Source organism: Papaver somniferum, chromosome 2, assembly GCF_003573695.1.
Source record: "Papaver somniferum cultivar HN1 chromosome 2, ASM357369v1, whole genome shotgun sequence".
NCBI classification, from domain to species: Eukaryota; Viridiplantae; Streptophyta; class Magnoliopsida; order Ranunculales; family Papaveraceae; genus Papaver; species Papaver somniferum.
Genome location: NC_039359.1, coordinates 47,988,367 through 48,060,085, shown reverse-complemented (window position 1 = coordinate 48,060,085; position 71,719 = coordinate 47,988,367). Strand labels below are relative to the sequence as shown.

The following is a 71,719-nucleotide window of genomic DNA, read 5'->3' as shown; positions in this document are numbered from 1 at the left end:
AAATCTGCCAGTGAAGTGAATATTTTCCCGCCATTTTTTATTTTTAAAATGTTGAAGATGAAGTGCCCCTATCCTTTTCTGGGGTGCGAATAGCAAATGGGTGCTGAGGACAAATTTGGGTGCTGAGGATGAATTTGGGCTACGCATAACCTTGGGTGTCCCTTAGCCAAATCTGGGGTCCGTATAGCAAATGTCCTCCAGGGGTCCAAATAGCACTTTTTGAGCAACTTTTTCCACACAAGTGTATTTCTTCAAAAACACTTACATAAACATAAAAATACCATAATAAGTACAAAATCAAGCACTAGTAATAGAGACACTTAGGACAATTCAGACACAAAAATGTGTCTATCAAATACCCCCAAACTTATTATTTGCTAGTCCTCGAGCAAATCTAATATAAAATGACTACACTTAGCACGTGCAGCAAGCCGTTAAACCACTAGGTGGCCCTAGTGGCGGAGTGTTGTCTTCGGAGGGTTTACTAGAGGTGTACCCACAAAACCTTTACTCCAGACCCTAGCTATCTACGCAAAACCTTGGAAGTCACTAAAGAATCTCCTTGGTTGGCATACTCTCATTGACTACATGAGGAAGTACCCTGATGCGAAATTCCAATTGTTGTACACGAGTTTGCACTCAGCATACTAAAATTCATATATAAGTGACAGAGCTCTACTCAGATAGTTTCTGTACATCATAACCGGAGTCAACCAATCACATGGAAAGATTAAGAAGATGGATAAAGAGATGGTTACAAGTGAACGGTGTTTCCCATATCTGTCTGAAGGCCTCTGCCAAGGTGAACCTATCCTAATGGACTGAGATACCGGTCTGACTAATATCAACACAACTGGCATATACAAGGGGACCAGTGGTCGATAAACCTAACTCCAGGTCAACACAACTGGCATATACAAGGGCACCAGTGGTCGACTTTATTGAATTTTTTCCGGTTGGTTTAATGGTCTGGTCTTTTTTTTTTTTTTTTTTTTTTTTTGTAAATCTCAATCACTCTATTCCACCCTAACAAAGGTAACAACTTGAATCGTGAGCCCCACCAAATCACTTAAAAAAAATAGAAGGATTAGGTTTCAACGAGATATGGCGAAACTACCATGTTTTTTTTTTAATTCTAACACCTGAGCTCTGTGCTTTTATGAATAGACTCTTTAGATGTTTCCATCTAATCATATTGGTTCCTCAACTCCTACAACCAAGATGTTCCCATCCACTTATATTGGTTAGTGCCAACCATAATAAGAATAAATTTCTAGGCTCTGGAGTTTATTTGTTGCAGCTAAGAGCTAACAAAAAGTTTCTTCCCCACCCCCAAACTTAAATCTAACATTGTCCTCAATGTTCTAAAGATGAAATGAACAATAAGAAACTGTTACCACTTGATGGATGGAAAAAGAAATAAGGAAGGATATTACCGTAAGCATGAGTACCTCCTAGGAAATGCTAAATTTAAAGTCTTTAGCTAGACACAAATACCTCAAAAAGGATTGTCACCTTCCAAAGTCATATATCAATAGTCGAAACAATTGTGGGTCCATAAGACCAAATAGAGCTGACACCAGTATGAGACAACTGCACTGATTCAGAAAAATGAAAAGAAGGAGCACGTCCTCATCTAAGGTTTCTGTCAAGACAACTGGTTTATCTGCGGTGCGTAATTGAACTTCATATGTATGTCTCGATAAATAGATTCATCCGAAAAACGGGTCTCTAATACCTGGGTTACCTCCTGTACAGTATCAGGAGAATCGGGTTGCGGAGTCTGAAAAGACTCAAGTAATATCTCAGATGTACAAGGCTCGAGTCCCAAGTTAGGGACTCTAATAAGGGATACGATACAATCACAAGAACCATCACTACCCCCAAACTTAGGGTTCACATACAAACCTCTAACTATTTCTTGAATTTCCGGATCTTCAGAGTCCTTAAAATACTCAAGCCAATTATCCTGAACCAAATCCTGAACTAAACTGCTAATCATATTCACCTCTTCTAAATTATCGTTCTCAGAAGGTTGTCTAGTAACATTAAAGACATTTAGTTAAGTGGTCATACTACCAAAGGATATGTTCATATGCCCAGTCCTACAGTTGATTACAGCGTTAGCTGTAGCTAAAAATGGGCGACCTAAAATCACTGCGATTTGACGACTTGGGTCCTGAACAGGCTGGGTGTCTAGAACAACGAAATCTACAAGATAAATAAACTTATCAACCTCAATCATAACATCCTTTATGACACCACGAGGGACTTTGACAGACCTATCAGCTAATTGTAGTGTCATTTTAGTTGGTTTCAACTTACCAAGACCTAGATGGGTGTATACATGATACGAGAGTAAGTTAACACTAGCTCCTAAGTCAAGTAAAGATTTATCGATCATATGATTACCAATCGCACAAGATATGGTGGGGCATCCAGGATATGGTTCAGAATAATGGAACTTACCTGACCATCTAAAAAAGATTTCTTTTGGACATTAAGCTTACGCTTTCGTGTACAAAGATCTTTAAGGAACTTGGCATAAGCAGGCATCTGCCTAATTGCTTCTAATAGCGGAATGTTGATGTTCACCTGCTTAAATGTTTCCATTATCTCTTTGAAAGTCGACTCCTTCTTTGTTAGGGCTAACAAATGTGGATATGGGGCTCTAGGCACAAAGGTAGACCTATCAGGAATTTCCTGGGAATCCTTAGAGACTGTTTCAGTTTCCTCGTCTACGGGCTCCTAGAAGGTGGAACTACAGTATGTCCACTAGGCATGGCTACCTTATTGTCTACCGTTTTATGGTGTGGTTAGAAAAGACACACAGAACACTTGCAAGTATACAAGGCCAAGTTTTAGTATAGAAGGTAAGCAAGGGATCAGTCCACAGGGATTAGGAGTGCATAAAGAAGTTAAACTATGCTGGCAGATGATGTAAAACAAGATGCAAGATCACAATGTTATAGTGGCAGTGAAACAAAGAGGGCAAATGGCATGAACCAAGGCTGTGAGCCAAGGGCAGGGGTGAGTTTGTGCACTGATTTCAGTGCACAACAGCTACAGATTGCAAGAAATTAAACAAGTAAAACAGGTAAGGAGATTAAACAGGTAAAGACTAAACAGGTAAGGACTGAACAGGTAAGTGACTGTAAAAGGGATTGTGGCTAAGCTAAGGCTTAGTATCCACCTGGTGTCCTAATCAAACAACATATTTCTAGGTTGAGTTAAAAATCCTATGCATACATCTAGAATGGGAGGAAAACTAATTTGCTCACTAGTTTGCCCCTAGCATTGACTGTCTTTTGACAGAACTATCAATCACAGGCACTATGAGCATTAACCTCTTCCCATTGCTCAAGAAAAACAGGGCAAGGAGTTAACTATCCTAGCAACTTGTCATTTGACAGTGCATAAGGCTTCAACTGAGCCTTAACTTAATGCTACTTAGCTCATGCTCAACATATTACTTACACAAGCATTCATCATACAAGATAATTCAAATAACATACACATAACATTCAACTCTCAACTATGATAAAGGGACTGAATTTGAAATTGTAATTAAAATTTCTTCAAATGTCTACTGGCTAGTCCAGAGATCCCCTTCTATTACACACCCACCCATCTATTTATACAAACAATAAATTTTAACCTAAAATCCCCCAAAACAGTGAACTAGGGTTCTGACAAAAAGTGAGATTAAATCACCTCATACATTGAAAACTACTCGAGAACTTTCACCCATGCTTCCTTGTCGTCTGCTGATGCTACCCATGCCTTCGATTTATCCTCTAACCTCACCTATTTCATCAACTCCTAACCTAGGGTTCCTGTGAGATAAAACGATTAGGAGGTGATGTAATAAGTGGCTAGAAAAGTAGGTCTAAGTGATGATGGCTCGAGTGGTGATGGTTGAATGATTTGGGGGGAAGATGGTGGAGTGATTTGGGGGGAGAAGATGGTGGAGTGATTTGGGGGAGCGTCGCTGTTGCAGAAGAGGGGAAGAAGGAGATGGCTCGATGGGTTTTGGTTAGGGTGCGTTTGGTGTGGGTAATAGGATTAGGTTGCTTAGGTGTTAAACGGGATCATCAAATTTGATTTTTTGTGAAGGGAATCCGTGGGATGATAACTTCTGAAACGGATCTAACGGCGAGATGGAGACAAATTATGAGCGACCGTTGGATGCAAAAATACAACGAAACTAACGGCTCAAGATGGAGTTAGGTGCTGTAGTGTTGGTAAGGTGCATCGAAATCTGATGCATGATGACGCAGCGACCGTTGGATGATGGAATGGATCCAATCTTACGGTTAAGAAGGAAAACGGGTTTGGGTATTGAATTTTGGGTTTAGGATATGGATTTGGGCTTAGGAATTGGATTTGGGCTTAGGTATTGGATTTGGGCTTAGGTAATCTTGAGCCCACTTCTTCTTTAAGAACAATTTCTTCCTTTTTAAGCCCATTTTTATCCTTGAGTCTTCCATAACACATTCTTCACTTCTTTTCCGCTAGAGATTCCACCGGCTTTCTCCCGTGTCTTTGCTCTTTTGGCTCCGCAACTCATCTAGTCTTTATTTGGTACCTAAAAATACAAAATTAATTAATAAAAATATTTATTCTTGAAAACAATGAAAATACAGAATATGGGATAAAATGTAGAATTAATGCACAAAAGATGAGTTAAATGCCAAGAAAAATATATAGAAATATGCACTTTTTAGCACTCATCAAATACCCCCAAACCTGAATTTTACTTGTCCTCAAGTAAAACAAAACTAAGGAAATCCTACCTATACCACTGTCGCTGGCCTCTCGAATGCATTTAGCGTATGCACTAAGCCTTTTAAACCACTAAGTGTCCCTAGTGGACGAGTGAAGTCTCGTGAAGGTTTGCTTAGAACGTACCTACAAAGTTCTAGGTCAAAATATAAGCTCATATTTCATCAAATGTGACATGTGCAAAACAGTTTAAGCTCACAGCAAAATGGAGATGTCAATCTAGCTATCAAAGGCACAATCCTAGCATTGATAACAAATAAAGACATGTGATAAGAGTGTAAAGTGTATCTAAACATGTGTAAAGAAAGATCGGATGTTATGACTACTAATCACCAAGAGATAGTTTCTCAGGCTAAGAACCAAGGTCGAAATCTAGCTAGCTGTCCGGACTTTACGAGAATTGTGAATGAGTAGGAGGTGTTTCACAATTACTCGCGTTGTACATCAATGGCATACACCCTCCTTGCTTATTACAATGAAACAACAAAATGACTCTTTACATGACTCTTATTTACATTGACTACTCTCTTTTATTTTTGGAACAAGAGAGGATGGAATTGAAAAATACTTGATTTTTTTTATTTTTTTTTTGATATTTTTCAATTTTTTTGGAATTTTTCAATTTTTTCAAAAAGATGGAGTTTTGTTTTCAATTATGGCATATTATCGTGGTATCTACTCTATACCCCCAAACCTAAAATAAACATTGTCCTCAATGTTTAAAAATATGGAAAGAATTAAAATACAACATATGGAAAGGGACATGCTGAGTAGAGTAAAAGGAGAGAGAATACCCGATTTCGGCGAAAGCAGAATTAAAACTCCGTTATCCAAGGCAAAACTCCAACATATTCGGAGTTACAATGGATGAGCACAAAATATATACAAAAGGAAATTTAACTAACACATTATCTACAAGAAAATTTGGTTTTGTCGGGAGTGAAAACTTTTTGGTTTTTTAGGGAAAAAGGCTTTTTGGTTTTCAATGGGGAAGAAAACGCAGCTACTTATGTACAAGGGTGGACCAGCTTAGTCCACATAGACTGGGTCCTCCAGGTTGGTTGTTTCAGTGTCGAGTGGGAATGGTTCAAGGAATGGTTTTAATCTCTGCCCGTTGACTTTGAAAATGTTCTTGTTGGAGACATCTTCAAGCTCTACAGCTCCATGAGGGAAAATTGTGCGTACTAGGTACGGTCCCTTCCATCTGGAACGCAGTTTTCCTGGAAAAAGATGTAACCGGGAGTCATACAGCAAGACTTTCTGACCAGGAGTGAAGGATTTGCGTAGAATACGCTTGTCATGAAATATCTTCATCTTCTGCTTATATAACCTGGCACTGTCATAAGCCTCATTTCTCAATTCTTCCAACTCGTTGAGTTGAAGTTTCCGTTGAATTCCAGCTTCGTCTAGAGAAAAGTTCAGTTGCTTGATTGCCTAATAAGCTCGATGTTCTAACTCCACAGGAAGATGGCACGGCTTTCCATACACTAGACGATAGGGGGACATGCCAATTGGTGTCTTATACGCTGTTCTATAGGCCCACAAAGCATCATTCAATCTTATTGACCAATCTTTCCTAGACGGGTTAACCGTCTTTTCTAGAATGTGCTTGATTTCCCTATTAGACACTTCCACTTGTCCACTGGTCTGAGGGTGGTACGGAGTAGCAACCTTGTGAGTTATTCCATACTTGCGTACTAAAAACTCGAAGTGCCTATTGCAGAAATGTGAACCACCGTCACTGATGATAGCTCTCGGGGTACCAAAACGTGAAAATATGTTTTCCTTTAAAAAGGAAAGTACCACCTTGTGGTCATTTGTTCTGGTTGCGATGGCTTCTACCCACTTGGAGACGTAGTCAACGGCGACTAAGATGTACAACTTGCTGTCAGACATGGGAAATGGACCCATGAAGTCGATCCCCCAAACATCAAAAATCTCAACAATCAGAATAGGATTCAATGGCATCATGTTTCTCCTTGAAACTTCCCAGCTTCTGACAACGTTCACAGCAACAATAATCATGGCAGTCCTTGAACAACGATGGCCAAAAACCCACACTGCAAGATCTTTGCAGCGGTTTTCTTGGCACTGAAATGGCCCCACAGCTTGGTCATGACAGAAAGATATCACATCTTTCTGTTCGGTGTTGGGGACACATTTCCTAATGATTTGGTCTGGGCAGTACTTAAACAAATATGGGTCATCCCAAAGGAAATGTTTAACTTCAGCCAGGAATTTAGAGCGGTCTTGTCTCGACCAACGTGAGGGCATCCTACCTGTAGCGAGGTAGTTAACAATATCAGCAAACCAAGGAAGGTCTGAGATAGACATCAGCTGTTCATCTGGGAATGATTCTCTAATCAGCTCAAATTCATCAATAGACTCTAAAGTTAATCTAGACAAATGATCAGCAACCACATTCTCACAACCTTTCTTATCACGGATTTCGAGATCGAATTCCTGTAATAATAGTATCCATCGAATAAGGCGAGCTTTAGCATCCTTCTTGGAAAGAAGATACTTCAAAGCCGCATGGTCTGTGTATATGATGATCTTAGACCCTATCAGATAAGATCTAAACTTGTCTAATGCGAAAACGACGGCAAGCAATTCCTTCTCGGTAGTTGAATAATTGAGTTGGGCATCATTAAGGGTTTTGCTAGCATAGTATATCACATATGGTAGTCTATCAACTCGCTGTCCTAAAACAGCACCAACAGCATAATCAGAGGCATCACACATAAGTTCGAACGGAAGCTTCCAATCGGGTGGTCGGACTATAGGAGCGGTGGTGAGAAGGGTTTTTAATTCCTCCCATGCCTTCACACAAGCAGCATCGAAATTGAAGGCAACATCTTTGGAGAGAAGACTGCACAGAGGTCTGGAGATTTTGCTGAAATCTTTGATGAATCGCCGGTAAAAACCAGCATGACCTAGAAATGATCTGATCTCCTTCACAGAGCGAGGTTGTGGTAGATGTTGAATGAGGTCAACTTTAGCTTTATCCACTTCAATTCCTTTTTCTGAGATGATGTGTGCCTAGAACTATTCCTGAATTCACCATAAAATGGCATTTTTCCCAATTTAGAACAAGGTTCTTTTCTTTACATCTGGATATCACGAGGGCAAGATGCTTCAAACATTCGTCAAACGAGGAACCAAAAACAGAGAAATCATCCATAAAGATCTCGAGAAAACTATCTATCATGTCAGAAAAAATGCTCATCATGCAACGCTGAAAAGTAGCAGGTGCATTACACAACCCGAAGGGCATACGTCTATAAGCAAACGTCCCAAATGGACACGTGAATGTAGTTTTTTCCTGATCTTCCGGAGCAATGTGAATTTGGTTATAACCGGAAAAGCCATCTAGAAAACAGTAGTGACTGTGTCCAGACACACGTTCTAGCATTTGGTCAATGAAAGGGAGCGGGAAGTGATCCTTCCTTGTTACTGTGTTCAACTTCCTGTAGTCGATGCATACTCGCCATCCTGTGGTTGTACGAGTAGGGACTAATTCATTCTTGTCGTTCTGAACTACAGTAATGCCTGACTTCTTAGGCACAACTTGAATGGGACTAACCCATTTGCTATCAGGTATTGGGTATATGATACCCGCATCAAGTAGTTTCAGGATCTCTCCTTTGACTACATCTCTCATGTTAGGATTAAGTCTCCTTTGCATTTCCCTCGATGGTTTGGCATTCTCTTCAAGGTTAATGTGGTGCATGCAAATGGTGGGACTAATTCCTTTGAGATCTGAGATGGTCCATCCTAAGGCCTCTTTGTGTTCCTTAAGTACTTCTAAAAGCTTACTTTCCTGTTCCGTGTCTAAACATGATGAAATAATGACAGGTAAAGTATCAGAAGAACCTAGGAATGCGTACTTCAACGTACTAGGCAATGTTTTCAATTCAAGCTTGGGTGGCTCAACAATGGATGGAACAAGCTTGGAATCAGAGAGTAAGGGTGGTTCCACTTCATATTTCCTTTCAGTGACGTCCATTTGAGGTACAGATTCGAGCAGAGATAGGACGTCACTACAGTATGCATCATCATAGGAATCTGAGTTAAAGTTCTCCATACATGCTTGAAAGGGTCGACGGATAGAATGTTAGTCAACGAATCTTGTATTAATCCTTCAATCATATTAACTTCATGCACACATCATCATCAAGATTCACAGGTTGTTGACTAATATCGAACACATTCAATTCTACCGTCATGTTGCCAAAAGACAGTTTCAACACTCCATTACGACAATTAATGATTGCGTTGGACGTAGCCAAGAAAGGACGTCCTAAGATGACAGGAATGTGACAGTCTGGGTTTTGTACAGGTTGAGTGTCTAAGACAATGAAGTCTACGGGAAAATAGAATTTGTCAACCTTGATCAAAACGTCTTCGACCACTCCACGAGGAATCTTGACAGATCGGTCTGCCAGTTGTAGAGTGATAGATGTTGGCTTCAACTCCCCAAGACCTAACTGCTCATAAACAGAATATGGCAGTAGGTTAACACTTGCACCTAGGTCTAATAACGCTTTATTGACCGTGTGTTCTCCTATAGTGCAAGAAATTGTTGGACATCCTGGATCCCTAAACTTGGGTGGAGTTTTGTTCAGAATGATGGAACTCACCTGCTCAGCTAAGAAAGCACGTTTGTGCACATTGAGCTTGCGCTTTTGAGTACACAAGTCTTTGAGGAATTTGGCATAAGCAGGGATTTGCTTGATTGCTTCAAGAAAAGGAATGTTGATGTTGACTCTCTTGAACAGATCTAACATCTCATTGTAATGGGTACTTTTCTGTTGATAGATCAATCTTTGAGGAAATGGGGCAACAGGAGAATGAGTTGGCAAAGGGACATTCACAGCAGTAGAATTGTCAGGCTTTCCAACTTGCTCAGATTCTTTGGTTTTCTGGGGTTGTGGAGACAGCGTGGAATTTGTATCAGATTCATTAGGTTCGCCCACTTTGTTCTCGATGACTTTACCACTTCGGAGGGTGGTAATGGCATGGACTTGATCTGGAGAGGTTTCCTTGCAGGATGAAGAGCCTGTTTGAAATACACTCCTTGGATTTTGTTGGGGTTGGCTCGGAAGTTTACCCTTTTCTCTCTCACCTATGGAATCACAGATTTGACCCATCTTTTGATCAAGACTTTTCTGACTTTGCACCAGACTCTGGAACATTTCCTCTAGGGCGGATAATCTCTTGTCGGTATTGTGTTGAGGATATGATTGTTGTTGAGAGTTTGATTGTTGTTGAGGGTTCTCGGGTGTTGATAACCTTGATTGTTCTGATATCCCTGATTGTTTTGATAGCTCTGATTGGGTTGAGATGGTCCTCCCTGAGTGGGTCCTTTTGACCATGAAAAGTTAGGGTGGTTTCTCCATCCTGGATTGTAGGTCTGTGAATAGGGGTTATGTTCTTGTTTTTGAAACATGGCATGTGCCTGTTCAAGCCTAGATTCCTGGACTGCAAGCAAATCGGGACAATTTTGGAATTGATGGTTGGGATCGTTACAAGCGGCACATACAGACGAAGCGACATGTTCTCGGAGAGTAGTGGTGGAAGGTTTTGAATTTTTATGTAGTTCTAACTCTTCTAATCTCCTAACTATTGATGCCATGTTTGCTCTTCCCTCGAAATCTGCTTCAATCCTAAAAGCCTTCGCTTCGGATGTAGTCTTTCTGGGTTCACGGATGGATTCCCACTGTTGCGTCTTTTCAGCTACTTCAATCAAGAAGTCCCAAGACGCATCAGCAGTTTTGTCTACGAATAGACCATTACACATCGACTCAACCGTTGTTCGGGTGGACACATCTAGACCTTCATACAAAATTTGCACAAGTCTCCATTTTTCAAAACCATGATGGGGACATTGGAGCAATAATTCATTGAATCTCTCCAAGTATCTAGCTAAGGTCTCACCCTCTAATTGCACAAAGCTATTCAGACTTTGACGAATTGTCGCAGTCTTGTGATTCGGGAAAAACTTTTTGAAAAACTCCTTTATGAGGTCATCCCATGTCATGATGGATTGAGGCTGTAAAGCATAAAGCCAGGCCTTTGCCTTATCTTTCAGGGAGAAAGGAAAGAGCCTTAACTTTAGGGTTTCGTCGGACATTTGAGTGAAACGCAGAGTTCCACAAATTTCCTCGAATTCTCTCACGTGGTGGTACGGGTTTTCATTCTCAACACCTCTAAAAATAGGAAGCATCTGTATTGTGCTCGATTTCAGCTCATAATGGCCATTATCCTCGGGTAGCACAATACAAGAAGGTTGACTGGCTCTAGTTGGGTACATATAATCCTTGAGGGTACGGGGTTCTCCCATTGTTTCGGTTTGATCTGGGCTGTCTACCTCAGAACTCAGAATTTCGATAGGTTCTTCTTGATTAATTCTAACAAGTCTGTTTGTTTGGTCTCTATAGGTCACAGTCATGTCCTTGTAGGTACCTCAACTAACATGTTGGTCAGACAGAGCAATCGGAAACAATTTGGCCCACAAGGGTTACGAAGATTTGGTTTTGAATGGGTTTTGGTTTTAATAAGGGATTTTGTTTTTGGTTTAAAATTGGGCTTTGGAAAAAAAAAATTTGAACTAAACCTAGCATAAATTAGCACAACCCATAAAAGAAAATAAAAACAATAATAATAATTAAGACAAGCCCATAAAAGAAAAAGAAAAATAAAGACAAAAAATAATTACAGTCCCAAAGAAAAAGAAAAAGAAAAAGAAAGTAAAGGAAAAATAAAAATTATTACAATCCCAACTAAATAATTAAATTAATTATTACAAGCCCGAATTTGAATTTAAATGAGGCCCAAGTGGGTTAACTCATGGGTTAGGCTTACTTGATTTTTGGAGGGAAGCCCAAAAATAGGCTTTTGGTCCCCTTTTAGTTGCACAGCCCAGTTGGGCTTTAGGATCGTCCTAAGTAGCTCACGCAGCAAGCCCAGCAACAGCAGTTGGGTTTAGCAGCCCAGCAGAAGCAACAGCAACGAAGCCCACCTCAGTTGGACGAGCCCAGCAACTTGTTGAGATGCAGCAGCCCAGGAGCAACAGCAGCACAGCCCAGCGGCAGAGATGCACTAGCTTTGGGCTTGGTCTGGCAGCAGCAGCAGCTTCCTTGGCCAGGTTCAACAGCAGCAGAAACTCACCAGTCCCAGCTGCAGCAACAGCAACAGACAAGGTTTCAGCAGCAGCAGCAGCTCAGGTGGCCAGCAACACAGTTCTGCAGCAACTCAGTGGCACCTGCAAGTGAACAAGAGTGCAATGATCTCAGACAACTCTGCAATGATCTTGTGCAAAGATTGCAAAAGCAGTGTGCAATGATTGCAAGGCAGAAGCTGCAATGATCTTGACAGAGATGCAATGGTAGATGAAAGACAGCAAAGGAAATCAGCAGATGGCAGCACCACTCCCCGGCAGCGGCGCCAAAAACTTGGTGTGTTGGAAAAGACACACAGAACACTTGCAAGTATACAAGGCCAAGTTTTAGTATAGAAGGTAAGCAAGGGGTTAGTCCACAGGGATGGGAGCATAAAGAAGTTAAACTATGCTGGCAGATGATGTAAAACAAGATGCAAGATCACAATGTTATAGTGGCAGTGAAACAAAGAGGGCAAATGGCATGAACCAAGGCTGTGAGCCAAGGGCAGGGGTGAGTTTGTGCACTGATTTCAGTGCACAACAGCTACAGATTGCAAGAAAAAACAAGTAAAACAGGTAAGGAGATTAAACAGGTAAGGAGATTAAACAGGTAAAGATAAACAGGTAAGGACTAAACAGGTAAGTGACTGTAAAAGGGATTGTGGCTAAGCTAAGGCTTAGTATCCACCTGTGTCCTAATCAAACAACATATTTCTAGGTTGAGTTAAAAATCCTATGCATACATCTAGAATGGGAGGAAAACTAATTTGCTCACTAGTTTGCCCCTAGCATTGACTGTCTTTTGACAGAACAATCAATCACAGGCACTATGAGCATTAACCTCTTCCCATTGCTCAAGCAAAACAGGGCAAGGAGTTAACTATCCTAGCAACTTGTCATTTGACAGTGCATAAGGCTTCAACTGAGCCTTAACTTAATGCTACTTAGCTCATGCTCAACATATTACTTACACAAGCATTCATCATACAAGATAATTCAAATAACATACACATAACATTCAACTCTCAACTATGATAAAGGGACTGAATTTGAAATTGTAATTAAAATTTCTTCAAATGTCTACTGGATAGTCCAGAGATCCCCTTCTATTACACACCCACCCATCTATTTATACAAACAATAAATTTTAACCTAAAATCCCCCAAAAGTGAACTAGGGTTCTGACAAAAAGTGAGATTAAATCACCTCATACATTGAAAACTACTCGAGAACTTTCACCCATGCTTCCTTGTCGTCTGCTGATGCTACCCATGCCTTCGATTTATCCTCTAACCTCACCTATTCATCAACTCCTAACCTAGGGTTCCTGTGAGATGAAACGATTAGGAGGTGATGTAATAAGTGGCTAGAAAAGTAGGTCTAAGTGATGATGGCTCGAGTGGTGATGGTTGAATGATTTGGGGGAGAAGATGGTGGAGTGATTTGGGGGAGAAGATGGTGGAGTGATTTGGGGGAGCGTCGCTGTTGCAGAAGAGGGGAAGAAGGAGATGGCTCGATGGGTTTTGGTTAGGGTGCGTTTGGTGTGGGTAATAGGATTAGGTTGCTTAGGTGTTAAACGGGATCATCAAATTTGATGTTTTGTGAAGGGAATCCGTGGGATGATAACTTCTGAAACGGATCTAACGGCGAGATGGAGACAAATTATGAGCGACCGTTGGATGCAAAAATACAACGAAACTAACGGCTCAAGATGGAGTTAGGTGCTGTAGTGTTGGTAAGGTGCATCGAAATCTGATGCATGATGACGCAGCGACCGTTGGATGATGGAATGGATCCAATCTTACGGTTAAGAAGGAAAACGGGTTTGGGTATTGAATATTGGGTTTAGGATATGGATTTGGGCTTAGGAATTGGATTTGGGCTTAGGTATTGGATTTGGGCTTAGGTAATCTTGAGCCCACTTCTTCTTTAAGAACAATTTCTTCCTTTTTAAGCCCATTTTTATCCTTGAGTCTTCCATAACACATTCTTCACTTCTTTTCCGCTAGAGATTCCACCGGCTTTCTCCCGTGTCTTTGCTCTTTTGGCTCCGCAACTCATCTAGTCTTTATTTGGTACCTAAAAATACAAAATTAATTAATAAAAATACTTATTCTTGAAAACAATGAAAATACAGAATATGGGATAAAATGTAGAATTAATGCACAAAAGATGAGTTAAATGCCAAGAAAAATATATAGAAATATGCACTTTTTAGCACTCATCATTTTACCACTCCTTAGGGTTGTTATCGAGTACACATGGTTTGATGATTTACTAGTTAAAGATATTTGATGGAATACCCTAGGGTTGGGTTGTGGTTGACTAGGAAACTTTCCTTTTCTCTCAATGTCTCATTTATCTGACTAACCTGGGTTTTCAACTCGGAAATAGCCTGAGAGTTAGCGTGTACCATCTTTTTATTTTCATCTAATCCTTGTGCAACCGATTGCTGAAATTCTAAATTGTTCCGAGTTAACAAGGCAAGAGACTCTTTTAAACTCATGAATTTCTTATCTGAAGGGATCTGAAACTGTGCCGGAGCTGAAGGATTCTTAGTATAGCCAAAACCAGGGGGAACCTGAGCATTACTAGACTGACCTTGATTCTGTCCCTTGGACCAAGAAAGGTTTGGATGGTTTCTCCAGCCAGGGTTATAGGTTTCTGAATATGGGTCAAACTTCTGTAGGTTATCAAACCTAGTGTTGTTGTAAAGAGAATTGGCTTGCTCTTCAACAGCAGGGCCTTCCCAAAAAGGCTCATTTCTTCCACCACTACCACTAGAATGACCTAATTCTAAGGCTTCTAACCTTTTGGCTATGGCTGCTATTTTGTCATCTGACTCATAAGATCCTTCTACCCTATTAACATTTCCTCTACTTATAAGAATTGTTTTCTGGGGTTCCCTACTATTTTCCCATTGTTGGGTCTTATCGGCGATTTCATTCAAAAATTTCATCGCTTCATCAACAGTTTTATTCTCAAACCCACATGTGCATAAGGACTCAACCATGGTTGTTGTTGAATAATCTAAACCCTCGTAGAGGATCTGAACTAACCTAACCTTCTCCAAACCATGATGAGGACATTGAGATATCAAGTCATTGAACCTTTCTAAGTACCTATATAAAGATTCTCCCTCTTGTTGGGAAAAGTACATATTTGTGTCCTAATAGACGATATTTTATGCCTTGGGAAAATCTTATGTATAAAGGAAGAAGTAAGTTGGTCATAGGTTTCAATTGAATCAGATTCCAAACTATACAACCAAGATTTGGCTTTATCTTTTAAGGAAAAGGGGAATAACCTAAGTTTCAACGCATCATCACTTAGGTTTTTAATTTTCAGAGTACTACAAACTTCCTCAAATTCCCTAACATGAAAATAGGGGTTCTCATTCTCCTTCCCTAAAAACATTGGGAGCATCTGTAAAGTCCCAGGTTTCAGTTCATAATTTGCCTCAGTTTCAGCTAACTTGATACAAGACGGACGAGAGCTCCTACTTGGGTTTAGCAGAGCTTTCAAAGTTGCAATTTCTGGCACTACCAAAGGACTAGGAGTACTAGGGGTACTTTCCTCATGAAGAGACAGATTCTCAAAACTGAAGTTTCCAAAAACGGGGTTCTCAAAAGAAGAGTCTTCGAGCTCCCCGCCTTCACAAGAAGAACTACTAGGTTTTTCACTAATCAAACGACCTATAGTGTTTCTTTTCCAATCCCGTTTAAAAACTTCAGGCATAAACTAGAAAAAACAAAATCAAAAAGAAAAGTCCTAAAAAGGATGGGATGTTCTATGCAAACATAAACAAGGCTGACTCCACCACGGCAAACCGACTGATTTCTAGCAAACAAAAAGCATAATGGCTCCACTTAGATTGTTTCTAGACCAGCTTATAATCCTTCGAACGGGAATTCGTTACAATTTAAGCAAACCCCTATGGAATCCATCCGAGTTAAAGTAAGTTGAATATAGGCGAGGGAATCTCGGTGGAGCTTTGATACCCAAGGCCTCACCGGTATTACAAGGCGGCGCAGTCACGCATTCAACTTCCAGAAACCGTCAAGAACTTCGAAGTATGCTTAAAAGAGTAACCAATATTTTTCGAATGACTTTCCTGTTAAGTTCGTTACGCTATCGGTCTCGTTCTAGTCAAAATTTTAGGCTTAGGTTCGCGTTTGGTGTCGTTTTCCTAAGGCGGGCAAGAAGAGAACGGTAATGAAATCCGAACCCTTATCTTGTATGGCTAGTCCTTTCCCTTTACTAGGAAATTAAAGCAGCCGTTTTCAAGTCCTCAACATATATGCATACGAAGGAAGACAGTAACTCGTTGACAGGGGATTCGCGAGTGTTTCGAAAAACTTACCTCCCGTACCAGACGGGGGATGAACCTTTGTAGTCGACTCGGGCCACGACTCCTATGTCATGTACGAACCCGAGGGGCCGAGGTGATATCATAATCACCGTCCTTCTCTGCAAACAGTTTATATTTAAACTACCCTTCCGTAGAGTTTAAAAATAATGTCCCAAAATTTAAAGTTCAAAGTCCAAAAATATAAAGTGCAAAAGCAAAAGAAATTAAAAAATTAAAATCTACAAAAATAAAAATGTCTCTTTCTTTTTTTTTTTTAATAAAAAAAAATCTTCTTCTTTCGCTCCTTCCGCTTTGCCTTTTACTCCAGTCTTTAAGTATTCACCAAAAGCTTTGGCAAAATTTTCTTTCGCTCCAAATTCCAGAATCTGAAAAGAAAAAGACAAAAACCCAAAAACGTAAGGAAGAACAAATAAAAAAAAACTCTAGCCTAAACACAAGTCCGCGTTGGCGGCGCCAAAAATTGATGTGATTTTCAATGTTGTTGTATTAGTATGATTCGTTCAAGACTTGTGAAAGCGTATTTTTAGATTTTTTTAATAAATAAAAATAGCGAACTAAATTAAAAAGATGTTGTGAAAATTATGGAGAGAATGGGGCTAGGATTCCACCATTGGTTGATATTAGTGATTTAATAAAACAATAATCATGCAACTCAACATTCAAATTGATTCTAATAGTATTGCCTAGACATGCAGATTTCCAAAAGAATAGATGTTAATCCAAGCATAGAATATCAAAACCCTAAAGCAAGCATATTCTATCAAGAGAAAATACACCTAACTAATCAAAATCATATAAACAATTTTTAGTTCAATGCAAAAATCATAATAGAGTTGTTGTAATTAATTAATAGAAATATATCACTTTTACCGAAACAACAGCTTCCTCCACAGCCACAAGGATTGGGTTTAGCTCATCATGATGTTGGAAACACGCTCAAAAGTTGATTTCATTGCTCAAAGTAGGTGTACAAATGATGAAATGGAGAAAATGATGAAAATCGGGTGTTTGGAACGTTTATAATTGTTGCAAAACACTATTACAAAGAATGATAAAAAAGAACTGTTGTTTTTGTAACTCTGCGACCCTCGTGTGGCTGTCGTTGTCATTGTTGATAAACGACTGCCTCTGGTGGTATTTTGTTCTTCGTATTCTTGGTGCAGCAGCAAAAACAGAGTTCTGAAAACTCTTGATTCACGCCTCCTGAGCTCTCCTCTTGACCCCAAACTCTCCGTCCCCCTTCTCTATGATCCCAGCAATCTAATTATGCTCCTCAGCCTCATTTAATCACGCCATAATTCTCAATATTCTTCATTGAACTCGGGAAGTAAAGAAAATATTCTGGGGATATTTTCTTCCCTGATTTAGCTTCTCACGCGTTTCTACATCTGCAAAATCTCCTTATTTATCTTTTTCAAGGCCCAAAGTGTTGCTCGAGTTATCAGACATGAGCAGAACACGTTTAAATTCTCCAAAAATCATGCAATCCCGTGAACTGTTCCTCTCATGCACGTGCTGCCCTGTTTTCTTCTCACGGATTTTTCAGCCAAATTTGATCGAAAAAAAACACCCATACCAGCTCTGTTAGGACATATCACAACTACCCATGAAGTTTCAGCGATTGAATCGCACAAAAACTCCTCGAAAATCCGATCGAAAAATCTGCCAGTGAAGTGAATATTTTCCTGCCATTTTTTATTTTTGAAATGTTGAAGATGAAGTGCCCCTATCCTTTTCTGGGGTGCGAATAGCAGATGGGTGCTGAGGACAAATTTGGGTGATGAGGATGAATTTGGGCTACGCATAACCTTGGGTGTCCTTTAGCCAAATCTGGGGTCCGTATAGCAAATGTCCTCCAGGGGTCCAAATAGCACTTTTTGAGCAACTTTTTCCACACAAGTGTATTTCTCCAAAAACACCTACACAAACATAAAAACACCATAATAAGTACAAAATCAAGCACTAGTAATAGATACACTGAGGATAATTCAGACACAAAAATGTGTCTATTAAATACCCCCAAACTTATTATTTGCTAGTCCTCGAGCAAATCTAATATAAAATGACTACACTTAGAACGTGCAGCAAGCCGTTAAACCACTAGGTGGCCCTAGTGGCGGAGTGTTGTCTCCGGAGGGTATACCAAAGGTGTACCCACAAAACCTTTACTTCTTTTTTAACCCTAGCTATCTACGCAGAACCTTGGAAGGCACTAAAGAATCTCCTTGGTTTGCATACTCTCATTGACTACAGGAGGAAGTACCCTGATGCGAAATTCCAATTGTTGTACACGAGTTTGCACTCAGCATACTAAAATTCATATATAAGTGACAGAGCTCTATTCATATAGTTTCGGTACATCATAACAGGAGTCAACCAATCACATGGAAAGATTAATAAGATGGATAAAGAGATGGTTAAAAGTGAACGGTGTTTCCCATATCTGTCTGAAGGCCTCTGCCAAGGTGAACCTATCCTAATGGACTGAGATACCAGACTGACTAATATCAACACAATTGGCATATACAAGGGTACCAGTGGTCGATAAACCTAACTCTAGGTCAACACAACTGGCATATACAAGGGCACCAGTGATCGACTTTATTGAATTTATTCCGGTTGGTTTAATGGTCTGGTCTCGTTCTTTTTTTTTCTTTTTTTTTTTTTTGTAAATCTCAATCACTCTATTCCACCCTAGCAAAGGTAACAACTTGAATCGTGAGCCCCACCAAATCATTTAAAATAAATAAATAGAAGGATTAGGATTCAACGAGATATGGCGAAACTACCATTTTTTTTTTAATTCTAACTCCTGAGCTCTGTGCTTTTATGAATAGACTCTTTAGATGTTTCCATCTAATCAGATTGGTTCCTCAACTCCTACAACCAAGATGTTCACATCCACTTAGATTGGTTAGTGCCAACCTTAATAAGAATAAATTTCTAGGCTCTGGAGTTTATTTGTTACAGCTAAGAGCTAACAAAAAGTTTCTTCCCCACCCCCAAACTTAAATCTAACATTGTCCTCAATGTTCTAAAGATGAAATGAACAATAAGAAACTGTTACCACTTGATGGATGGAAAAATAAATAAGGAAGGATATTACCGTAAGCATGAGTACCTCCCAGGAAATGCTAAATTTAAAGTCTTTAGCTATACATCAAATACCTCAAAAAGGATTGTCACCTTCCAAAGTCATATACCAATAGTCGAAACAATTGTGGGTCCAAAAGACCAAATAGAGCTGACACCAATATGAGACAACTGCACTGATTCAGAAAAATGAAAAGAAGGAGCACGTCCTCATCTAAGGTTTCTGTCAAGACAACTGGGTTTATCTGCGGCGCGTAATTGAACTTCATATGTATGTCTCGATAAATAGATTCATCCGAAAAACGGGTCTCTAATACCTGGGTTACCTCCTGGACAGTATCAGGAGAATCGGGTTGCGGAGTCTGAAAAGACTCAAGTAATATCTCAGATGTACAAGGCTCGAGTCCCAATTTAGGGACTCTAAATAGGGATACAATCACAAGAACCATCACTACCCCGAACTTAGGGTTCACAGAAAAACCTCTAACTATTTCTTGAATTTCTGGATCTTCAAAGTCCTTAAAATACTCAAGAGATTCTTCTAGAGATTGATGACATATCTGATCTAGGAGAATGGTTTCCTCAAAATCATCTAAAGAATCTACCAATAAATTATCAAGCCAATTATCCTGAACCAAATCCTGAACTAAAGTGCTAATCATATTCACCTCTTCTAAATCATCGTTCTCAGAAGGTTGTCTAGTAACATTAAAGACATTTAGTTCAGTGGTCATATTACCAAAGGATATGTTCATATGCCCAGTCCTACAGTTGATGACAGCGTTAGCTGTGGCTAAAAATGGGCGACCCAAAATTACTGGGATTTGACGACTTGGGTCCTGAACAGGCTGGGTGTCTAGAACAACGAAATCCACAGGATAAATAAACTTATCAACCTCAACCAGAACATCCTCTATGACACCACGAGGGAATTTCACAGACCTATCAACTAATTGTACTGTCATTTTAGTCGGTTTCAACTTACCAAGACCTAGCTGGGTGTATACATGATACGGGAGTAAGTTAACACTAGCTCCTAAGTCAAGTAAAGCTTTATCGACCATGTGATTACCAATCGCACAAGATATAGTGGGGCATCCAGGATCCTTCTACTTAGGAGATGTTTGTTTCAGAAGAACGGAACTTACCTGACCAGCTAAAAAAGATTTCTAATGGACATTAAGCTTACGCTTTCGTGTACAAAGATCTTTAAGGAACTTGGCATAAGAAGGCATCTACCTAATTGCTTCTAATAGCGAAATGTTGATGTTCACCTGCTTAAATGTTTCCATTATCTCGTTGAAAGTCGACTCCTTATTTGTTGGGGCTAACAAATGTGGATATGGGGCTCTAGGCACAAAGGTAGACCTATCAGGAATTTCTTGGGAATCCTTAGAGACTGTTTCAGTTTCCTCGTCTACGACCTCCTCTTGGGAAGTAGAAAGTGGAACTACAGTATGTACACTAGGCATGGCTACCTTATTATCTATCGTTTTACCACTCCTAAGGGTTGTTATCGAGTTCACATGGTTTGATGATTCACCAGCTAAATATATTTGATGGACTCCCCTGGGGTTGGGTTGTGGTTGACTAGGAAACTTTCCTTTTTCTCTCAATATCTCATTTATCTGCCTTACCTGGGTTTTCAACTCGGAAATAGCCTGAGAGTTAGCGTGTACCATCTTTTTATTTTCATCTAATCCTTGTGCAACCGATTGCTGAAATTCTAAAGTGTTCCGAGTTAACAAGGCAAGAGACTCTTCTAAACTCATGATTTTCTTATCTGAAGGGATATGAAACTGTGCCGGAGCTGAAGGATTCTTAGTATAGCCAAAACCTGGGGGAACTTGAGCATTACTAGACTGACCTTGATTCTGGCCCTTGGACCAAGAAAGGTTTGGATGGTTTCTCCATCCATGATTATAGTATTCTGAATATGGGTCAAACTTCTGTCGGTTATCAAACCTAGTGTTGTTGTAAAGATCATTGGCTTGCTCTTCAACAGCAGAGCCTTCCCAAAAAGGCTCATTTCTTCCACTACTACCACTAGAATGACCTAATTCTAAGGCTTCTAAACTTTTGGCTATAGCTGCTATTTTGGCATCTGACTCATCAGATCCTTCTACCCTATTAACATTTCCTCTACTTAGAAGAATTGTTTTCTGGGTTCCCTACTATTTTCCCATTGTTGGGTCTTATCGGCAATTTCATTCAAAAATGTGATCGCTTCATCAACAGTTTTATTCTCAAACCCACGTATGCATAAGGACTCAACCATGGTTGTTGTTGAATAATCTAAACCCTCGTAGAGGATCTGAACTAACCTAACCTTCTCCAAACCATGATGAGGACATTGAGATATCAAGTCATTGAACCTTTCTAAGTACCTATATAAAGATTCTCCCTCTTGTTGGGAAAAAGTACATATTTGTGTCCTAATAGACGATGTTTTATGCCTTGGGAAAAACTTATGTATAAAGGCAGAAGTAAGGTAGTCATAGGTTTCAATTGACTCAGAGTCCAAACTATACAACCAAGATTTGGATTTATCTTTTAAGGAAAAGGGAATAACCTAAGTTTCAACGCATCATCACTTAGGTTTTTAATTTTCAGAGTACTACAAACTTCCTCAAATTCCCTAACATGAAAATAGGGGTTCTCATTCTCCTTCCCTAAAAACATTGGGAGCATCTGTAAAGTCCCAGGTTTCAGTTCATAATTTGCCTCGGTTTCAGCTAACTTGATACAAGACGGACGAGAGGTCCTAGTTGGGTTTAGCAAAGCTTTCAAAGTTGCCATTTCTGGCACTACCAAAGGACTAGGAGTACTAGGGGTACTTTTCTCACGAAGAGACAGATTCTGAAAACTGAAGTTTCCAAAAACGGGGTTCTCAAAAGAAGAGTCTTCGAGCTCCCCGCCTTCATAAGAAGAACTACTAGGTTTTTCACTAATCAAACGACCTAGAGTGTTTCTTTTCCAAGCCCGTTTAAAAACTTCGGGCATCAACTAGAAAAAACAAAATCAAAAAGAAAAGTCCTAAAAAGGATGGGATGTTCTTGCAAACACAAACAAGGCTAACTCCACCACAGCAAACCTACTGATTTCTAGCAAAAAAAAAGCATAATGGCTCCACTTAGATTGTTTCTAGACCAGCTTCTAATCCTTCGAACGGGAATTCGTTACAATTTAAGCAAACCCCTCTGGAATCCATCCGAGTTAAAGTAAGTTGAATAGAGGCGAGGGAAGATCGTTGGAGCTTTGATACCCAAGGCCTCACCGGTATTACAAGGAGGCGCAGTCACGCATTCAACTTACAGAAACCGTCAAGAAATTCGAAGTATGCTTAAAAGAGTAACCAATATTTTTCGAATGACTTTCCTGTTAATCTCGTTACCCTATCGGTCTCGTTCTAGTCAAAATTTTAGGCTTAGGTTCGCGTTTGGTGTCGTTTTCCAAAGGCGGGAAAGAAGAGAACGGTGATGAAATCCGAACCCTTATCTTGTATAGCCAGTCCTTGCCATTTACTAGGAAATTAAAGCAGCCGTTTTCAAGTCCTCAACATATATGCATACGAAGGAAGACAGTAACTCGCTGACAGGGGATTCGCGAGTGTTCCGACAAACTTACCTCCCGTACCATACGGGGGATGAACCTTTGTAGTCGACTCGGGCCACGACTCATATGTCATGTACGAACCCGAGGGGCCGAGGTGATATCGTAATCACCATCCTTCTCTGCAAACAGTTTATATTTAAACTACCCTTCCGTTGGGTATAAAAATAATGTCCCAAAATTTAAAGTCCAAAAATATAAAGTGCAAAAGAAAAAGAAAGTCTAAAAAAATAAAAATCTACAAAAATAAAAATGTCTCTCTCTTTTTTTTTCTCTTTTTTTTTTATAAAAAAAAAATCTTCTTCTTTCGCTCCTTTCGCTTTGCCTTTTACTCCAGTCTTTAAGTATTCACCAAAAGCTTTGGAAAAATTTTCTTTCGCTCCAAATTCCAAAATCTGAAAGAAAAAGACAAAAACCCAAAAACGTAAAGAAGAACAAATAAAAATAAAAACCTAAAAAAAAAAAACTCTAGCCTAAAGACAAGTCCGCGTCGGCGGCGCCAAATATTGATGTGATTTTTCAATGTTGTTGTAGTAGTATGATTCGTTCAAGACTTGTGAAAGCGTATTTTTAGATTTTTTTTAATAAATAAAAATAGCGAACTAAATTAAAAAGATGTTGTGAAAATTATGGAGAGAATGGGGATAGGGTTCCATCATTAATTGATATTAGTGATTTAATAAAACAATAATTATGCAACTCAACATTCAAATTGATTCTAATAGTATTGCCTAGACATGCAGATTTCCAAAAGAATAGATGTTAATCCAAGCATAGAATATCAAAACCCTAAAGCAAGCATATTCTATCAAGAGAAAATACACCTAACTAATCAAAATCATATAAAAATTTTTTAGTTCAATGCAAAAATCATAATAGAGTTGTTGTAATTAATTAATAGAAATATATCACTTTTACCGAAACAACATCTTCCTCCACAGCCACAAGGATTGGGTTTAGCTCATCATGATGTTGGAAACACGGTCAAAAGTTGATTTGATTGCTCAAAGTAGGTGTACAAATGATGAAATGGAGAAAATAATGAAAATCGAGTGTTTGCAACGTTTATAATTGTTGCAAAACACTGTTACGAAGAACGATAAAAAATAACTGTTGTTGTTGTAACTCTACGGCCCTCGTGTGGCTGTCGTTGTCACTGTTGATAAACGACTGCCTCTGATGGTCTTTTGTTCTTCGTGTTCTTGGTGCAGCAGCAGAAACAGAGTTCTGAAAACTCTTGATTCACGCCTCCTGAGCTCTCCTCTCGACCCCAAACTCTCCGTCCCCCTTCTCTATGATCCCAGCAATCTATTTATGCTCCTCAGCCTCATTTAATCACGCCATAATTCTCAATAGTCTTCATTGAACTCGGGCAGTAAAGAAAATATTCTGGGGATATTTTCTTCCCTGATTTAGCTTCTCACGCGTTTCTACATCTGCAAAATCTCCTTATTTATCTTTTTCAAGGCCCAAAGTGTTGCTCGAGTCATCAGACATGAGTAGAACACGTTTAAATTCTCCAAAACTCATGCAATCCCGTGAACTGTTCCTCTCATGCACGTGCTGCCCTGTTTTCTTCTCACGGATTTTTCATCCAAATTTGATCGAAAAAAAACACCCATACCAGCTCTGTTAGGACATATCACAACTACCCATGAAGTTTCAGCGATTGAATCGCACAAAAACTCCTCGAAAATCCGATCGAAAAATCTGCCAGTGAAGTGAATATTTTCCTGCCATTTTTTATTTTTGAAATGTTGAAGATGAAGTGCCCCTATCCTTTTCTGGGGTGCGAATAGCAGATGGGTGCTGAGGACAAATTTGGGTGATGAGGATGAATTTGGGCTACGCATAACCTTGGGTGTCCTTTAGCCAAATCTGGGGTCCGTATAGCAAATGTCCTCCAGGGGTCCAAATAGCACTTTTTTAGCAACTTTTCCACACAAATGTATTTCTCCAAAAACACCTACACAAACATAAAAACACCATAATAAGTACAAAATCAAGCACTAGCAATAGAGACACTGAGGACAATTCAGACACAAAAATGTGTCTATCACTTAGCGAGATTGAGAAAAAACTACTGAGTTGTTATCAGGGAGGTAGACTAAATCTTCATACCTCCCTGTTTCTAGCGCCAAAATGTAACTGCATCATTTCTGATGGATACGCCCAAGTAAATATAAGGCTATGAATCTAATAACATTCAAGATTCATAGATAGACAAGATGTAAATAACGTAAAAGTAATGATTGACACAAGCATATAACGTGGTTCGACCATGAAGACCTACATCCACGGGAAAGAAGATGTTTTCTTATTTATGATTAGGGTCTTACCTTTGAAAGAGCTACAAATTTCACTTAGATTTCTAACTCTCTCTATCTCTAGAACTCTCTCAGGAATTCTCTGTAGAAAGACCATCTAATAATACATTTCTTGTCCATCTCCCTCTACATGGACTGGTATTTATAGGAAAATTAGACTCGTGGAGGTATGGTCTCGCCGATATGGTGGAACTATCGTACATCTTCTTATTACTTCGGACGAGTCCTATACTATCCCTCGTGATGCTCCGCTCGGTTCTCCTTCCTAGTTGTCTCTCCCTGTACGTCATCGTATTGCTCTTACTTAGGGGACCTCGTGCTGCATCATCCTTGGGTTATAGTATAAATCGCTCGAGTCTTCTGATACGATGTAGACTCGTCTGCACCTCTTCTGAATCTGCACCGTCTGAGAGGATTAGACCACTCCTCACACGCGTCAGGTATGTAGTGTTGGTGGCATGCGTCTCGATTTAGACGAAAGCACCTTTTTAGAGTATGATTCGGTGCTCCTACCTTATCATCTCATCATGAAACCATGCCTTGAGATGTCGACACGTGGCCATCGGGTAATTTACCCTCACATCATTAAACTTTCAGAACCCGAGGAGCCTAGAGCTAAGATATACGAGTTCAACAATATTCTGAAACCCGGTAATAATTGTCGATTGACAGATATGGGATTGGCTCTGGACGCGATGACTGCCAAAGAGGTTGTGTTCGACCCTTACAAGGAGGCTAGAGAAAACTTCCAAATTTTGAGGTATAATAACGTTGCTTTCTATAATGGACCGTTGTTCCACCTAAAGGAATACGTTATGGCTGATCCCCGACATGTCATGCGGCAACTTATATATAAGCAATTACCTTATCTCGAGACAACCTCTCTTGAAAGGTGTGAACTTGGCTGTTCTCAGTGCTTTTTAACTAAGATAAAGTTGAGGGTAGAGTATGATCCAATTCCAGAACCAACACATTGTAGAGATAGAAAACCACATCGTTTGGTAGATATTAGTAACTGGGAGCTTGCAGAAAACGATGATGAAGCCCACCCCAGATACATGTTTTATTACCTGAAAGGGTCACATCCTTTTTTCATGCGTCCAGACGACGTCGAAGTTCAACCCCAGAAAAATCTTCCCGATCCAACTCCTACAGAGGCACCACCTACGATGGCCGAACTTCAGAAGATTGTTCGATTGTTTGTAAGTATTGTTAATTGCTTAGTCAATTAATATACACATAATCTTATATTAGCATATATATACTAATTATGTGTTGGATGTATGAAACTAGCGACGTCGACTTGGCAAGTTGAAGACGATGTTTGGTTGCAAGTACGAGAAAGAGAGGTGTTATCCCTTGAAAGGAATGAAGGAAGTCGAGGAAAATATTGATAAAATTGAATATCCTAATGCAAAAGCTTTGTTCGGGGAAACGAGGTTGATAAAATTGAAGACCAAGTCATGAACTCTTTAGTTGTGTTTCTTCATTTGCATGGTGGTTGTTATGTTTTGAACAATTTCAAACTTTTTTTTTGGATGAACTTTTTAGTTGTTTGGTTTGCTTTTGGTTTATGATACCTGGATTAAGAACATTTAAGCACAATTCAGTTGCTTGGTTTATGTTGAACATGTTTAGATTTCTATTAAAATGCTACACCAGAATTGTCGGCATTGAAATGTTTCGGTTCCACATCGCCGGTATCGATTCCGACATTAAAAGTTATTATAACTGCTATGCCGCCACCTGTACCGACATTGAACTATTTTTCTAAAACTATGCCGGACAGTAGGGATGAAAGGGTCCAAGTTCCTATGTAGAATTTGGATAGTGACGGCATTAAAAATATTTATTGAATCTATGCCGGAAATCTGAATTTTTTACACTTGCATACTTTTCCAGAATTCCGGCATTGGTTTGGTTAAATCTACAATGACGGTATTGATTATAGTTTCGTTCTAAATGCTCTTTTATTTCATTCCTAAGTAATTTATTACATTAGATTTAAAAAATTTAAATTAAAACATGGTAATGGAGTATTTTTGGTTTAACATGATCTCCTATTTAGTAACCCATCCCTTTTCAATAATTGTGGAACCTTTGAGCCTTTCGCGAATATCTTCGAAGACATCTTCTGGAATCTCGGTGTCAAGGACCATCTTCATTGGTTCATCTTCTCTTTTAACATATTCCTTTCCCTTCATATAACACCCATCACACCCATCAATCTTGCATTGGCCCTTGTGACTTTTTCTTGCCTCTAATAGTTCGACAACTTTGTCAAACCACTGGAACTCATCGAATTTTGGGTGATTCAAACACTTTAGAAACATTCTTCCATTTTCAGCATCAACAATTTTTGCAATCCAAAACCGGCGTGTCCCATCACATTTCCTACACGGGGAATAAATAAATGGACAGTCCATGGCTAAATGGAAAGGAGACTTGCAAATTTGACAGCTTCAATGATGACTCTGTAAGAGAAAATTTAATTAGAGACACGTTCTAGGATAAAAGATTTTAACTCTCGATAGCAACGGTGACTGTGTTAGGGTTCATGAGTAATGGGGACTGTACTTACTTTGCATGTAGAGCTTGATGGTAGTTTGTTTAAAGAGCTTGTTGATGAATCTACCATCGCTTGTGAAACTTGAACCGTGATTGCTTGATCAATTTTCTCACAATTTCCATATCCATCGACATCATCCGTATATACAATATACTCGCGAATAACCTCAGGAAGTTGCATTACATAAGACTCTATTTGGTATGATAATGTCTATAAGTTTTACCTGTTTTGATTCCTTATACATCTTCATATTACCAATTTTTGGCTTAATTATATCCAATCCATCCTCTGTAATCTCTACATTTCCAATGTCTTCGATATGTGTTGGGAGTCCGTACTTCCTGGGCCTACCCCTTCGCTTTCGAATAGAAACTACATCAAATATGGATGTGGATTCGGAATGCTCACCTTGTTGTTCTTGTTCAATCGATGTGGGTACCTTCCTTGGCCCACCTGTTTTCTTTGCAACCTCCGCTGCATCGACTCTAGGTGTGGCATTCGCTTCCTCTTGTTGTTCTTTTTCCATCGATGTTGGTACCTTCCTCGGCCTACCCCTTTTCCTTATAACCTCCGCTACATCGACCGTAGGTGTGTCTTCCGCTTCCTCGTCTTGTTGTTATTTTTCAATCGATGTTGGTACCTTCCTCGGCCTACCCCTTTTCTTTGTAACCTCCGCTACATCGACTCTAGGTGTGGCATCCGCTTCCTCGGCTTGTTGTTCTTGTTCAATCGATGTTGTTACCTTCTTCGGCCTACTCCTTTTCTTTGTAACCTCCGCTACAATGACTTGTGGTGTGGATATGGAGTGCCCCGCTTGCTGTTGACTTGATATCGGTTCCTTGCTCGGCCTACCCTTTTTTTTGAACTGGCGCTTCCGAAAACCTTGCTTCCGAAATCTCAAATGCGGTTAGATCTCATTTCTTACTTTCATGATTCTCACACTCATGTTAACTTATTTCTTTCAATTCTCTTCTTTGTTTTCTCCTTGCCTTTTTGGTTTGTGGCCTAACAGTAGGATCTCCCTTTGTTGGCTCTTCACTTTGTGTTGTCCATGGGCGAGTAATTATCCTTAATTAGTTGGCTCAACAAGACTTTTCGGCTAGCCGAGTTGCCACGCGAGTAAGCTTCGAAGAATTCCTTTGCTTCGTTCGCTTCCCATGGTGATTGTCCAGGAGCTTCCGTGATGGGGGGGGGGGGGTGAAAAATAGTTTCTTCCGAAACGGATCCATAACCTCAATAGGTATCACTTTTGTACTCTCACAAGCATATGACGACACGGAAGGCCCAATGAATACATGTCGGGACGAATACACACATCACCCGGTTTGCCATAGTTTATCTCCTTTTTCATTTCTCTCATTATATGTTTTATTTCCCACTGAGACACGTTGAATTCTATTTCCCGTATCAAGTTACCATACGGAAGAAATTGAGTCATCCTTTCTATGGAGCTTTTCTCAAAAGCCTGCTTGATCACATCGATATCACTCATGAAGTATTGTTTCATTGCCTCCGTGACCGTATTTCCTTGGTTAGACTGGCTAAGATCTTTAAATCTCCCATGAGCGGACTCCGCTATACTAGTTTCTTCATTCTCGTAGTGTCTATACCGGTTTGTACATGCACACACAAATTTTTCCTTGTACTTATCCAACCATTGATTCCAGCTATACGAGACGACATTTGGATACACTTCGTTCCAATTGGCAATAAACATGTCCAAATTATTTTCGTACATATCCTCGGTAAGAGACCAATAAACTTTCTCCCAATCCTTTAAAACTTCCAACCACTTTTTATGATTTTCATCGTGTTCTTTGTCCACTGCTCTTTAATCTTTCATCTTTCATCTTCTTCTTTTTCGGGTGATATTTTCTACTTGCGAACGTCTTCCTCTAGTTGAGCAATCATTATCTTCTTAATATCCGCCTTAGAGGGTTCAAACAAACCATGACAATTTTTATCACATTTTGACCTATATGATACGTACATAGGAGATTTTGTGCATCCAGGAAGACGTCGGATATTGCATTCATTAATCCGTCATCGTTATTGGTTATCATGACCCTCGGAAGATGATTTTCCCGGAAGAGTAATTTCAATTGTCTTAATGCCCAATTATAATTGTGATCCCTTTCGTTCTCCATTAAACACCAAGCCATTGTGAATGATACCTTGTCCGATGTTTGCCCCATGATGTTTAACAACGACATATTGTATTTTTTTGTCTTATAGGTGCAATCCATCATAAGTACATCAAAACATGTATGAGCAAATTGGGCAAGCAAAGGATGTGAAATGAATATTTGAAGGGATTTGTTGTCCAGCCCTTTTTTTAATGATACACGTGTAGTTGTGATCCCACACTATCTTCTCAAATTCTTGCATAACGCTCCTACCTTCCCATTCCACCTTTCTAATAGTTGCTTGTGCTCTATAAATCATATTTAGAGAAGAAACGTTCGTCCGATTCCTTTCCTTGAAGCCTCTGAGAATGACTCTTGGTTTGATACATGCTTTAGTAATTCTCTTTACATCCTCAAATTCATGAGGTTTTAGCTTCGCAACTAGGGAGTGACCAACAAAATCTTCCGGATCCCGGTGGTTATCGTGGCCGAACCACACCGTACAATCTCATTCCTTCTCTTTTAAATTGAATACAATCTTAAATGGGCAGTTATCCTTCCTCGTATGAGTCTTGTATACCCTATTAGTCTTCTTTGGATATACATAACCCTTTCTCTTGTGGCTATTCTTCTCCTTGTATACCCCACTTCTCTCGCAAGCCATCTCAAAATATTTGTTTGAACCTTGGGTATTCCTCACCAAAACACACGTGTGCTTAAGAGCCGTCTCTTTAGCCCAAGAAATTTGCTTCTTTTTTATCTGCTATTCCATGCATAAGGACAAACACGTGAGAGTATAAGGTTCTTTATAAACAATCCCCACGTAAAGTTCAAAAAACTAGATGGAAAATATTGTTTCGTAACTGTTGATGGTGGTTTTTAGCTTAGGGTTAAAATCATAAAACCTTACATCTGACATGACGTCACTAGGACCACTAGCGCATTTAGGGTTAAAATCGTAAAACCTTGCCGCGACTAATACATACCATGCCAGCCTTCCCCTCACGGCTGTCAAAAAGAAGGCGTGCGACAATCAACGGCCACCTTTCCATCTTAGATGCAAATCTTAACCGTCCAAGGTTACCAACCAACGCATGGTAACCTTTGGCCCAACGCCAAAACCCTAGTTTTTGCCATGCCTAAACCGCGCCAAGGCATGCCGACCATGCCACATGTTCCAATGGCATGTCGTGACAGCCACCTTGATGCGCCTGAACCATACCATGCGGGCCTTCCCCCCATGGCTGCCAAAACGAAGGTGTGCGATAATCAATGGCCACCCTTCCATCTTAGATGCAAATCTTAACCGTCCAAGGTCACCAACCAACGCATGGTAACCTTTGGTCCAACGCCAAAACCCTAGTTTTGGCCGCGCCTAAACCGCACCAAGGCATGCCGACCATATGCCAATGACATGCCGTGCCAGCCACCTTGCCGCGCCTAAACCATACCATGCCGGCCTTCCCCTCACGGCTGCCAAAACGAAGGCGTGCGACAATCAACGACCACCCTTCCATCTTAGATGCAAATCTTAGCCGTCCAAGGTCACCAACCAACGCATGGTAACCTTTGGACCAACGCCAAAACCCTAGGTTCGGCCACGCCTAAACCGCGCCAAGGCATGCCGACCATGTGCCAATGGCATGTCGTGCCAGCCACCTTGCCGCGCCTAAACCATACCATGCCGGCCTTCCCCTCACGGCTGCCAAAACGAAGGCGTGCGACAATCAACGGTCACCCTTCTATCTTAGATGCAAATCTTAGCCGTCCAAGGTCACCAACCAACGCATGGTAACCTTTGGCCCAACGCAAAAACCCTAGTTTCGGCCACGCCTAAACCGCGCCAAGGCATACCGACCATGTGCCAATGGCATGCCGTGCCAGCCACCTTGCCGCGCCTAAACCATACCATGACGGCCTTCCCCTCACGGCTGCCAAAACGAAGGCGTACGACAATCAACGATCACCCTTCCATCTTAGATGCAAATCTTAGCCGTCCAAGGTCACCAACCAATGCATGGTAACCTTTGGCCCAACGCCAAAACCCTAGTTTTGGCCACGCCTAAATCGCGCCAAGGCATGCCGACCATGCCACATGTGCCAATGGCATGCGGTGTCAGCCACCTTGCTGCGTCTCAACCATACCATGCCGGCCTTCCCTTCACGTCTTCCAAAACGAAGGCTTGCAACAATCGACGGCCACATTTCCATCTAAGACGCAGATCTTAGCCGTCCAAGGTTACCAGCTAACGCAGCGCAACCTTTTGGCTCGATGCCAAGCCCTAGTTTTGGTCGCGCCCAAATAATGCCAAAACCCTAGCTTTTGGCCACGCCTAAACTAGGCCATATTAAAGCCATGCCGGACATGCTTTCATGCCACTGGCTACCAAACGAAGGGTTGCAATAATCAACGGCTACCATTCCTCTCAAGATGTAAAATATCGACCGTCGAAGGTCACCACCGAGCCGGCAAGTCTCCCAAGCTCAACTTGCCAAACAACAGCAACATGCTACATTTTTTCCACGAAAACACTCAAGACATCAACACATGTCACAAACTGGGGGATGCTCATTGGGTATTGGTTTGGCGGTTTACAGCGTGCGGCGTACACTACGCCCATTACAAGACAGTGTCATAAGGATGAGGCGGTTAGTAAATACAGGGAGTAATGGTAAAACACTTTCTTTTATGGAACATCAATTCCAGGCGTTACCGGTTACCACCTTCTCCCATTTACTCATACGTTTTCCATTTCTTATGAGACCAGAGTGCGTTTCACTTCGACTTGTATAAATAGGTCTTACATATTTCCATCGAACAACAAGTTCTGGTCAGGAGCATACAACACTCAGAAAACATTTGCTATCTTTCCCATCTGTTAGCTTCCCACTTTCTGATGCAAGTCACGAAACAACTACTCTTCCAGGATCAACTATTCTGGTCTCAACACTCTCTTCGCTTCCCTCCCCAAAACCAACCCTTCTCCTCCTCTTTGTGACCGAAGCAAGTCTGGAACGGCCATTTCTTGTTTTAGGCCGGATTTGTACAGATTGATCTCTTGAATCTAAAGTACTACCTTGCAGTACATTGTTTAGGGTTTAGACTCGTTTCTCACCCACACACCTGAAATTACCGAAATCAGTTAAAACCGTTTTCACCCTCAAACAGTAACATACCATAGGCATTTTATAGCATTCGGACGTATCCGGACCAAGTGGTTTGGAATTTGTTGGATCAATATATGTCACAATCTAAGGAACGAATGAAAAGAAAATTAAATTAATTCCAAATAGAATTAAAATACTATGCCGGATAATAGTTCTGGCATGCTCGACTAACTTATCGGCATACAAATTTCTAAAAAGACAACACCGGAAACCAGTGCCGGTATGCTCGAGTAATGTTCCGGCATGATCGAACTGCACCTAAACTGAAGACCAAATTTGAAAAGATACCGGCATTGTATTTTCTTGGAAATTAATGCCGGAAGCACAGGTGCCAGCTTTCTCGTTACATAAGGTTCCACGCCGGAACCTACTGCCGGCTTGATCGATAATTTAAAAACTATGCCGGTATTTAACTTCCAAAGTCACTAACTTCTGGATGTTTTTCTTGTGGTGCCGGCTTGCTCGTTACATAAGGTTTCACGCCGGAACCTCCTGCCGGCTTAGTCGATAATTTATACACTATGGAAATATTTAACTTCCAAAGTTACTAACTTCTGGATGTTTTTCTTGTGGTACCAGCATTGTAATTTCTTAGAAATCAATGCCGGAAGCACAGGTGCCGGCCTGCTCGTTGCATAAGGTTCCACGCCGGAACCTCCTGCCATCTTGGTCGATAATTTATCAACTACGCCGGTATTTAACTTCCAAAGTCACTGACTTCTGGATGTTTTTATTGTGGTACCGACATGGTAAAGTTAGGAGTGAACCATGCTGGTAGCTTATTCTGTGGTAGGTAAAAAGTAACTTTAATGCCGGCATGGTTTTTTTCGTTGAACACAACGCCGACATTCATTTCAAAATGGGGGATATTGTTAGCCGGCATAGAAATAGTATGAATACTATGCCGGTATAAGTGAAGCCGACATTGTATTCATACTTCTTCTATGCCGGCACCAATCTTTTTCAGAGAAACAAATGGCAAGTTCAAAGAAAAAAATCAAATTTTCAACACACTAGCCCCTTTACCTGAGTATTGGGAGTTCTTTTAAGTTGAACTAGTTTACTCTCTTGGGTTGGTTCTTCACGAAACACTTCATGCTCATAAAAATCTTCATCTAAGGGTGTTGGTTCATCATATAATTCCAATTGTGAATTGTTATCATTAGCTGAAGATTGGAGAAACACTTTTTGTTGTAGTTGAGCTAAAGATTCAGCAGCAGCAATTCTCTCTTCACAATCATCTTCCATTTTCACCAAAAAATTTCCCTCAAATATTTTTTCCCTCCTTCTACTCTCACCTCACACATCCAAATTTAAATAAAATTACACACTAATCATTTAACAAATACTTAAGATTTTACTAGTTTTAATTAATCACTAAACCTGATTAGTGAGGGGTAGATTAGGAATTATATAAAATACTTAGATAAGGGGTGACCCTGATTTGATATTTGGATCCAGTTTTTGTCTTTCTCCTCTATCCTCCAATTAGTTTTGATATCCCCGAATTGTGGGTTCAAGAAAAATGGCTAACAAAAGGCAAGAAACAATGCTCACAATGGAAACTTGCTCGAAGTTAAGAGATTCACTTGTATTCTTAACCGGTAGCGTCACGGGCCTCTTTACTTCTTCTTCTAAACTTTTAATCCTAGACAAATTAGGGTATACTAGAACACGATTTATAAAGGGGGATACCAGTCCTACTAAGTGTTGATACCATTTCATCGATCCAACGACCAGGATCGGTGGGATCTTTTTTTCCTATATGAAACGGTATCAGCACTTAGTAGAACTGGTATCCTCTTTATAAATCATGATACTAAAAGGGGAATACGAAGACTTTTGAACTTTTGAAGCAGTCATCGATCTTGGTCCTGCCCTTTCCTAAAGGAATGGTTAGTTTCAACCAAAGGTACATGAAAACTTCCCAAGCAGTTACCATCTTGCTCTCGCCCTCTATCATCGGTGGCTCACCAAGTACGTCGGGACAATATTTCCATAGGGAAAGTGTGTTACCGTTTGCTCATTTGCTCATTGAGCCAACTTTCCTCTTTTATCCGGTGTCACTGTAATACAGTGGTAGTGTCATTTATGATATCAATGATCTGAGTTCTAAACTCGCGGGCACCAAATTCTTTACCGACCAATCTTAGGTAAATTGCCCTCTATGCCTAAGCCCGGTGCAAATACGTTTTATTAAGCCCAAACCCCTTCCCAACATCTAAAACCTAGATCCGCCTCTACTCCACTTTTCTGCGCATTTCGTCTTCTTCAGCCTCCTCTGGAAGCTTTCACTTTGAGAGCAAAAGAGACTGATTTCAAGACACTCTGGGTTTGGAATCTCAACACTGAAATAAGCAAAAATGGTGATGAGTAGTAGCAAGTATGAAGAAACAAGGTTACAAAGAATTGAAGAAAACAAGAAGAGAATGGAAGAACTCAAACTCTGTAGTCTGGTTCTCAATTTCAAGACCTCCTCATCATCATCAAAACCCTCACAGGTATCTATCTCTCTATAAAACCCCATTTCTCCATTTACTCTGTTCCACTCAAAAACCCCATTTCCGATTTCTCCATTTATTCACTGTGGATCGATGAATCCCTCTTTCCTGTTTGATAATATGCGCCACTGAGTTTGGTTCTGAAACTTTTTTTCTGTTCACTGTAGGCTAAACCACCAAAACGAAGAATGATTCAGAAAAAGCTTGAGTTTGTTGAAGTAAGAAGATCAAGTCGGAACACAGACAAACCCTCTCCAGTCTATAAAGAAGTGAGTTATGACAATCTTAAAGCAAGAATTTGATTTGATTTGATGGCAAGGATGTGATTGAATTGCATTTTGATTTGGTGACATTTTGCAGGTTCCTGTTTTTGAGTATGAAAGGGCTCCTAGAAACAATTCAAGAGCTAGAGGGTTAAGAGATTCAATGGAGAATTTCCCAGTAGCAAGTGAGAAAGAAAGAGCAATTGCAACTGAGAAAGCTTATGAATTGGAACTATCACTTGGAAATGAATTTCCGTCGTTTGTTAAACCTATGCTTCATTCTCATGTCAACCGTGGTTTTTGGTTGGTAAGTCAAGCACCATTAGCACCATTTGTTTGTTTGCCTTTTGATCTTTTTTATGGAGACTATATTTAACTTGGTTGATTTCTTGTTGAAATTGTCAATAGGGTCTCCCTAATGGTTTTTGCAAGAAGTACTTGCCGAAACGGGATGCATTGATTACATTGGTTGATGAAAAGGGAGATGAGTGTGTTACAAATTACCTTGTGGAGAAGACCGGGTTAAGTGCTGGATGGAGAGGATTTGCCTTGGATCACCAGCTAATTGATGGTGATGCTTGTGTTTTCCAATTAACCAAGCCTACCGAATTTAAGGTATTGAAATTTGATTTTGCTGTTTGTTTTTAGACAAGCAAACGCACCATGATGTATTGATGCTGTTCTCAGTATAATTTTGCTATAGAACTTCGATCCAGTTGGTAGTTGGATACAGTTACTATGTGGAAGACAGTTTTCATGGTTCTGAGGTTGCTATCAAGCTTGGTAGTTGGTGGAGACAATAATAACATGTATGCCCTGTAGACAGTAGATAAAATTTTGAATTAGTAGGATTACTGTCATTCATGTGCCGGGTTTGTAGTGTTATAGTTCAACACTGAGAGTGGCACTTCTTGGTCTGGTGAATTTTGCATGTTGATTTTTAAAATCGTAGCTTGCATATACTGTTTGACAAGTGCTGCCATATGACTGCAGCTCTCTTAGTATTCTGCTTATAACTACAGCCTACGACTATAAAGATTGAACTGGTGCTGTTTAAACCCTATATCACTCTGAATTACAAGCTTTAGTATGCTAGCTTATCTGTAATACTTCTGTAGGAATCTACATCAAATTGTATTTCAAATTCTTCAAAAATGTTGTTACCATCTGTTCTAATTACCGTTCCTTTCTAGGTGTACATTGTCCGGGCAGCTAATGTTTCATATCCTGAGGAATCAGTTGGTGTTTCAAATGGTGAAGAATCCTCTTAGGTTGGATCTTCTCGAATCAGGCAATTTAACTTTTGTTCATGGCATTGTAACTTTTGTGCAGATTATCAAGTCTTAATGAACTGACGACCCCTTTGAATAATCAGGTGGTACAATGTAGCAGAACCGCAGCTTGGAATTTTATCTACAGGGCAACCGCAGACGTAGTAGTTATATGGAAGGTTTCCGGCAACAGCAGATGGAGTTAGGGAAAGTTTTTTGGTTGTTGTTGTTGCTAGTGCCATGCACAGCTAGCATTTTGTCAATAATATAACTTACTCTTTCAATGAAATGGGGTCTTTTTGTTATTTCAAAACTAAAACCAAGTTCTTGCTAACAATGTCTTGATCCGAATGCGAAAGAGTTTGTTGCATTTTTCATGAACTGACCATATGCACTTGAGTATGACTGCTTTCTTTTCATGGCCTCACTCTGGTTCAACTGTTGCAACAAATAGTATTCCAATTTGATGTTATGATGCTTTTCTAATGTGCACCAGTATACAGGGTAGGTCAAGGGTTGCATGTAATGTAACCAACAAAACTTCACAGTAAACAGCTGACTCAATATGACAAAACTTCAATGCAGACGTTACAGAAATATCTACGGGATAGCAATAATATGAGGATCTCTTGCAAGAAAGAAAGAAAACGCGAAAATGGTAAAGATCCTAACCACTATGGTCTCTGCCTGCTCACAGTCTCACATCAACTGAGGTAAAGGATTCTCCGTTTCTTCTTCCTAGCTTGGTGAAATTTTAAGTGCATATACATGGAAAAGCTTTTCCTAAAACGACCACTACATTTACATGGAAAAGACTGCGGCTAATGACAGATCTTTCCATTGCTCACAAGCATATGCTCACCCACAACGATAACCAGTCCATCTTTATAGCACACAATAACCAGGTTCTTTGTAACATTGGAAACTCCTCTTAATTCAGAACCATATTTTCTAGAGGTTCAGAAAAATCAAAATGAAAAATGGAAAAGAGGAAGGACCACAAATCTTATGGACTAGGTTTAACTACAAGGAAAACCAAGACAAGGATGCTTATAAGCCAATCTACAAGGCCAAAGGTTTCCAAAGCCCCATTTGCAAATCAAGGAAAAGAAATATAAACAAGAAAGAAAGAGTTTGCTTGGTGCTAGAAAGTTTAAGTAGCTGATGATCAAGTGATCAAGTATTGAAAAGGTAACAAAAAGATAAAGAATAAACAAAATTATCTTTCTAAACTTGAAAAAAGTTCTCTGTCTTCTACTACTCGCCAATAAGAAACCAACATAAACTGGAAAAGTATTATCATTAGAAATCCTCGGCAAATTACAGAGCTCAAAAATTACTAGAAACTAGAAACCACATCCATTTTAAGCTACTATCATTTGTGGTGGCATTTCAATATCGGTAGGAGCCATCGTTGAAGGCCTAACAAAGTCTTCTTCGTCCTTGGGTTGGTGGATGGTAACTACATCGGGTAATGGAGTCATTGGACCATTCTTTCCTTTAGGATCCCAATCCAACATGATCTTGACCTTGATTCCAAGAACACCCTGCTCAACAAAGAATCAGATGAAATAAAGTTAAAACATGAAACAAGATCCCAGAAACGGAAATATTGTAAAACTTGCAGAAAAAAGAGAATGTAAAACTGCAAGTAGTAAAACAGAAAAAAGACATAGGGTTGCTGAGTAAGAAGGGAGAGAATGATCATACTCTCCACAATCAAACTCTTTAACCAAAAAGACGCAAAAAAGCAGGAGAAAACAAACAAAGCAGAGATTCAAGGCATCGGATCTCCAAGGTGTTAACATCAATGAAATATTCAGACGGAAATTACCCATTTACATATAAAATTTCCTCATTTGCCCATGACACTCAACAGTAAAACAAATACGCCATAAAAGGTAAATTATGGAGAGAATGATCAGCTAGAGCTAATACATTTAAGCCATCATTTCGGCGATCAAACCAATAGGGAATTTACCTAATCATCACCTCATACTCTCCATTATAAAACTACTAACCAAACGAAACAAACAAAAGCAGGAGAAAACAATGACAGCAAACAAAGAAGAGATACAAGGCATCAGATCTCCAAGGTGTTAACATCAATGAATTATTCAGACGCAAATTACCCATTTACATATAAAATTTCCTCATTTGCCCATGACATTCAACAGTGAAACAAAGACGCCATAAAAGGTAAAGAAATTATGGAGAGAATGATCAGCTAGAGCTAATACATTTAAGCCATCATTTCGGCGATCAAACCAATATGGAATTTACCTAATCATCACCTCATACTCTCCATTATAGAACTACTAACCAAACGAAACAAACAAAAGCAGGAGAAATCAATGACAGCAAACAAAGAAGAGATACAAGGCATCAGATCTCCAAGGTGTTAACATCAATGAATTATTCAGACGCAAATTACCCATTTACATATAAAATTTCCTCATTTGCCCATGACATTCAACAGTAAAACAAAGACGCCATAAAAGGTAAAGAAATTATGGAGAGAATGATCAGCTAGAGCTAATACATTTAAGCCATCATTTCGGCGATCAAACCAATAGGGAATTTACCTAATCATCACCTCATACTCTCCATTATAGAACTACTAACCAAACGAAACAAACAAAAGCAGGAGAAAACAATGACAGCAAACAAAGAAGAGATACAAGGCATCAGATCTCCAAGGTGTTAACATCAATGAATTATTCAGACGCAAATTACCCATTTACATATAAAATTTCCTCATTTGCCTTGAAAATCAACAGTTAACACATACCATATATTTCATTCAAAACAAAAGACTGCATATAAGTATAGAGAATGATCAGCTAGAGCTATAATACATTTAAGCCATCATTTCGGCAATCAAACCAATAGGGAAATTACCTAATCATCACCTCATTCTCTCGAATACTTAAAACTAAAATGAAGTAAAACATAACAAATATACAAAGAAGAGATTTATTCAGGGCATCAGATCTCCAAGGTGTTAACATCAATGAATATTCAGACGCAAATTACCCATTTACAAATATAATTTCCTCATTTGCCCGTGACACTCAACAGTTGAAACAATTTAAAATTATCGCATTCAAAATAAATAAAGGAATCATAAAGATTTAAGTAACAGCTGAGGCGTACAAACTGACCTGTCTAAGAAGGACGTGTCTAACAGCTGAGTCAATGTACTCGTTAACAGGCTGACCGGAAGAAATCATGTATCCATCCTTGAACTTCATGGACTTAGCACGAGCTGCCCTAAGCTTTCCGCTCACAATAACCTGTACAGCAATTACAAGCTTAATACCAAATCAAGTAGAAAAGAGGGTAAAAGACTGGAATGCATGAAAGAAAAGCAGCAGATTGTACCTCGCAACCCTTGGCACCACTTTCCATGACAAATCTCAAAACACCATAGCAGGCCCTAAGCACAGAAATTCCATTAGCGATATATAATAAGATTTGATAATTCATAAATCAGAAGTCAGAACCTTCAATAGATTTATAAAATACAAGAACGTAATCATAAAGGAAAAAGCCAGGTTCTGCCAACAAGAAACTGAAATTACTGCAGAAATGGCCGCAGAACATTCTAATAGTCGAAAATGATACAAGAAATGGTAAGCAGATATAGGAGGGAATGTGGCTACCCGAGCTGACAAACATGAAACTAAGGCATCATGAGCTAAATAGCTTGGAAGAGCATGATTCATGTAGTCATCTTCCGACACAAAGTTGGTACCAAATATACCTATTTGCTTTATAGATGACAGACTGGATGTTCATAGTATTTAATAGATGGCAGGGTAGAAAGAGCAACTGTGCTTCAATTATAAACAGGCAGTGCATTCACTCTCTCCATATTCAAATATTAGACCAAGCAACGGCTTCTTAAGGAAACTCACTCTTCTCACTATCTATTATTGTAGAAACCATGCAAACAGATCACTAAAATGAGATTACCAATAACATTCAGATAGAGAAAAATGTGGGCACGTTTCCAGGCCCGCAAAATCAGAGCCAAGAGGCATCAGAGCAAGCAGACATTAGTACCAATATTGATTTCTGTACACAGTACCATGCTTCCCTCATTATTTTTCCGGAGCATCGGCTTAATTGTGCACAAACCACTCTAACTATACACACAGTTTACAAACATACAGATGCAGATTTGAAAAACACTGTAATTAAATCAAATTCATGTCAATGGATGTAACTAGCAATTATTATAAAACATAAATCCAAAATTAAATCATACCAACACAGTAATTAAATCAAATTCATGTAAATAGATGTAATTAGCATAAACACACACCTACGAACAGCAAGCCCACCAAGAAGCTTGTATCTGAGAGACTCAGCTTGGGCAATAGCACATAAACCTCTGTTGTTAACCTTCTCAGCGTAAAGCTCAACACTGTTCTCAGGGAACTTAAACCTCTTCTGTACAACAGAGGTCAATTCTCTAATCCTCCTTCCCTTCTCACCTACACAAATCCAAAATCCAAAAATCCAACCAACAAATCAAATCCCTAAATCCATCAGATCTATACCAAAATAGACAAACAAAAGTTGATAAGAGTTGTAAGAGTATTGATTTCTTACCAAGAACATTTTGAGTTCTGGTAGCTCTGATGATGATTTCAGTCCTCATAGGTGTAACCCTAACTTCAACACCAGAGTAACCATCTTCAGCTAGTTCTCTTGTCAATACTTCGTTCAACTCAGCGAAGAACACTCCATCAGCAACAAACTGTAAATCAAAATCATAACCAAAACAATCGATTTCAGACTCAAAAAACTCACCAAAAAATCAGAAAAAATTGAAATACAGAAACAGTGATTTACCTTTCGCTTCTTACTCATCTGTGTCGCCATGATTAGTTGTAGAGATTAAGAAAAATGAATCTAAGCTTTTCTCCTTTTCTTCTTTGTCGATTGAAAAACCCTAGTTTTGGCTGTGGAGAGGAGGTTTGAGACTGAAATGGTTTGGTTTTAAGGAAGTAGAATGAGGTTATGACTGGATGGCTGAGATTTGCTTATTTTGGTGAACGGACGGGATAAAAAATCCTAGAGGAAACCCTAATTTAGGTGGATATCTAATGGGCTTTTGCCCACTGTTAGAATGTTATTAGGACCTTTGATAGGCTCTGAGATTTTATTGGGTTGGAATAGAACCGTGCTTTTCGGGTAATTATGAAGATGTTTGCGCATTCACGCATGCATGGAAAATATACAACCATGTTTAAGGGCATACCTAAAACTTTCAGGGCATATTTAAAACTTTCAGGGCATACTGAATAAAGATAAAAAGTGATTATAAATATCAAAATCAATAACCCCTTAACCAAATATTTTAGTAATGACAAATCTGCCCTTTTAGGATTAATGTTAATACTAATGATTAGTTATAAAAATTCTAAATTATTTAGTTATAAATTTGTGTAAATGAAAAATTTTGAGTAAGAAAAAAAAAGTTAGGTTTTTTTAAGAAGAAGAGGGGAAAGTGAGAAAAAAAGCTTGTATTTGATTCAATGGATAAGGAGGGTCAATCTTCATCTAAAACACCTAGGAAAATACATATCAATTACAACAATGATCCTGAAATGGCTGATTTCTTATGAGAATGATTTTACACAAACTAAAAATCAAACTCAAGGTGATGATTTTTGTGAGCCAAATCCAGATGATGAGTACATATATGAGGAACCCAATGCTTCTAATACACAGGTACACTTTATAGCTTAAAATCATCAAAAGTTTGTGTTTTTTCACTAAGGTTCGGCGAGTTTGGATGAACAGTTCGGCTAGCTGAAAGTGTTATGATTAGTAGCCGAACCTATTTTCTAAACCATGGTTCGGCTTGCTTAAAATTAGCCGAACCCTACACTGAAACTTTAAGAAGAAAAATAGTTTAAGGTTCGGCTTATATTGAGAAATTCGTAAGCTCCGAACCTGTTGGAAATACAGGGTTCGGCTTTTTGAATAAGTATAATATTAGTCGAACCTTATCATTTGTATTCTTGAGAATTGTTGGATTAAGAATTTTGTATTGGTTCGGCACATATTGTGAATACGGTAATAGCCGAACCTCGTATTTCTCCAAGGTTCGGCACGTTTCTAGATTATCGTAATAGCCGAACCTCACCATTAATTTTTCATTGAAGTATCTTACTGTGTTATTCTTTGTAGATCGTGCTTGATGGACCTGTACCGATGGAAAATCAACCCGATCCCGTATACATAATTCACGAAGATATTAAGGATCACTTCCAAAATGATTTGGTATGTAAGAACTTGTTGTTTACCTTAATGTTGTCATAATACTCCGAAGTTTTTTTACTAATTATTTGTGTTTGAATGAACGTAGAGATGGAAAACTAAACCCGAAGCACTGGCTTGGGATGAGGAACATGCGATGAAGATAAATTGCGTACTAGTTAAAGGATGACAAAGCCGAGGGGTTCGATTTGAATTGATTTGTGAGCGAAGTGGAACCAGCGATAGCAAGGCTAAAAAGGGTTATGTATATGTTGGGAAGACCAGGAGAAAGAATAGGACAAAGACGAAGAAAAGAAACTGCCTTTCAAGATCGTTTTCAACCTCAAGAACAAGAATAAGTCCTTGAACAAAGATGATGAATATTGGGTTATGAATAAAGATATGGATTGTCGTCATAACCACCCACATCCATGTGACCTTCATGGACATGCGAAAGTAGCGCGACTCAAACCCAACGAAATGCTAGAAGTTGATAAAATGACACGAGCACGTATGCCACCGTCTAGGATTCTTAGTAAATTGAAGGAGGACGACAAGAATAATAAGTCGACTATGCAAAATATCTACAACGCAAGAAATATGATTAGAAGACTCAATTTGCAAGGTAGGATGGTGATGTAACAAGTGATGTGGTTAGGGGTAAAGTGTAATTACGCTTGCCAAAAGAAGTTGGATGAATTTGGTCAAGTGACACACCATTTTCTTGTGCACCCGGAATGCATTCAATTGGTTGTCTGCTTCCCACAAGTTATTATATTGGATTGCACATACAAAACTAACAAATATGAGATGCCATTGATGAACATTATTGGGCATACGTCGACAAAGGAACCATTCAATGTGGCTTTTGTTTCATGAAAAACGATAAGAAAGAGAGTTATGTATGGGGGTTAGAACAATTGAAGTTAATCTTCCGAGAGAGTGCTCTTCCTAAAGTTTTTGTATCCGATCAAGATTCATCATTGATGTATACTATTAATAAGGTATTTCCGTATGCTTTCAACTTTCTTTGTACGTTTCATATATGGTGCAATATGAGGAAAAAATGCCAACCGATAATTCAACCACTCAAGATGAAAGAATTAAAGAATATTGCTAAACTACCGGCGGAAAAACGAGAAAAGGCAAAGAGGGAATTCTTGAAACGATATGAACACAATGAGATGTTGTGGGATTCTTTCCATGGTGAATGGGAAGCTTTGGTATGGTCAATCACCGAGGATTTATACGAAGAAAATGTTAAAATGCTTATTAATCATTGGAGGACCTACTACCCTGGCGTCATTATTTATTTTCTCAAAGATGTGTTAAAACCTAATAAAGAAAGGTTCATGTCTTGTTTCACAAATCGACACAAACACTTCGACAACCAAGCCACAAGTATGGTAGAGTCGGCTCATTATCGGGTGAAGAATAACCTTTTTGGATGTGTTGACACCTTTGTTACGGTGTTTGATGCAATTGATGAATATTTCAAAGTGATGTTATGAGAATTAAAGCGGCGTTCGAACATAACATTATATTCAAACACAAGGATTACAAAAGTCCTTGGCTACGAGGATTAACTTATAGAGTCTCCCATCTATCCGCTGGTTTATTGATGGAAGAAGTAGATTTGATTGAGACATTTGGCGCCAACTTGGAGGAAGAGTGTGTTTGTAAAATAAAGGCATCTATGGGACTTCCATGCCGCCACGACATACTTCGGTACAAGGATGGTATCATACCATTTGAGTACATTGATTCTTTTTAGAAACAATTAAGATTCGGTTCTCTCCCAACCGAAGACGACGAGGATGATCTAGAAATTTGGGACACGACAAATGGGAAAAAGTTGGCGGAGATGTATAGGAATATGTTCCGAGCTCAAAAACAAATCTTTTGGGATAACATGATGTTGGTCATGTATCCCTTCACCCAATAGAATATTTTTGAATCGGAGAAGGGGGTCCTGAAAGGTAGGAAGAGTAAGAAAATTAATAATTTCGAAACTAGACAAGCAAACAAGGTATTATTTTCTACCCGTGGAGATCCATGCGGCGTTGAGATACATGATGCAAGGTATGAAAAGGCAAAGAAGGAAATTAAAAAGGTGGTGAAGGAGGAAGAAGTGAAAGTTCCAAAAAAACGTGGTCGTCCGAGTATTCAAAAAGCCGAAACAAATAACAAACAGGTCAATGAGAATAATTTTCCATCACAAGCAAAGGATGGTAAAAAGGACGTCAAGAGGAAGAATAAGATGCATCCTTCACAAACCAAGATAAAGGAAAAAAATACCGCACGTGAAGTTGGTAGGATGAGAGAACCCAGAAGAGATAAATATGGTAACTATTTGCGACCTATCAATTTTATATACGATAACTACTTGGAAGATCTACCGCCAGTAATTCATGAGCATATTATGGCAATGGACAACGTAGAAGGTGATGTAAATTGTGGATATTACGTCACGGCGGAACAACTTGGTCCTTTTAAAGAAGGGAACAATCCGGTTCCCCGAGAAAATGAAGTCAACTATATTAGACAACGATTGTTACAAACCCGACGCCAGAACAAAGAATTATACAAGACAATGATGAGAGTAGGTCCAAGGGGAGATGCAGGAGTGGCATCGGAGTACATTGCATTTGAACGTCGTTTACATGAGGATTCAATCATCACCCAAGAACATTGGATGTCAATCCCCGTTGGTGGGTTTTTAATATCAGAGAGATTCAATTGCGTCGTACATTGTTTCGCGTGGACGGGTAATAGTTTTACTTACGCTCCTCCAACAAAACCTTGCCATGATGGTGTAAAATATAGAAGACTTGTTATTGGATTTGTTCAAAATTGTCATTTTATCGGCCTCAAAATCAAACCTGGTTTCCCATTACCTCCCTTGATGAGTGCAGCCTTTTGGCCTAGATTTGAAAATAATTATTCGATGGATTGGTGTGCAAATTATGCGACGGAAATGGATCTTTGGAAAGCGTTAAATGTGTCGCTTGCAAGTGGACAAGTAATTATGTTTTCAAGTGATGAGGATGAAGATGATGAGAAAGAGGTTAGTGAAGATGATGAGAAATAGGTTAGTGAAGAGGTGATCCGTCTAGGATCTCCATAAAATGACACTATCGGAGTGTTGTTTGATTTTTGTGGTACATTTAATCTATTGTGGATTTTGGTTTTTTGGTAAACTAAGAATTGCACTTAATTTTACCTTCTAGACTCTCTATATGATTTAATTTTATGTTATAGAAGGTATTTTAATTGTTCTTTAATTTTGCGAAAGATTTGTTAAGGTTTAGCAAGTCTGTAATCAAAGTATATACACTGCACAGGATGTGGTTCGGCAAATCCATTACAAGCCGAATCCAATATAAAACCAGGTTCGGCTTGTATTGTAATTTACATAGCCGGCCGAACCTGGCAAAAAGTAAAGTTATCTGTCAGGTTCCGTTTGTAATATATTTTACGTTTCAAGCCGAACCTGACAAATCCAAAAACCCTGAATTCCCAGTCAGGTTTGGCTGAATATCCTTAAGTTCGTATTAAGCTGAACCATATCTTGTTTTAACAGTTCAATCATTTCGAAAGTTTTTTTTATCATTCATACGATAAAGGATTACATTCCAAATTACATTCCCATTACATAAGAACATGCTAGCAATACAAAAGAAAACCATCCATCTAGTATCCAAAACGGGTTATGAGAAACTTTCTTAGGATGCGGTAGTGAGCTTCGTATTTGAAATTCTTTCCTTTCCATCTTCGCCATTCCTCTAGCGCTCACACTTCAATATCGGAGGTTGTTTCACCCTTGAGTTGATAGCGATTCACAACCCGAACTAAAGATATAAAGTCGGTAACCTTTTTCTTAATAGATTCAATTTGGGAAAACAAGGATGTCGAATCCCGGTTGTGAGGATTACCTGTTTCAGTGGAGAATGCTTCATAAATTCGAACCAAGTAGTACATACTCATCAGACCCATCACTCATCGTTCTTCACCCTTCTTTGGATAGTATGCTACTATTGATGGTGGTTTTTAGCTTAGGGTTAGAATTGTAAAACCTTACATCTGATGTGACGTCACTCTGTAAGGAAACCGAGCCATGAGTGTCAACCTCTTCACTGGAACATTTATTGAGCAACTCAATACTTTCTTATGAAATTTACCCATAATGGTGCATGTAGCAACAATCCTAGGCATTCTATAAATTTTGGCACCTTGCTTACACTCAATTGATATAAGTTTCTTTGAATGCTTTCTGTGCTATGTTCCCCGGATGAACCCTTAATGTTGATATGGCATGACGATTTGTGTTCACTCGTAGCAGAGTAGCACGAATTTCCAAGTATCAAGGATAAGGTCTTTGCATAAGGTATTCAATCAGAAAGCATGATGCTCTTTGGAAACGAACTTAAAAGAACTCTGTGTCAACACATAGAATTCAATCAATTATCCTGTCTAATTTGCAAAAATTAGGGTTTTGCGCCTTGCGCAGTATATCATACCTTACTTGTCGAAATTAAGCCTAGGCAAACTAGGTAATTAATCCGCCATGGATTAGCAGATTCAAAATCTTTTCCAGAATCAGAAAACAAGGAGCCGCAGGATAGGAGCAGCAACAAAGAGAGGCGTGGCCATGCCTTAGGCCAAGCGGCTCCATTTGCCATAGGCCACGCCCTATCCTAAACCAGACATATTTCCCTCGACCAATCAGGTCGCCTTAAACTCGCCACACGCACATAAATTGAGGCTGGGCCCATACTTGCCGACCCTATTTCCCATCGACCAATCAGGTCGCACTAAACCTACCACGCGCACCAAAAAGGTGGCCACGCCCATGCTTGGCCGGCTCCTTGCTTTCGTTGACCAATCAGGTTGCTCTAAACCTGCCACAGCTTTAAAAAGGGTGGAAATTGTGTCAAAAGGTTACCCTACCAAGTTGGCTTCCCAAAACCATGCCAACGACATGTCAAATATGCCAAAAACAAACATGCCAGGCGCAAATGCCAATCGCACACGCCAAACAGGAATGCCAAGTGCACATGCCAAACGTGCCACCTACCGCATACTACATGCCATATATGCTAATTAGGGTTTTGACATGCCAAACCCTAATTTGGGCAAAGTTGCCGCGCCAACCGAGCCAAAAAATATTCCACAGAACATGGGGATCAATGTGATGTTAAAACTGATGTTTCCACACCACGTTTGGGTCTAACACTAACGTGCCAAAATTTTAGTGGCCAGGCGCCACTCGCACTATCGTGCCACTGACATGCACAAATGATGCCAGCCATGCCGCAACGCCAATGGCATGCATTAAAGGCGCCACTGCACCATTGTCAGGCGCCAACAGAAGGTAGCCATAATCAACGACAACCCTTCCTCATGAGATGCGATCTCAGCCATCCAAGTTTTCCACCAAACTGCCAGACTTGTGGCAACTTTTAGGCGACCCGCCGCCTAAATCTAGTGGCCATGGATATGCCATACACCGCTTGCACCACCATTCCACTGACATGCACGAGCCATGCCAGCCATGCTGCAATGCCGCTGGCATGCACCAAAGGTGCCATTGCGCCATTACCAGGCGCCAACAAAAGGTATCCATAATCAACGACTACCCTTCATCATGAGATGCAATATCAGCCATCAAAGTTCGCCACCGAGCCGGCAGGCTTGTGGCAAGTTTCAGGCGACCAACCAAGACAAGCCTAATAGCATCGGGTGATATTTTCCTGCGGCAAGCCTCTTGATTTTAACTTGTCACACGTAGCAAAGTGCTACATTTTTTCCACGAAAACACTCGAGACATCAAACATGTTACAAATTGGGGGATACTCATCAGGGTATTGGTCTGGCGGTTTACAGCGTGCGGCGTGCAATACGCCCGTTACAAGAAAGTGTCATGAAGAAGGGGCGGTTAGTAATGGCAAGAAGTAATGGTGCAAACGTTTTTTCATCATGGAAGCATAAATACTGACATTACTCCACTCTTCCACCACTCAATCGTTTTCACTTCCTACGAGACCAGGGTACGTTTTACTACGACTTGTATAAATAGGTTTCACCTATTTCCACCAAACAACAAGTTTTTGTCAGGAGAGCAACACAGTATCCAGAAATCACCTGACAGCTTTTCATTCAGCTAGCCAGTTCTACTTTCTGATACAAGTTGTAAACAACCACACCTTCAGAATCAACTATTCTGGTCTCAACACTTTCTTCGCTTCCCTCCCTAAGACCAAACTTTCTCCTTCACTTTGTGACCGAAGCAAGCCTGGAGCGGCCATTTCTTGGTTTAGTCCAGGGTTGTATAGATTGATATCTCAAATCAAAAGTACTCCCGTGCAGTACATTGTTTAGGGTCTAGACTCGTTTCTCATCCACACACATGAATTTACCAAAACCAGCAGAAACCGTTTTCACCCTCAAACAATTGGCGACCACAATGGGAGATTAAATCTCTCGGTTGTCCAATTTCCAGAAGATGGTCGGTCTTAGAACCGAGTCCGTGATCCAAAATTTTAATCCGACTCTAGCGAATGTCGATGTCTCTTCCCCCAACGCGACACCTAATGGCGCAGACGATGAAGAAATTCCAAGGTTGGCCGAATTGGCACGGGTTCAGGAGATCCACACAAGGAACATGGACTTGATGAAGGAGACGATAAAAGACATACTCAACTTTCTTATCAGATTTACATCAGATTTGAGCGATTCACCCGCCTCGGAAATTCCATCACTGGGGACTGATGTCCCGGATGATCATTCTTAGGATAACAGCTTCACCACCAATCAGAGATCAGTGAACCAGAAAGCAGCCGCGTTGGTGTAAAGTTTATGTGAACTTCTGCACCTTTCAAAGGACCAGCGAGCGGAGACATTTACTGCGATTAATCAAATAGCCCTACACGCGTGTTTGGTTCCTTTACGCTCGGAGACTTCAAGAATATCATAGATGTTCGTCAACAATGTTACATTTACTAAAGACGACATGATGGCAGAAGAAGGACATAACCGAGTCCTACACGTCACTGCTCGCATCAAGGATTCAGAGTTCAAAAGGGCCCTCATCGACACAGGGGCTTCCTCCAATGTTGTTACTCTCAAAACGCTCAGGGCAGCCAAGGTGCGGCCAAGCAAAATTATGCGACAGCCTACCATGATGACAGATTTCGAAGGCAACCAAACCAGCACATCTGGGTACATCAACCTGAATATGTGAGTAGGACCAATCCAGTCGAAGATAAAGTTCGAGGTAATCGAAAAAGATCCAGACTACCACATGATACTGGGAAGACCGTGGCTCCACGATAACATGATCATTCTTTCAACATATCACCAGTGCCTACCATGTTGAATGAAGAAGTTATTCGCATTCCTGCGTCATTATCTCCTTATGGACCAATCTGTGGTATGAATATGTTCGAATCGAAGGAAAATTCGCGGGACTCGTAAGGAAAATTTCACTGCACTACACTTCCGACATGGACATCAATTGAAGATGGGAAAGAGCAGGAAAAAAAATGAAGAATCGAAGTTGATAATTTAAACTACGATAAAGATAGAATCTGACTGAAGATGTATAAACACAATCTTACGAATGAAAGGGAGAACTTTTCCCTAAACCGATATTATACTGAGATGGACTATCCACAAGAATGATGCATATGTAAAGAGTCATATATGATGATAACTCCAACTGAGCTAAAGAGTCACCGATTGAAAATAAAATAAATCAGACTACTACTGAAGATTAGCCAGAATAAATTCAATGCGATGATAATAAGAAATAGATAAAACACGGAAGAAAATTGAGCGGATCTCCCTGCTCTGATGCCATAATAAATTATGGGTATCGAGACGGATCATCGATTAAATAAGATAAATCAAATAAAGAAGACATGAGAATTAAAATGGTTCGGCAATAACGCCTACGTCCACTGAGAAAACCCCTTAGGGTGAAATCATATTTATCATCAGTAGATACTAAGATGATTTACATTTACATTAGTATTTCTATTTATAGGAATGATAGGATAATTAGTAAACCCTAAATCCTAGAAGATAGTAACAAACTTAACTTATCTTGACTAGGTAATCAAACTAGAACAAACATATTTGCTAGCTAGATTAAAATGACTTTGTCTTCTAAATATCTCTTGAATTTATCTTCACAATTGTACGTGCACACTAACTACATGACCACAGTCTTCACGGTCACCTCTCCCGGTATCTTGTATAGGACGAGATATTCCAACATATCTAGAATCAATGAGAGTATAATTTAGTTATAAAACTATTGAAAAGCTTGGTGTTGGTGTCCATGGTGGTTGTGATGGAGATGCTGAGGATCATGATCTTAGGATGATAAATCTTACTCAAACAATCAAGGTAAACCTCTTAAATTCATCCTAGTATGTTTATAATATATGGGTAGCTCTTAGATATTGAGAGAGGATAGAAACAATTAAGTTTTTGATGTGATAATCATGAATCCATGTAATTATTGTTTTCACTTATTTCTGATTTCTAGACATCCTATAGATCGATTTGATCATAATTTATACTTGTGAATTATAGTATATTGAATTACCAAACTATAGGAACTTAGTTTGTTCATTTCGGAGTTGAATTGTTTAAGTTAGGATGATTTTGGTGATGAGTATGAAATCTGGAAAATACTTGTTTTTGCGGTGAGTAGTTATGTTCATGGACATTTTTAGATATGATAAAAATAGATTTAGCTCTGGCCCAAAACTAGAAAGTTGTACTAGAAGTTGGCATCTTTTGTTAGAGCCAACAACTACTTAATTTGGATAAGAAACTAATAGCTTAGAGACCTCCAAAGTTAGACCCTCATTCTGTTTACAAGGTGCTAGAGGTTGAAGATGAAGTGGGTTTTGTGAGTTGACTCACCGAGTCTAACTGAGTTGACTCAACAAGTCATATGAGTCAGATTAGCTGACTCATGAGTCAGACATAGTCATACATGTTCGGGTTTAGACCGGGTCAGTGGGTCGGGTCGCGGGTCGACCCGATGGGCCTATAAACGGGTTAACGGGTTAGGCCCAATGTGTTTGGGCTTAGGGCCAGAAACCTTATTTTGAGTTGTTGGACCACTTATGTTCCGAATTAGCTTTCGGTTCCTTATGCAAAGTTATAGGGTTTTTCGAGGGAATTCCGATGACACCCAATTTGACCCCATTCGGATAAGTAGATACTAATTTATGCCTAGAACATTAAATAACAAGTTATAGGATCATTGATAAAACTAGAACCATTAGATATTTCACTTAGACTATAACTAGAGATTTGTATGAAGTTATGTTGTGGATATTGTATTAGCCTATTGGCTAAGGTCTTAAAGTTCTTGTATGATTAACAATTAGTCAATATTAACAACGATCAATTCAAAGGATGAACCAGTGGATTGAAGAATACAAGGTAGGCGTGGCTTGTCATCAAATCAGGTGGGAACTCCTGTAACCTTCTTGTAATCATTAAGTTTATATTTAAACTGCGAGTATGGCGTGTCTTTACTATCTATGAGCATGTATATTGTACAATTGGATGAGCATGAGATATGACATGCACTGTTTAATTTCCCCGCGAGGAGTGCATGTGTACCGCCACAGATTCTTGCTAAGTTGAGTAGTGCGAGACGTGCAATATTATTAGTAGCGCGAGATGTGCGATATTTATTTACATATTTTATATTGCCCTAAGTAGCGCGAGGTGTGCAATAACATTAGTAGTGCGATATGTGCGATACTATATATACAATGTTCTGTCTGGGGAAATTACGCAAGTGCATGTTATGTTTGGTTGTTTGTAGAAAGTGTTGTATGAGATTTCATTATGTCTTTTCTACTTGATTTCATATTCTCGATGTTGTGATCGGTGTTTGGTGTATGTTATGTTAATTGTTTTCCTACATTTTTGTATTCATATTGTTTCTCGGTTTAGAGTTTGTTAGTGATTACTTGAGAGTTATATGTTTCCACTGAGCACTCCTTTGGGATGATGTGCTTACTTGTTTCCACTTCAGTTTCAGTAATCAGAAGAAATGGAGCGCATGAAGATATCTGTTTCATAGCTTAGAGCTTTATCGAATCTAATGTTGTTGTGAATCTTTTATTATATGTATTATTTCTTTATTCTGTAAACAACACACTGATATATTCTTAACACGCGAAAGATTTTCATCAATAAAATATTCAAGGGTTTGGGTTTTGTTATTAGCATTTTATGTAATTATGATTCTTAAAATCAGTAATCTAGTTTTGATGCTTCAATTAGGTTGAAATCTTATTAGCCAAGCAGGTTATTAGGTTGGGGCGTCACACAAGTAACATCAGAACAACAACAACCATATCCGTAGGTTGATCTATACCTTATTGTTTGAGGGTGAAAACGAGTGTTTCTAACCCAATAAGCATCCCCCAGTTTCTCGCTTCACCCATAGGTGCTCAGTGGAAACATATAACTCTCAAGTAATCACCCACTTCAGTTTCCCACAATACCCAATGAGCATCCCCCAGTTTGTGACATGTGTTGATGTCTCGAGTGTTTTCGTGGAAAACATGTAGCATGTTGTTGTTCGGTAAGTTGAGATTGGGAGACTTGCCGGCTCGGTGGTGACCTTCAACGGTCAAGATTTTGCATCTTGAGAGGAAGGGTAGCTGTTGATTATTGCAACCCTTTGTTTGGTAGCCAGTGGCATGGAAGTATGGCCGGTACGGCTTTGATATGGCCTAGTTTAGGCGCGTCCAAAAGTTAGGGGTTTGGCTTTGTTTGGGCACGACCAACCTAGGGCTTGGCGTCGGGCTAAAGGTTGCCATGCGTTAGCTGGTAACCTTGGAAGGCTAAAATATGCATCTTAGACGGAAAAGTGGTCGTTGATCTTCGCAAGCCTTTGTTTTGGTAGCCGCACATGGAAGCCTGGCATGGTATGGCGCGGCAAGGTGGTTGGCATGCCATTGGCACATGTGGCATGGCTGGCATGCCTTGGCGCGGTTTGGGCGTGACCAAAGGTTACCATGCGTTGGTTGGCGACCTTGGACGACTAACATTTGCATCTTAGATGAAATGATGGTCGTTGATCGTCGCCAGCCTTTGTTTTGGTAATTGCATAGGGAAGGCCGACATGGTATGGCGCGGCAAGGTGGCTGGCATGCCATTGGCACATGTGGCATGGCCGGCATGCCTTGGCGTGGTTTGGGCTTGACCAAAACTAGGGTTTTGGGCGAAAGGTTACCATGCGTTGGTTGGCGACCTTGGACGAGTAAGATTTGCATCTTAGATGGAAGGATGGTCGTTGATCGTCGCAAGCCTTTGTTTTGGTAACCGCATACGGAAGGCCGGCATGGTATAGCGCGACAAGGTGTATGGCATGCCATTGGCACATGTGGCATGGACGGCATGCCTTGGCGCGGTTTGGGCGTGAACAAAACTAGGGTTTTGGCGTTGGTCCAAAGGTTACCATGTGTTGGTTGGTGACCTTGAACGACTGAGATTTGTATATAAGATGGAAAGGTGGCCGTTGGTTGTCGCACGCCTTCTCTTTGGCAGCCGTGAAGGGAAGGACGGCATGGCATGACTTAGGCGCGACAAGGTGGATGGCGAGGCATGCCATTGGCACATGTGGCATGGTCGGCATACCTTGGCGTGGTTCAGGAGCGACCAAACTAGGGTTTTGGCGTTGGGCCAAAGGTTACCATGAGTTGGTTGGTGACCTTGGACGGCTGAGATTTGCATCTAAGATGGAAGGGTGGCCGTCGATTGTCGGACGCCTTCGTTTTGGAAGCCGTGAAGGGAAGGTCGGCATGGCATGGCTTAGGCGCGGCAAGTTGGATGGCGCGGCATGCCATTGGCACATGTGGCATGGTCGACATGCCTTGGCGTGGTATAGGCGCGGCCAAACTAGGGTTTTGGCGTTGGGCCAAAGGTTACCATGCGTTGGTTGGTGACCTTGGACAACTGAGATTTGCATCTAAGATGGAAGGGTGGCCGTTGATTGTCGCACGCCTTCGTTTTGGCAGCCCTGAAGGGAAGGCTGGCATGGAATGGATTAGGCGCGACAAGGTGGATGGCGCGACATGCCATTGGCACATGTGGCATGGTCGACCTGCCTTGGCGTAGTTTAGGCGCTTCCAAACTAGGGTTTTGGCGTTGGGCCAAAGGTTACCATGCGTTGTTTGGCGACCTTGGACGGCTAAGATTTGCATCTAAGATGGGAGGATGGCCGTTGATCATGGCACGCCTTCGTTTTGGTAGCCGCATAAGGAAGGCCGACATGGTATGGCGCGACAAGGTGGTTGGCATGCCATTGGCACATGTGGCATGGCATGCCTTGGCGCGGTTTGGCATGGCCAAAACTAGGGTTTGGGCCAAAGGTTACCATGCGTTGTTTGGCGACCTTGTACGTCTAAGATTTGCATCTAAGATGGAAGGGTGGCCGTCGATCATCGCACGCCTTCGTTTTGGTAGCCGCATAGGGAAGGCCGGCATGGTATGGCGCAACAAGGTGGTTGGCATGCCATTGGCACATGTGGTGCAGCTGGCATGGTTGGCATGCCTTGGTGCGGAGGTGCGGCTGTCATGGCATGCCATTGGCGTAGTGGTGCGGCTGACATGGTTGGCATGCCTTGGCGCGGAGGTGCGGCTGGCATGGTTGGCATGCCTTGGCTCGGAGATGTGGCTGGCATGGTATGCCATTGGAACAGTGGTGTGGCTGGCATGGTTTGCATGCCTTGGCGTGATGACGTGGCTGGCATGGTCTGCCATTGGCACAGTGGTGCGGCTGGCATACCTTGGCGCGGTAGCATGAGAATTAGGGTTTGGCATAAATGATATCAGTCAGTGTTAAGGGTTATGCCCTGGAACATGACCCATGTAAAAAAAAGGGTACCCCGGTAATTTTTACGTAGGCATGCTGATTGATTCAATAAATGTGCTAATGGTCATAGTGACGTCATGTCAGATGTACAATTTTACGATTTTGACCCTAAGCTAAAAACCACCATCAACATTGAGTCCCCTGCTTAGCTCGGAACAAGAGCATTGTTGCGTGGTAAGCATAAGATGGTGACAGGCGAGGACAAAAATCGAAATGACAGGTCGTGAAAAGATGGTCAGGAAAGTCCGACTAGCCTTTTTCGAGAGGAAATGAGAGTTCATGATCCTCATGTTTGGTGGCATTGCGTAGATTCTATTTGTGGTGTAGACCGTGAAGTGGTGAGATTGAGATCGTCGGCTTAGTCTGGCCATGTATCACCTTGGTTGGGTTAGGGAACATCATGATGCTGGCTTGGCGAGTTGTTGGTGTTGGCGCGGCAAGTCATGGCGCTAGGGATGAACATGGTTTCGGTTTTTCGCTGGAACCGGACCGAACCAGACCAATTAGGAAGAAACCAAACCGATCCATTTACTAATGGATTGGTTATGGTGTAGAAAGTGGAAAACCGATAGTGTTGGTTTTGGTTTAGTTTGACCTCTAAAACCGAACCAAAAACCATTGGAAAACCGATTAATTTTTAAATTTAGTTTATACCTTGATTTAAAAGTATTAGATTCTACCCATTGATTTAGAGGATAAATAGAAACTCTAAATCTAATATTTCATTATGATACTCTCCCTCTTTCTCTTTCTCCTTCTCTCAGTCGCCTCCCTTCTACACCCCTAACTACAGCAGTCACTGCTGCTACTCGACTTTCTTCTTCCATTCTTTATTCTTTTTTGTTTGTCAATAACTAAATTAAGATATATTATGTATCTTCTTTTGATCTCTAGATTTAGAGTAAGCTTTAACTATTCTTGATATTTATTTTTTTATTTTTTTGTCTGTAAACTTGTGTAAACCAATACTATCGGCAGCTACGATTTTTTTATCTGTAAATTTGTGTATTTTTTTTTGTTTGAGTCGTTTGACATAACTATTGGTTAACCAAAAACCACTGGGACAAACCGAAACCTGCTGGAACCATTTGGAAACCGAACCAATGGTTAATGGATTGGTTTGGTTTAGATTTTTAGAAACCGATAGTATTGGTTTCGATTTTGGTTTGGCTAGAAACCGAACCAAAATCGACCATGAACATCCCTACATGGCGCGGACGGCTTGGAATGGTGGGGCCAAGGTAATGGCGTGGACGGCTCGGCATGGTGGGTCCAAGGCAATGGCACAGACGGCTTGGCATAATGGGGCCAAGGCAAGGCGTGGTTTGGTGAGGCAAAGCATGTGGACGACTTGGCGTGGTGGGGCCAAGGCATGGTACGGATGGATTGGCATGGTGGGGCCAAGGCAATGACGCGGTTTGGTGAGGCAAAGCATGCGCGGACGGCTTGGCATGGTGATTTGTCTTCGCGGGCCCGGTTTCCTCTTTTCCTTACTTGACTCAAATAGGAAGTCCTTTTCTTATTCAAACTCCCAAGTACCACGCCTATAAAAGGGGGCCGGCCTCTCCTTTTATTTCACACCTTTATATTTTTTTTTATTCTGGTCGTGTGGTAACAGTAAAGCGGGCGATCGAATCCCAGGTATGTCTTCCAGCACTTCCTCTTTAACTTGTTTTTCTTGTGTTAGTGCAAACCCTAGATGTAGGCGTACCTTTTCATGAACTTGTAAAAATATTGTTTTTTTGTGTTGATATGAATCCTAGCCGTAAATATGCTTTGTGTGAACTTGTAGTAATATTTAGGCGTGAATACCGTAGTAATGTTGGCCATCTCAATTACTGTGCAAAGTAGGCATGCATGAGCTAGTAACTGTCATTCCCTTCCTGTGAAAACCTACCTCCTAGGGTTTCCTCTCTTTTCCTGGTGTGTCCGCGTGTATTGTTCCCATGGTGGGGCTCGCCTCCTCGTCCGGGCACAAATTTCCTGCTGCAGGGTACGCCTTGGCATGAGGTGGTGATGCAGGGTCTGTCAGTCCCCATTTCTTTGCTCATGCACATTATAACTTTGCAACAAATTGGTTTGCGTCCAGGATGGATCTCTTGTGTCTGATAAAATAATCTCCATGCACTTTCCGTAATAATTTCTCTTCGTATTGTTCCATTGTAGTTATTTCGAAGGTGAAAGTAGCGTGAGAGAATTTCGTTAGGATGTCATTTGAGAAAAGTTCTCCCGTACCGAAAGATGTTGGCAATTCCAAGCAAAACATAGACGATGAGTTCTTTACAACATCCGCCAAAATTAGGAAAAATCATCCCAAGTATGTGTTGATTCTTCTGACTGGTCCGGAAAGTGAAGGAGAGGCCCGGTCAGTTCGGCCTGGAGGTGTAATAAGGTTTTGTCTTTAGAGGAAAGAGTATTCTGCTTCTCCCATTGACTTTAAAATATGCGTGAGTCCGTTGCGTCCCTTTTAAAAATGGATGTGATTCATGATGAACCAGGAATGTGTAAAACCCAGTTTGACCAAGGCACAGATTATTGATGCTGTCGCGGCTTCCGCAGTGCTTCAAATTAAGAAAGATATTCCAGGCTTGGTTGCTTTTATTTCCAGATGGTGTCCGTACACTCACACGGCCATATGCAGGTGGGGTGAAATGACTATCTCTTTAGAGAGCGTGGCCGTCTTGCTGAACCCTCCCATAATAGGAAACCTCGATGTCAAGTTGTCTGCAGATGAAGAAGAAATGCGCGCCGCTCTGGTTGCAAAATCAAAAGGATTCATTCGGAAAGAAAAGGAGACGAGGTGCTTCTATGGATGGTGGGTGTCTCAATAGTTTCCTGATGAGTTGGAGCCAAATCAGAAAAATAGTACACTTCATGTCGCAGCGTTCTTGGCTCTTTGGTTATCCAGAGATATTTTCGATGACGGATCTGGTAAGAAGGAGATAAGATAGGAACTTATCAAGTTTGCCATAAAATTGGTAAAAGGTGTCGTTCTCCCTATTGGCGGCTTGTTTCTTGGTTCTCTGTACACACACTTGGATCTCTTGGTCGCAGACATGTGCACTTCAAATGGCTACATGAAAGTGGATTCTTATATTCATGCCGCCTTTCTCCAAGCGTGGCCGTGGGAGCACTTCGAAAGGTATTCTCCAAAACCGTTGTCCGTACTTCCCGAGTCTTGGGGTGGTTCTAGGATACTGCGCTGGTCGAATAGGCGCCCAAAGATCGGTTCGAACCTGGTTGGATTCCTTGACAACTCGCACACGGTCAATTTTCGTCCATGGGCTCCGGTGCATGCGTCCATAAATCAGATCAATACCTTTGCTCCTGTTCCGAGCATGTCTTTGTCTTCTGATAAAGAAGATATGAGTGTTGGAGAGATGGTGTTCATGCGAAGCTGCACGCCCGGTCATGTGTCGTCTTTCTTTCGAGGATCTTGCAAAGCAGTTTCTTACAATGTCGATAGGGCGTCTCGGCATATGGGTTTTGACTAAGGGGTCCCACTCGTTCGTCAGCCGGTTGTTCCAGAAGACTCGTTGCCAACTGTTCTCGATGCTAGTGTTCTTGTGTCGGGTAAAAGTCTCCCTTTTCCGATCGCGGAACGAAATCCATCTACAACCTCCAAATATAACATATTTTGGCAGGATGAGTTTCTCGCTATCCATGGATTCGTGAATGATGTGGTACAAAACCATCGCGGTTAGCCTTCTCATGCGGTTTTAGCGGAGCACCGACTGCTGAGGGATCCTTCTTCGACCAAGCGAAAATCCGTTAGACCGAACGCAGATAGTCCCCAAGTGAAGGAGCGAAGGTCTAAAATCCGTGCAGACGGTTCCCAGTCATATTCGACAGCCCTACCGACTTTCAGTTCGTCTAATATGCGGGCACGTATGCTTTTCCTCTTTATTTTAGTTGGATCGCGTATATCCTTGTTTCTTTTCTGAGTATCCGTCTTTGTATCTTTCCCAGGGTCTCAGCAGCGTGAACATCTTTACCAAACTTGCAAGTAGTCAGAAAATATCGTTTCTCGAGACGGAGGGTGGAGGTGCTGAGCCTATCCATGGTGATGGGGAACCCGAGAAGGATGAAAGTTCAGAGTCCAGTGATGGCGAGAGTAGTTCTTCCGACAGCAGTGCTGAATCTTCCTCTAGTCGGTCTGAAAGGGAATCAGTGAGTCTCCCGCATGTTTTTTCTTCTTTCCTCTCTTCCTTTCTCTTTGGAAAATATCTAATCCGTGATATCATAGGGGGGAGCCGTTTCTGAAGATGACCCTGAGACGGAGACTGGCAGAGATATAGCTTTGTCTCTAAATGTGACAGCCGCACCGGGAGACCTTGAAATGGATGTTGATCGAGATGAAAACGTCGTTGTGACTCAGAAAATGAAGAGTACTCCAGTGTCCGCAGGTGAAATTGTCGTTAGGAATCCCTTGTCGGTTGCTGATGCAGTCGCCGACGCCACTTTCAACCCTCCATATCTGGTTCCTCATTCGGATCATATGTTGATAGGGGGATTTAGCGAGCCATCCAAACACGCGGCGCTATACACCAGGATATGGGAAATCTACGGACATATCACCACGACCAAGAAAATTACTAGTCGATTTGCGTTGGTTAAGCGTGTGGAGGAAGCTTTGTCTTCGATTAACGACATGTGCAATGTGACTGGTAATACTGTTTCTGAGGATGTAGTCTCGAGCTGGAGGTTCCATCGTGACACGTGTGTAAACTTTGAGTTCAGTGTTCCTTGGTTCGTTGAAGGTTTCTCTGAGGTTGAAAAGTTGCTGGCCGAAACAGTCGAAGGTCTTTCTGCGGATATGGTGAAGAAGCAGGAAGCGGAAGTTGAAAAGTTTTCCAGGAAGATGAAGTTGAAGAGGGCGGCTCTCCAAAGCACGAAAGAGGCTTTTTCCAAGAAGAGCAAGCCATTGTTGAAAACTTTCCTTGAACGCATTTCTGTCTTCTGAACTTCTTATTTTAGTTTTTTTTTTTTTGAAAGGCAAATGAAACGCCTAGTTTTACGGTTTTGATTTCCTGGATTTTTGGTTTGACAGACAAATGTTACCTTGAGGGTTTTGGATTATTATTTAGAACGAACTGTTTTTAGAATAACGATGCTTTTTGGTTACGATTGCGAATGGTGCAAACATCTCAGGAAAGCCACTGAATCGTGAGCATTGCTTGTCCATAGAGAGCATGAGATGAAACATAACATGGTTATTGGTTTCATCATTCTAGTGAAAAACCTGAAGTAGTAAACCACGTATTTTTTCTAGGCAAGACTTACTCGGTTTTTGGAGCTTTTGGTGAAAAAGGAATCTCCCGGATGTAAGACCGAGTTTTCTGGGAAACATCGCCCATTCCTTGTCGTGTTGCCGATCTCTGGGTGGATCGTTTGCTTCTAACCCCTCCGAAGTCCCCGGTCGTCCCTTGCCGTGTCACGACTGGTAATCGAGCCGCCTAGTAGCTGAGTCGTCGATTCCTAAACGGATCGTTTGATTTTACTCTCCTAACGTCTGGGTCGAGGTATGAGATCGAGGATTGAAAATTGACACCGTGACCGAAAGATCAACCTCCCATTGTGGTCGCCAATTGTTTGAGGGTGAAAACGATTTCTGCTGATTTTGGTAATTTCGGGTGTGTGGGTGAGAAACGAGTTTAAACCCTAAACAATGTACTGCAAGGGAGTACTTTAGATTCAAGATATCAATCTGTACAAATCCGGCCTAAACCAAGAAATGGCCGTTCCAGACTTGCTTCAGTCACAAAGTGAAGGAGAAGGGTTGGTATTGGGGAGGGAAGCGAAGAGAGTATAGAGACCAGAATAGTTGATTCTGGAAGAGTAGTTGTTTCACGACTTGTATCAGAAAGTGGGAATTAACAGATGTTAAGCTAGCAAATATTTTCTGAGTGTTTTATCCTCCCGACCTGAACTTGTTGTTCGGTGGAAATAGGTAAGACCTATTTATACAAGTCGAAGTGAAACGTACTCTGGTCTCGTAAGAAATGGAAAACAGATGAGTAAATGGGAGGAGGTGGTAACCGGTAACACCTGGAATGGATGTTCCATAAAAGAAAGCGTTTCACCATTACTCCCTGTATTTACTAACCGCCTCATCCTTATGACACTGTCTTACAACGGGCGTAGTGTACGACGCACGCTGTAAACCGCCAAACCAATACCCAATGAGCATCCCCCCAGTTTGTGATATGTGTTGATGTCTCGAGTGTTTTCGCGGAAATCATGTAGCATGTTTTTGTTCGGCAAGTTGAGCTTGGGAGACTTGCCGGCTCGGTGGTGATCTTCAACGGTCGAGATTTTGCATCTTTAGAGGAAGGGTAGCCGTTGATTATTGCAACCCTTCGTTTGGTAGCCAGTGGCATGAAAGCATGGCATGCACGGCTTTAATATGGCCTAGTTTGGGTGCGGCGAAAAGTTAGGGTTTTGGCTTTGTTTGGGCGCGACCAACTTAAGGCTTGGCGTCGGGCCAAAGGTTTCCATACGTTAGCTGGTAACCTTGGACGGCTAAGATCTGCATCTTATATGGAAAAGTGGTCGTTGATATTCGTAAGACTTTGTTTTTGTAACCACACAGGGAAGGCCGGCATGGTATGGCGCGGCAAGGTGGTTGGCATGCCATTGGCACATGTGGCATGGTTGGCATGCCTTGGCGCGGTTTGGGCGTGGCCAAAACAAAGGTTTTGGCGTTGGGCCAAAGGTTACCATGTGTTGGTTGGCGACCTTGGACGGCTAATATTTGCATCTTAGATGGAAGGATGACCGTTGATCGTTGCAAGCCTTTGTTTTGGTAACCACATAGGGAAGGCCGGCATGGTATGGCGCGGAAAGGTGGCTGGCATGTCATTGGCACATGTGGCATGGCCGGCATGCCTTGGCGCGGTTTGGGCGTGACAAAACTAGGGTTTTGGCGTTGGGCCAAAGGTTACCATGTGTTGGTTGGTGACCTTGAACGGCTGAGATTTGCATCTAAGATGGAAAGGTGGCCGTTGATTGTCGCACGCCTTCGCTTTGGCAGCCGTGAAGGGAAGGACGGCATGGCATGGCTTAGGCGCGACAAGGTGGATGGCGAGGCATGCCATTGGCACATGTGGCATGGTCGGCATACCTTGGCGTAGTTTAGGAGCGACCAAACTAGGGTTTTGGCGTTGGGCCAAAGGTTACCATGAGTTGGTTGGTGACCTTGGACGGCTGAGATTTGCATCTAAGATGGAAGGGTGGCCGTCGATTGTCGGACGCCTTCGTTTTGGCAGCCGTGAAGGGAAGGTCGGCATGGCATGGCTTAGGCGCGGCAAGTTGGATGGCGCGGCATGCCATTGGCACATGTGGCATGGTCGACATGCCTTGGCGTGGTATAGGCGCGGCCAAACTAGGGTTTTGGCGTTGGGCCAAAGGTTACCATGCGTTGGTTGGTGACCTTGGACAACTGAGATTTGCATCTAAGATGGAAGGGTGGCCGTTGATTGTTGCACGCCTTCGTTTTGGCAGCCCTGAAGGGAAGGCTGGCATGGAATGGCTTAGGCGCGACAAGGTGGATGGCGCGACATGCCATTGGCACATGTGGCATGGTCGGCCTGCCTTGGCGTAGTTTAGGCGCTTCCAAACTAGGGTTTTGGCGTTGGGCCAAAGGTTACCATGCGTTGTTTGGCGACCTTGGACGGCTAAGATTTGCATCTAAGATGGGAGGGTGGCCGTTGATCATGGCACGCCTTCGTTTTGGTAGCCGCATAAGGAAGGCCGACATGGTATGGCGCGACAAGGTGGTTGGAATGCCATTGGCACATGTGGCATGGCATGCCTTGGCGCGGTTTGGCGTGGCCAAAACTAGGTTTTGGGACAAAGGTTACCATGCGTTGCTTGGAGACCTTGGACGTCTAAGATTTGCATCTAAGATGGAAGGGTGGCCGTCGATCATCGCACGCCTTCGTTTTGGTAGCCGCATAGGGAAGGCCGGCATGGTATGGCGCAACAAGGTGGTTGGCATGCCATTGGCACATGTGGTGCAGCTGGCATGGTTGGCATGCCTTGGTGCGGAGGTGCGGCTGTCATGGCATGCCATTGGCGTAGTGGTGCGGCTGACATGGTTGGCATGCCTTGGCGCGGAGGTGTGGCTGGCATGGTTGGCATGGCATTGGCACATGTGGCAAGGGAAGGCCGGCATGGCATGGCTTAGGCGCGACAAGGTGGATGGCGCGACATGCCTTTGCGCGGTTTAAGCGCGGTCAAACTAGGGTTTTGGCGTTGGGTCAAAGGTTACCATGCGTTGGTTGACCTTGGACGGCTGAGATTTGTATCTAAGATTGAAGGGTGGCCGTCAATTGTCGCACGCCTTCGTTTTGGAAGCCGTGAAGGGAAGGCCGGCATGGCATGGCTTAGGCGCGACAAGGTGGATGGCGCGGCATGCCATTGACACATGTGGCATGGTCGGGATGCCTTGGCGGGATTTAGGCGAGGCCAAACTATGGTTTTGGCGTTGGGCCAAAGGTTACCATGCGTTGGTTGGTGACCTTGGACGGCTGATATTTGCATATAAGATGGAAGGGTGGCCGTTGATTGTCGCACGCCTTCCTTTCGGCAGCCGTGAATGGAAGGCCGGCATGGCATGGCTTAGGTGCGGCAAGGTGGATGGCGGCATGCCATTGGCACATGTGGCATGGGCGGCATGCCTTGACGTGGTTTAGGCACGACCACACTAGGGTTTTGGCGTTGGTCCAAAGGTTTCCATGCGTTGTTTGGCGACCTTGGACGGCTAAGATTTGCATCTAAGATGGCAGGGTGGTCATTGATCATCACACGCCTTCGTTTTGGTATCCGCATAGGGAAGGCCGGCATGGTATGGCGCGTCAAGATGGTTGGCATGCCATTAGCACATGTGGCATGGCATGCCTTGGTGCGGTTTGGCGTGGCCAACACTAGGGTTTGGGCCAAAGGTTACCATGCGTTGTTTGGCGACCTTGGACGCCTAAGATTTGCATCTAAGATAGAAGGGTGACCGTTGATCATCGCACGCCTTTGTTTTGGTAGGCGTATAGGGAAGGCCGGCATGGTATGGCGCAACAAGGTGGTTGGCATGCCATTGGCACATGTGGTGCGGCCGGCATGGTTGGCATGCCTTGGCGCGGAGGTTCGCCTGGCATGGCATGCCATTGGCGCAGTAGTGCGGCTGGCATGGCATGTCATTGGCGCAGTAGTGCGGCTGGCATGGCATGTCATTGGCGCGGAGGTGCGGCTGGCATGGTTGGCATGCCTTGGCGCGGAGATGTGGATGGCATGGTATGCTATTGGAAAAGTGGTGTGGCTGGCATGGTTGGCATGCCTTGGCGCGGTAGCATGAGAATTAGGGTTTGGCATAGATGATGTCAGTCAGTGTTAAGGGTTCTGCCGTGGAACATGACCCATGTAAAAAAAAGGGTACACCGGTAATTCTTACGTAGGCATGCTGATTGATTCAATAAATGTGCTAATGGTCATAGTGACATCATGTCAGATGTACAATTTTACGATTTTGACTCTAAGCTAAAAACCACCATCAACACTGATGTGATTGTAGATAGTGATAAAAGTGGTTCGATTCTCAGACTTGCGAAGGATAAAATATGGACTTAAATTCTAAAACAAAAATAGAAAACTCAAACAAAGATGATGTTGTTATCAATATTAAAAGAACACTGAGGCTAAGATTCCACTATTTTCCAAGTTCAAAGTGATTTAAATCCAATATTTATATTTATTCAATTTTTTCGTTTAATTTGATTCTAAGATTTTGCAACAAGTAGATTTTTAAAATAACAAGTGTAAATCAAAAGCACGGGATATCAAAAACCTAAGTCCAAGCATATACCATCAATGGAAATCACAATTGTTGAATAAAAATCATTAAAACAATTCTCAAACAAGGAAAATAATCATATAAATAATTGTAATAAATAAGATAAATAGAAAATACCACTCTTTATTGGAAAAATAGCTTCCTCTATCGCCTCAGCAATGGGGTTTAGCTCCTCATATCAAAAACAGGTTCAAAATATTTTTCCATTGCTCAAAAGGTGTTTTCAAAGGTGAAGAGATTCAAAGGGAGTAAAACAGTTCAATCGCAACGTTTATATGTGTTGCAGATCGACTGTTACAAGATAAACAGAAGGAATAAGACTGCTACAGTAACGATAGAAGCGAAGTGCTGTAGAACAACGACAGTGTTCTGCGACAGTGGGGCGTGGGTTGATGTTCTTCGTGTTCTTCAGCAGCACCAGCAGAATAGCTTTCCTGCAACTCGTGATATTTGTCTCCTCTGGTTCTCTAAACTACCCCAAACTGTTCGTAATCCTCTCTGCCTCGAAACCAACCTATTTATACCTCACAGGCTCCCCAATATCTCGAGAAAGTCTTGGGTTATCTTCATTATTCTTTCTCGATAAGTCACGAGAATATCTCTCTTTAACCTCCTATGCATGCGTCTTCTAAGTTAAATCTACGTACCAGAATCTCTTAAGGATGTTATGGAATCGAGCAGATACCAATCTTCCCTTATCTTCGACCAGTTGTTAACTTATTTTCAACCAAAATCCCGTGATACTCTCCAACCTTTGTTTCCTATTAAACGAAGATTAATCCCCGAGTTTTCGAATCTTGCCAACATACAATCCCTGTTTAACTAAAACAGGGTGTTTCCAATCCAGTTCAGGCAGAAAATCCAATCAAATATCCATCTACTACCGAATCAGAAAGTCTGTGATATTCCACACCTCTGTTTCTTGCTCCCGGATTATCTAGCCAAATTTGATCGATGAAAACAGACATATCAGGCCTGTTATGCTCCAATGGGTCCAGCCCATAATAAACATGCGGTTGAATCTCCCTAGAGTGCCGAGAAAACCAAATCCAAGCTTTGTCTCGCTGCTGCCATGTTTCCCGCCAAAATCTTCATTTGAATCATGAAGAAGAAGAGGCGCCCTCTATCCAGAGTAGGGGTGCCTTTAGCAGCTGTCCAGGGGGTGCTCTGAGGGTGCCCCTTAGGAATTCGGGTACCCCTTATCCATAGTGAGAGTCCGAATAGCTAGTGTCCTCCGGGTGCGCTTTTCGACAACTTTTCGAGCCGATTTTTCCAAAAATGTTTATTGGACAAAAATACCTACACATACATAAAACACCATAATAAGTACAAAAATGAGCACTATCAATATATAGAATCGAGACAAATTAGACACGAAAATGTGTCTATCAAATACCCCCATACCTATTATTTTCTAGTCCTCGAGCAAAGATAAAATTGAAAAATAAAATCCTAACTCACTGACGCAGGCATCGTCGATTGCATTTAGCGTATGCAATAAGCCTTTAAACCCCTAGGTGGCCCTAGTGGCCGAGTTATAGTCTCGGGAGGGCTTACCAGAGGTATACCCACAAAACCTTTATACTCCAGACCCTAGCTATCTACGCAGAACCTTGGAAAGCACTAAAGAATCTCCTTGGTTGGCATACTTATTGAATACAGGAAGAAATACCCTGATGCGAAATTCCAATTGCTGTACACGAGTTTGCACTCAAGCATACTAAAATTCATATAAAGTGACAGATCTCTACTCAGATAGTTGCACTATGGACATCAATATTCGGAGTCAAACCAATAACATGGATAGATTAAGAGATGGACATAAAAAAACGTAGATGGTTTTGATGTTTACTAAGTGAACGACGTTTCCCATATCTGTCTGAAGGCCTCCGCTAAAATGAACCCATCCTAATGGATTGAGATACTAGTCTGAATAATATCAACACAACTGGCATATACAAGGGAACCAGTGATTGATAATCCTAACTTTAGGTCAACACAGCTGGCATATACAAGGGTACCAGTGGTCGACTTTATTGAATTTATTCCTTTTGGTCAAATGGTCTGGTCTCAATATATATATATATATTTTATTTTATTTTCATGGTATCTCAATCACTCTAATTCACCCTAGCATTGGTAACAACTTGAATCGTGATCCCCACCTAATCACTTAGAGTAACATAGTTTAAAAACAAAATAAAATAAAAATAGAAGTGAAAAGGACTCAACGAGATATGGTGAAACTATCATGTTATTTCTAACACCTGAGCTCCGTGCTTTTATGAATAGACTCTTCTAGATGTTTCCATCTAATCAGATTGGTTCCTCAACTCCTACAACCAAAATGCTTCCATCCACTTAGGTTGATTAGTGCTATCCTTAATATGCATAAATTTCTAGGCTCTGGAGTTTATTTAAAACAAAAAGTTTCTACCCCACCCCCAAACTTAAATCTAACATTGTCCTCAATGTTTCGAATGAAAGAACAGTACCAAAAATATAAGTAACATGAGGAAATAGTAAAGAGAGAGTTCGGAAAGATAGTACCTGGGTGAAGTGAAACCAAAAACTGACAAAAATATTATACAACATACAAATCGCCTCGATGGTCAATCAAGGGTAAACAGGGTCCTCCAGAGGGACCTCCTCAACATCACCTGTAGGAATAGGCTCTAAAAAGGGCTTCAATCTCTGACAGTTAACCTTTGAAGAACTAGAACCATCTGATGTCTCAATCTCAATAGCGCCATGAGGAAAAACAGTACGGGCCACAAAAGGACCGGTCCACCGAGAGCGCAGTTTCCCGGGGAATAGATGCAAACGAGTGTCATACAGAAGAACTTTTTGACCTGGAGAAAATGACTTCCGTAAAATATTCTTATCATGCAAAAGTTTCATTTTGTTCTTATACTCCTTAGCACTATCGTATGCATCTCTACGAATCTCGTCCAACTCATTGAGCTGGAGCTTTCTGTGAGCTCCTGCCTTGTCAAGTGAAAAATTTAACTGCTTAATAGACCAATAGGCTCTATGCTCTAACTCAACAGGAAAGTGACATGCCTTGCCAAATACTAAATGATAGACGCATTTCTGTCTATTTTCATCTCTATTGTGTATATTGTTAGTACCCATTTTTGTACTTATTTCGGTATTTTATCTCTTTGTAGGTATTTTGGAGAAATAAGCTTTTGCGGCGAAATTGGCTCGAAAAGTTGTTAAAGGCACATGGGAGGACATTTGCTATTCGGACTCTCGCTTTGGATAAGGGGTAACCCATTTTTAGGCATGTGCTAAAGGGACACCGGAACTGGATAGGGGGACACCTTTCTTCTTCACGTTTAAAACGGTTTTTGACGGGAAAAGAGACTTCACGTCTGCAGATTTTGGACGTGAAGCTTTGGGCAGTTTTAAAGTGATTCAACGCTGGAAATCGATTGGGCTGGACTTGATAGAGCAAAACAGGTTTAATACATGCGTTTGGATCGATCGAATTGGGCTGGAATTGCCGGGAAAAGGAAACAGAGTAAAAAAGGAAACACGGTCCCTGTCGAGTTTGTTTTTGGATATTCAGAGAGATTAAAGGAAATAAATTCGTTCCAAAGATACATATTCTATCTAAGGAGGAGTTTGATATAATTTGGAGAGCTCAGAAACGCGTGAAACGAATTAGGGAAGAGATTATTGCCGTGACTGCCAAGGAAGGAAAGAAGAGATTTCGAAGCGATTTGGGAGAGATTTAATCGTCCTTTGATGTATAAATAGGTTTCTTAGGGTCCCAAGAAGGGGGACGAAGAGTTTGGAGTAGTTTAGAGCACTACAGAGCTGAGAAGATCGAGTAGCAGGAAGTTACGTGTTTTTGCTACTGCTGAAGAACAAACGTTGCAAGGAAGAACAACGTCTCAAATTCGCAACATCACTTCTCTGTAACAGCTGAACTGTCTGTCACCTTTTCTTTCACTGTAACAATTGAACAGCGCCTTTGCAACAGTTATTTCTGTTGCAATTTTTCTGTTTTATTGCTTCACCTCTTGTAAACACTTTTTGAGCTATAAACATATATTTTGAACAAGTGATTAATATGAGGAGTTAAACCCCTTAGCCGAGGCAACGAAGGAAGCCATTGTTCCATTAAAAGTGGTAAATTCTATTTAATTATTTATTGCAACTATTTTACATGATTATTTGCATAGAGTGGTTATAGAAAATTGATTTTTATTGAGTAGTTGTGAATCGTTTTGATGGAGCATGCTTGGTTCTAAAACTTTTGATGTTTCATGCTTTGTGATTACAACTATTACTTCAAAAATCTATTAGAGGAAAAATATTAGATCACTTTAAAAGAAAGGATTGCATGAATATTGATTAGAATTTATCACTTAATTGGTTAATGGTGGAATCCAGGGTCTCGGTATTTTCTTATTATCTTTGAAACAACTTTATTTAATTTTCGAAAACCCTTCACAAGTTCGAGTTGAACAAATCTTATTACCACTTTTTCTACAACAATTAAAATCTCATCAATTTTTGGCGCCGCCGACGCGGATTTGCTTTTAGGGTTTTTATACTTCGTTTTTTTTTTGTTTTTGTTTTTTTTTACGTTTTTGGGTATTTGTCTTTTGTCTACAGGTTTTGGATCATAAAGCGAATTGAGCCAAGGAGTTTGGTGATTTCGTAAAGACTGGAACTTAAAGCATAAAGACTTGGAGCAAAAGATTAAAGCGAAAAGAACGGAAAAGAAGACAATTTATTTTTAGATATTTTTTTTTTTTTTTTAGGGTTTGTTTATTTTTCTTTATTAAAAAAAAAGAGAGAGAAATGTATTAGGGTTCGCTATTTTTGTAACTTTTTCTTTTCTTTTTGGACACTTGAACATTGGACTTTGGACATTATTATTTTTAAACCCTAAGGAAGGGTTGGTTTAAATACAAACTGTGTGTAGGGAAGGACGGTGATTACGATATCACCTCGGCCCCTCGGGTTCGTACATAACATAGGAGTTGTGGCCCGAGTCGACTTCAGCGGTTCTTCGCCCGTCTGGTACGGGAGGTAAGTTTTTCGAAACACCCGCGAATCCCCTGTCAGTGGGTTTACTGTATTCCTTAAGGTGAATATATGCTGAGGACTTGAATACGGTTGCTTTTAATTCCTAGTAAAGGGCAAGGACTGGCCATACAAGATAAGGGTTCGGATTTCATCACAGTTTTCTTCTTGCCCGCCTTAGGAACACGAAACCAAACGCGAACCTAAGCCTAAAATTTTGACTAGAACGAGACCTATAGGGTAACGAGCTTAATAGGAAAGTCGTTCGAAGAATATTGGTTACTCTTTTGAGCATACTTCGAAGTTCTTGAAGGTTTCTGTGAGTTGAATGCGTGACTGCGCCGCCTTGTAACCGGTGAGGCCTTGGGTATCAAAGCTCCACTAA

At 41.0% G+C, this 71,719-nt stretch overlaps 2 protein-coding genes and 10 non-coding genes across 13 annotated transcripts; 1 reads left to right on the top strand and 11 right to left on the bottom strand.

The window, feature by feature from the left end:
- The first annotated feature begins 35,456 nt into the window (after positions 1–35,456).
- On the top strand, positions 35,457–37,637 carry LOC113353208 (B3 domain-containing protein At3g19184-like). Of its 2 annotated transcripts, none has more exons than XM_026596894.1 (6): positions 35,457–35,718; positions 35,886–35,987; positions 36,079–36,288; positions 36,390–36,596; positions 37,175–37,252; positions 37,357–37,637. In XM_026596894.1, exons 1-5 carry the CDS (start codon positions 35,581–35,583, stop codon positions 37,250–37,252), a joined length of 735 nt encoding a protein of 244 aa, XP_026452679.1. In that variant the 5' UTR covers positions 35,457–35,580; the 3' UTR covers positions 37,357–37,637. The 2 variants fall into 2 exon arrangements, with proteins under 2 accessions (XP_026452679.1, XP_026452680.1); XM_026596895.1 differs by having other exon boundaries at positions 37,175–37,272.
- A 730-nt stretch (positions 37,638–38,367) lies between these two features.
- Positions 38,368–42,276, bottom strand: LOC113347569 (40S ribosomal protein S3-3-like). The gene is made up of 6 exons (XM_026591246.1): positions 42,116–42,276; positions 41,873–42,020; positions 41,583–41,754; positions 40,637–40,691; positions 40,417–40,548; positions 38,368–38,799 (listed from the first exon to the last, which is right to left on the bottom strand). Exons 1-6 carry the CDS (start codon positions 42,143–42,145, stop codon positions 38,617–38,619), a joined length of 720 nt encoding a protein of 239 aa, XP_026447031.1. The 5' UTR covers positions 42,146–42,276; the 3' UTR covers positions 38,368–38,616.
- On the bottom strand, positions 39,030–39,120 carry LOC113354821. The gene has a single exon (XR_003362033.1). It is a non-coding gene; the product is annotated as a small nucleolar RNA Z101 (small nucleolar RNA).
- Positions 39,168–39,251, bottom strand: LOC113354837. The gene has a single exon (XR_003362046.1). It is a non-coding gene; the product is annotated as a small nucleolar RNA Z102/R77 (small nucleolar RNA).
- Positions 39,328–39,418, bottom strand: LOC113354818. Its single transcript, XR_003362030.1, has one exon. It is a non-coding gene; the product is annotated as a small nucleolar RNA Z101 (small nucleolar RNA).
- Positions 39,470–39,553, bottom strand: LOC113354841. Its single transcript, XR_003362050.1, has one exon. It is a non-coding gene; the product is annotated as a small nucleolar RNA Z102/R77 (small nucleolar RNA).
- LOC113354817 lies at positions 39,630–39,720 on the bottom strand. Its single transcript, XR_003362029.1, has one exon. It is a non-coding gene; the product is annotated as a small nucleolar RNA Z101 (small nucleolar RNA).
- LOC113354836 lies at positions 39,772–39,855 on the bottom strand. The gene has a single exon (XR_003362045.1). It is a non-coding gene; the product is annotated as a small nucleolar RNA Z102/R77 (small nucleolar RNA).
- Positions 39,932–40,022, bottom strand: LOC113354811. Its single transcript, XR_003362024.1, has one exon. It is a non-coding gene; the product is annotated as a small nucleolar RNA Z101 (small nucleolar RNA).
- On the bottom strand, positions 40,086–40,171 carry LOC113354839. The gene has a single exon (XR_003362048.1). It is a non-coding gene; the product is annotated as a small nucleolar RNA Z102/R77 (small nucleolar RNA).
- On the bottom strand, positions 40,233–40,322 carry LOC113354819. The gene has a single exon (XR_003362031.1). It is a non-coding gene; the product is annotated as a small nucleolar RNA Z101 (small nucleolar RNA).
- On the bottom strand, positions 41,252–41,361 carry LOC113354863. Its single transcript, XR_003362066.1, has one exon. It is a non-coding gene; the product is annotated as a small nucleolar RNA snoR100 (small nucleolar RNA).
- Positions 42,277–71,719: the final 29,443 nt, after the last annotated feature.

Bases quoted from the DNA above. Each gene is read 5' to 3' on its own strand.
- LOC113347569 (XM_026591246.1), bottom strand. From the start codon at position 42,145: ATGGCGACACAGATGAGTAAGAAGCGAAAG. The intron at 40,692-41,582 runs GTGTGTGTTTAT...TTCTGTGCTTAG, and splicing joins GGTGGGCTTGCTGTTCGTAG to GGCCTGCTATGGTGTTTTGA. The intron at 38,800-40,416 runs GTCAGTTTGTAC...TTTGTTGAGCAG, and splicing joins GACACGTCCTTCTTAGACAG to GGTGTTCTTGGAATCAAGGT.
- LOC113353208 (XM_026596894.1), top strand. From the start codon at position 35,581: ATGGTGATGAGTAGTAGCAAGTATGAAGAAACAAGGTTACAAAGAATT. The intron at 35,988-36,078 runs GTGAGTTATGAC...GACATTTTGCAG, and splicing joins CCTCTCCAGTCTATAAAGAA to GTTCCTGTTTTTGAGTATGA. The intron at 36,597-37,174 runs GTATTGAAATTT...GTTCCTTTCTAG, and splicing joins CCAAGCCTACCGAATTTAAG to GTGTACATTGTCCGGGCAGC.